Genomic DNA, 72,089 nt, shown 5'->3' with positions numbered 1-72,089 from the left:
AATTTATTTGTAGACATAATGCTCTTACATTTTGAAAATGGGCAAAATTCAGTTCAAAATTTGGATTCAGATTCAGATATGATTTTTATTTATTCGTATTCAAACCAGAATATGTGAGTATCTAAAAAAACAGATATAATTAAAGATATGATTAAAGGTATATCTTATCTGTTGACATCCGTATATAGCTGGTCACTTTTCATTCAAACTATTAATACAAGTTTCAATTGATAAAAGCAAAAGCTGCTTCTAGTTAACTTGTGACTGAATAAGGCAGCAACCCCTAATCATGTGGGGTTTACTTTGAGAGTCCAACTTGAGTTTTTCCTGTATGCTGAAATTTAATCTTCAGATGGAGTTTTCAGCAGAAGGAATGTACTGGCTGGGCTGAAGGAGAGCATTGCTCCATCTGCCCACCCAATGCATTCCTTCTGCTGAAAACTTCCATCTCAAGATTAAGTTTCAGCATGTAGAAAAAAATCAAGTTGAGCACTCACAGTAAACCCCGCCTGATTAGGAGATGCTATCTTAGACTTAGTTCGCCACAAAGTAGGGCTGCACACGAGCCGAGTTGTTTTACTTGAGCTGGAACTCGACTCAAACTCAACTCAAGCTCAACAAAACAATTGTCACGACTCGATGATATAATGTCGAGCTTGAACTGGACTTGTTTAAACTCATTTCTGTTGAGCATGTCTTTTTTTTTTTAAAAAAAAAAACTTGAACATAAACATGTCTTGTTTTTTTTACTCAATTATAATTTAATATTCATTGTGTAGTCGAGTTTTAAAAACTCAAACTTGATGCATTTAACATTTTGAGCATATATTTGAACTCGATCTCGACTCATTTGTAAATGAGTAGAGTTTGAGTCGATTTAATGAGCGAGTTCAAGTTTTGCTCCAGTTGACTCGACTCATTGTGCAGCTTTACCACAAAGGAAAAATAGCTTTTGGACTAAGTCACACTGGTACGAACATGACAAACTTAAAAATTTTGAACACGAGTATGTAGGTGTGTAAAATTCCACAAAAGATATACACAATTCCACAAGAAACATGAAAAACACCAAAAAATTGCAAATGTCATAAAAATACAAAAATCCACAAAACATTGGAAAATCCCTTAAAAGGTACCCGAAAAATCAAAACTGCCATGTCCAAGTGTGTCACCATACCCATGTCAGTGCATTGACACACGTACAAGAGCCTTCTAGCAGTACCTGACAAATGCATGTAGCCTTTACATTCCAAAAATTAATATTGTAGTCCTATTTTGAGAGGATTGGTGCAAATTAGGACGAGGTGGTAGGCACAAGTTGAAGCATAGCAGAAGTGTCACCTTAAAGCACCAAAAGCAAACAAAGTACCTTGAAGGAATAGAAGAATGAGGGCTTCAGTTCTTTTGTTAGGCTAATTGAATTTCTTGCAGCGATTGCTTTTGTATCTTGAGCCTCCGATTTCACGGGTCAAGAGAATGGCCATCCAAATAGGAGAAGAGAAAATGGAACTAAACAAAAATGCTAAAAGGATTAATGTAGATCACATGCTTGAAACTTACAAATAAAGACTTGCTAAATTCAAAAAGATAAATATACACTTAACAAACACATAAATTAACATAAAACAAAAGTTATAGCACTAAGCACCAAACATCAGTTTCATATTATTAATCAAATCTTACATAGACGACAACCCCTTTAGAGTAACACGAAATTGGCATTGGTGCTTAGTGCTATAACTCTTGATTTTGATTTATGTTTATGTGTGTTGCAACCGCTTGAATATCAATGCACAAGTTAAAGCACGGCGGAGGCGACATCTCGAGACACCAACATAGCTCGTGTACTCTAAGGGGATGAGAAGTTAGGTGGGTGCTTGTGCTTTCTTCGGGTGGTGGGTCAAATCCCCCTCACTCGAGATGGATATCTGTGTTTTGAATTTAGAAAGGCATTATTTTCAAGTTACAAGCATTTATGTTTCTTTTAGCGTATACATATCAACCTCGATCTAGAAAGAAATTGAAAGGCAAAAACTATTTTGAACAATAATGGGAAAAAACATAACTTTATCACCAATAACTGATTAGTTTACTACTACTAGAGGGAATAAAATAATTTGGATGAAAACCTGTACTAATGCCATTTTTGTGGGACAAGATATTATTAGGAGCAAAGACACAGCGACTAGCATAATTTAATTGGGTGGTAATATATGGCTTCTAATTTTCTAAAATCTACATAATAGCATGAATTTGAAAAGCGAGAAACAAATTGATGTGCTTGAACAATCTTACTGAGAGGAGGCCTAAATTATAAGAAAAGAAATGCCTGCACCATTTTCGTTTGAAAATGGCCGCTTCTTGCTTCTTTATAAGCACATGTTCTTCGCCTTCAGACTCCCATTCGACTGTGGTTTCTTATCTCTCTTCTTCTCCAATACTGCGATAATTAGACGCTGAAGCAAGAAAGAGGAGCAGGAGAAGGAATGGAGATAGTGGCAACGGGCGGTGGTGCTCCGCCGGTGGAACCACCGACCGGAGGCCAATTAATGGTGGGCAACCTTTTTCGATGGGGCATAATTTCCATCGGGCCGGAACGTTTGTGCTGTTTCTGGCGTCCACCATGGAGAGTCCCTTCCCTCCCGCATTCTACGCAGTCATCTGGGTCGCTATCTCCATCGCCTCTTGAGCACCTTCCTTCTGACCGCAGCCCTCAGCATCCATGGCCTACGTCGAGTCTCCCCCAATCCGGACCAAAACCAGTTGCCCCAAAAGCAGCAGCAGTAGGCCCCTGTGCAGCATCAAAGATCGATCATGGTTATCATCATCAGCACACACCTGCACATGAAGAATATGGCAATGAGCCATAATCAATGAATAGCAGAAACATTGTGGAGATCTTGTAGTAGGAAAAGGCAATGACATATAACACAATTAGAGAGCAGGAGCCTTCTAGTGGGAATTGTATGAAGGCCGTTTGACACTCATAAGATTTTATTATTGTTTAGCGAGTAGTAAATTCATGAAGCATTATGTTAAGGAGTTCCATGAATCTGCTTCAATTTATGTTACTGGTGCCAATTTGTTGCAGGTTGAGCTTGCTCAAGTACTTTAACAACGAGTAAAGGGCACATTGAGCTATAGTTTCTCTTGGTTCTTCATCCTTCCATTTTCTTTGATCTGCAACTATGGTGTTGTAGGCTGAAAGCAGTTTTTCATAAGCAAACATTAACCATGTGCAGTTTCAGTTTGAAGGACACCATTCAACAGGGCACCAGCTGAGCAAGAGCATGGTTAATGGCGCAAATTCTTGGTGAATGGGAAAGGAGTTTGCTTTTCCAAGATGCTACGTTCTTACTTAACTTTTCTTCCAAATGATCGCAGTAACATACCAACAATGTAATGTAAACATAACAATGTGTGCAAATCAACATACAATTTGCTCTACAGCGCGCTGTAGAGCAAAATTTGAAAAAAAAATTATCTTAATTTTTCTAGACTCGGTAATTCATCGATTCCACTGCATGGCTAAGCCAAGTTGAGTTTAAATCAGTTAAGTTCTTGCAACTGGAACTTCATACATTCCATAGCTAGAACTCTACTTGTTTAATTAAACGAGCAGATTTAAAGTGAAACTTGTATGAGTATGAGGAAGTTCGAGTCAAACTCAAGTTAGCTTCCAACTAGTTGTTCGGCCTTAATTCGAACCAGTGTTTACGTGGCCCCTTGCTCTACAAATAGGGAGATTCAGTAGGTTCGCCCACAAGGCACAAACGCAGTCTTGAACAATAAACCTTGGGAATCCAAGATAAATCGCAGGCTTCAGGTGTGGCTCGGGCGGTTGAATTCTCCTCCCTCTCGCCCCAAATTAGATTTGTCAATCCTGTCTGGCGAGACTGGTATTCCTTCTCCCAGTCAATTCAAACATGTCAAGAAAAGGCGCAAATTCATATTTCAGTGTTTGTCGAAGACCCAAAAGGTGCTCCGCGAATTTATTGGGGCGTTAGAATTCGAGATACAAACATGGCGTGAAAGAATTGGCTACCTTCCCAAATAAGGCGAGCACTTAGGAATTACCAAGGTCCTCTGATCCCTCTAGCTTCGTCCTTTCTGCTGCTGCAATGGAGTTGCCGAGGAGATTTGCCGGGAAGGTGGCAATCGTGACCGCGTCCACCCAGGGAATCGGCTTTGGCATTGCTCGACGCTTGGGATTGGAGGGTGCCTCCGTCGTGGTTTCTTCCCGGAAGCAGGTTTCCCACCCACAGCTGATCTTTCCCTTCTCTTCTCTCTCTCTTTCTTGGGGTTTCTTTTGTTTTTCAGATCTCGATGTCGCATCACCGTTTTTTTTTTTTCCATTGATGATCGTGAATTGCGATTCTCTTCCTTCAAATATCTAGCATCCTTTTCCTCCCGCGGAATAATCATGACCTCTCAACTGATCATATGCCGCAGAAAAACGTGGACGAAGCCGTGGCGGCTCTGAAATCTCAAGGAATTGATGCGATTGGCGTGGTTTGTCATGTTTCAAATGAGAAACAGAGGAACAATCTCATTCAACAAACCGTTCAGGTATCTCCATGAGACAGAATTCGCCAATCAGTTCGCTCTTTTTGTCTTCTCCAATCAGTTTTTACACCATCTAACCTAACACTAGAATACCCTATGGATGTATATATAATGGAACCTTAACTGCCTGATCGTGTTAATCATTAATATTGGACTGAATCTTTTTACAAGACATAGGATGCGTTTGCTGTACAGAATTCACCAGTGTTAAAGAAGAAATTATTATTCTATTAAAAGGAGGAAAAGGCTGAACTAGCTCATTCCTTCTCCCCTTTGCTAATTGAGTCTACCAGTTAAAGGAAAGTCCTCTGCATGTACCACCACAGTGCTCATATTTGTTGTTTGTTAATTCACATAGTTTAACACAAATAGACACACATATGATATATATAGAGATATATATAGAGCAATTGGTAACTACCAGACCATACCTGACCCCTTAGGTAAGGGACAAAAATTAGAATATATATATATATATATATATATATATATATAAAATATAATATAATACATTAGAGAGAGAGAGAGAGAGAGAGAGAGAGAGAGAGGTGCCAGACCCTTACATGTACCTAGATCCATAAGAAATTGCCTAGGTCATTGATTTAGTTTATATGGAAAGAAGACATGACATGTTAGTTATTTAGTTTTAATTTTTAATTTCTTCCTTTTTTTTTCTATTAATTGTTAATGTGGAGAAAATCAATGGTCAAGATTGTTCCTAATGAGTCTAGCACCTAAGGATCTGGTACTCACCTGTTTCTCTCCCTCTCTCGTTCTCTCTCTATAGCCCCACCTTATGCAAGGTAAATTGAGTCCCCATGTGGCCTGATGTTGTCTTATCTGCACATGACTACCAAAAGACAGTTTCTTTATAGGGGTATATGATGCGAACAGATACTGGGTAAGTCTATGTTTGATTACCTCACACTTGTGTGCCATCCTTTTAATACAAGAAGCTATATCAGTTTATTCTTCTTTTTGTATATTTTAACTTCACTTTCAGATTTCTTTATTATGCTGTCATTTGATATGTACTCTTATTTGTTCCTTCTTATTCATTAAGAAATTTGGCCACATCGACGTACTTGTTTCCAATGCTGCTGCCAATCCATCAACTGAAGCAATCTTAAACATGCCGGAGTCTATTCTTGATAAACTTTGGGAGGTCAATGTAAAAGCTTCCATTCTTCTTCTGCAGGTAATCTTATTGGAAATAAATCCTTTTGAGCAACATAGATTACTTCCAACGTTGTTTATATGGCCGTTGTATTTGTTTCCATTCAGGCTGCTCAACCTTACTTAAGCAAAGGATCATCAGTTATTCTTATATCTTCAATTAGTGCCTTTCATCCACCTCCAACAATGTCCATGTATGGAGTTACAAAGGCTGCACTTCTTGCACTGGCTAAGGTATGTAAGGATAGCTGTTGAGCATGGTTTTTTTTGGAACAGTTGTACTCAAAATTGTCTTGGGCATGAAAGGTTATACTGCTACCCTTGGAGTCTGTTGCCTGACACATTGTAGTGCTTATTTTCACAATCTAGGCACGACTCCCCAGTTTTGGATCAGGTAGGTATTGACTTTCCTTTATGAAGGCACGTATTTTGACTGATGACAACCGTCAAACTGAGAATTTTGGATATTTTCTTTCTTGAAACGAGAATATCTTTAAGCCTAATTTATTAGGAAACGTTTCACAAACTTATGGTGGTATAAATTGATTGTGTGCTATTGCTATTGGAACCCTCAGAGGTGCTCCAGTAAGTTTCACACCTAGCTGGGTAAATTGTCAAGCAAGGGACTAATTTGAGTCCTTGCTCTCAATGCAAGGCAAGATGTCTGCAAAACAAGTAAAAAGTTCATACTCGAAAGGATCCAGGAGCCACTTCAGAAACCATAATGTGCCATTATGCCTTACAATTTCAGACTCAGAAAAAAGATCTAATGTGAAGATGCATTCTGTCAACTGGGGAAACTATTTATAGGATGTTACAATTCCCATAAGCATGGTATGTGAGGTCTGCTATTGTAATTATACGATTAAGGTTAAGAATGTTCATGTATCCAAACTCTAAAATGAGGAAAAAGTATTTAACATTTTGATTTTTCATGTAGTTTGCATTATTGTGATACTTGTGATAGTTAGTCGATCTGGCAGCTGACGTGCTTGAGAAATTTGTCCTAGACTCCTAGTGAATGAACTATTTGATCACCTAGAGATAAATATACAAGGTAGCAGGCCTTTCTGTCACTGTACTTCAAGAAAGTCATGGACTTCTCTTGAGACTCGGGAACCACTACGGGATAAGGGCATTGATCTCCTTGGGGAGCTGGATATTCAAGGTAGGAGGTCCTTCTGTCATTCCACTGCAACAAAAGCCATGGACATTTCATGAGACTAAGAAACACTACAGGGTAAGGTGACTCTAAGTTGATTCAAACGGTTAAGTACCTTGACACTGCATCTGTCACAGAAAATGCTTGAGAGTTACACTATTACAGACATTTTTCTTCTAAAAATAGGATTAATGCATCTTAAGCCTTAAGATATGTGAAAGGAGCCAAAGTAAGGTTATAGTGTTATACTTTACCGTACTTACATATTTTAGTTGTTTGATCTCTAAGTCTTCATTCGTGCAGTCTAGGCTGGTTCGTTGGTACATTTGGATAACATCCATTGACTGTAGACAACCTTGCTTCACTGTGGAATGAGAAGCAAGTTGAATCATGGGTTGTGTGCATATTGATTAAAGTCATGGCATGGTATATATGGAGTAGAGGGATGCTCTGAATATATGAAATGCATGTCTCTCCACTTGGTACCAATTTTATGCGAAGGTGGTAGTAGCAAAGAAGGGGACATGTTCTCTAGCAGCTGTTGCAGTGGAAGGGGTTCGTTCCTAGCATTAGTGAACTCAACATGCTCTAGTTGCTCTCTTCATGGTGGTTTGGTAGGGGAACGGCAGTTTGCTAGTAGTTAGTTCTTTGAGAAATTCCCATCATTTACATGTTCTGTCTGAAGTGGATAGCATCTTTTTACCATAAGTAAATCCATGACATTGAATGCATGTTCTATGTTAAGTGGACAATACCTGTTTAAAGATGCATGAAATTCATGAAACTGAAGCACTAAATTAGTAAATTTTTACTGTGCAAAAACAAGTGAATTCCATTGATTCTGTGACCTTGCAATCACCTAACTTGTTTCTGCATAACTGTGCTTGTGGTCATAGCTTTCACCTTTACTTTGTTTACCTTTAGATAGGACTGGTGCTGTGTGGACTCTGCTGAGTATGAGAATGGGGTCTCCTGTCAAAGTGAACTCTAAAACTTGTCTCAAATCTCTCATTATTTTGGTGATCGTGCTTTCCAGCATTAGAAAGGACAAATCTTCTGATCACTGCCTTCCTAGAATTTCATGTTCGTTGCTTATTCTATTACACTTTGTACTCTATTACACTTTGTACCTACAATCAGCCAAGAGTTGCATTACTTGGTCTCTCCTTGAGCTGTTTGTCTTTTTCCCAAAAGAACCACTGCAGTGGGGACTATCTTGTCTTCTAGCGTAGGATATTACAAAATTATGTAGTATTCCCAATGTTCACTGTGCAAGCATTTGTAAGAGCTCCCACTAATTTGAAGACAACAATATTTTTATCCCCTAGAGATAGATAATTTTAGGTGGTTGTTCGTGGTCTTCTTCTTTTAGCTTTCTTTTCCCCCCAAAAGAACCACTGCAGTGGGAGTATCTTGTCTTCTAGAAGAGGATATCACAAAATTACATACTTCTGTCAACGTTCAATAACAAGCATTGTTAAACTCCCACCAATGTGAGGACAACAATATTTTTAGATAATTTTAGGTGGTCGTTCTTGTTAACTTGGATCTTCTCATTCATGAGTTACCATCTGAACATCATGGTGCTTGAAGTTTTTGCATCAGAAACATGGTAAGCCATAAGTATGCTTGAGTGGGCTGGCGCCGCCTACCTGTAAACACCATATACATTCATGCCATGCTTAATCATGGATATCTCTTATATATGGTTATGACTCCGAATATTGCACTTCAAGTATATCTTTTTGGATCTCTTGCTTTTTGATAAGTAACCTGTAACATTGTACTTCAAGGTTCAATGTACGATAAGTAATCCGTAACTTTTTCTTGCTTTCAAGTCCTATTACACGTGCCACCCACTTGGAAATAAACCTGTAAAAATAGACAAGCAATGTTTTAATAACATAATTTTGTTCCCTTAATTCTGTGAAACCAAAAATCATGTCGTGCTTGAGAAAATGAGAAGTTTTAGTTTGTAGAATTCTTGGTTCTTCCTTCTCAAACATCTAGAGCTTGAACATTAATGCTTTTTGCTGCATGCTTTGTTTCTGCGGCATTCACTGGAGGCCGTCACAAATTCTTCCATTGTGGTCTGTGATTATGATTAATGTTCTGCAGTAGAAGAGTAAAGCCTTATAAATGTGCCTTCAAGGTCTATCTAGTGCCAACGTACTGTTTTCAAGGAGGGGGTGACCTATGTTAAGTTGTGCTCTTGATTGATTTTCATTTGTTTACATTTCATGGGGCAACCCTGATGTTGTGTCCACAGCTTACTTTCCAAAATGTATTGGAGCTTTTCTGTTCCTTATGTTACTAGCATTTCTTTGCATCTAATGATGAAATGTTTTATTTTCAGGCTCTCTCGTCAGAATTGGCTCCAGATACTCGAATTAATTGTTTGGCCCCTGGGTTCGTGCCTACTCATTTTGCTGGTTTTATTACTGAAAATGAAGCTATTGTAAGTACCAACCCTGACTATGAAAATTCTCTTTTCTGTATGGTGGGCACAAGCAATGTTTGCTCCTTCATTCTCCATCTCACATGAACTCCTAGATCCAGATTATAACTGGTTTTGCAGCTTTTTCATCACAGAACTAACATCAATGTCTCGTGCAGCGAAAAGAGATTGAAGGAAAATGTCCGCTCGGCAGGCTCGGGACAACAGAGGACATGGCAGCAGCAGCGGCATTTCTTGCATCAGATGACGCTTCATACGTAACTGGTGAAACTTTGGTTGTGGCTGGGGGAACGCCTTCCAGACTTTAGATTATTTTGACTAAGGAGTTCTAATGCACTTCATAATATAAAAGAGTTCTTTTCTTTTCTCTCTCTTTTCTTGTTTATTTTAAATAAGTTGTTGCTGTATTATGTCCACCAATCGAAACGTTAGCTTTGTTAATACCAGATTATGAACTGCTTGTTTCTGTCTCATTTTTTTTTAATTCTTAAACGTTTTTTAAATATTTTTAGATTAAAAAACAAATTCATGTTGGCAAAGAGCAGAATGTGATATCGCCCGGAAAACTCTAAAATAAAGCCCCATTAACAACATTGGACCTCTTAACTCAAATTCCAATATAAAAATTACAAAAAAAAAAATCTCGTAATGTATAAAAAGGTGTTGGTGAAAAGAACAGTGAACTTACTTGAATTAATACAATTTAATTAAGTGGAACTTTATTTCTTTTTTTACGTTTCCCTCCAATTCAAGCTTATTGACTCACCAAACGATAAGAGCTTTCTATTTAAGCCTATAAAACAATCAAAAGAGTGGTATAAGTTCTGAGAAATTTGGTTGACCTGGTAGTTTGGTTATGTCAAGTTGCTGGTTCAAATTTCAATGGCGTGCATACCATCAGGGTTGAAGTAGGAACTTTTGTTATAAAGGCTGAACTATAGTTTCAAAATTTTAACAAAAGTTAAAATATACTTTTTAAATTTTTTTATTAGTTAGAACATTTTTAAAATTTGTTTCCCCATGCAAAGATCATTGAATGCGTGAGAATGGCCTAATAATGAGGCATATATATATATATAAAGAGAGAGAGAATGTGTGTTTAAGTTGAAACAAGGGTTCAAGAAATAAGTGGTGACTTGCTCACAGTTCTCACAGAGAAAGTAAGTAAACAATCAATTGTTATACACTTTTTGATATACCATGAAAGATGAAGTATTTTTTTGGATTAGTTTCTCAACTCAGTTAGTCCCAAGCATGCTTGATATCTTTTATTAACAAATCTGTTGTATAATTAGTATTGAAGAACATCCAAATTATGATTTTTTATCTTTCTAAATATGTTTCAATTGATGGGAGTTAAAATAATATCACACCTGATTGGCCAGGGATAAAAGAAATTATAAGTACGTGCGCTACTTTTAATGATTTGCACAGACAGCCTCAACATTCGAAAATTTACATTTAAGTGCTTGAACTAAGAACATAATTCTTAAATTACCAATTAAATTTCTCTCACAAATGGGTGAACGAGCAAGCTATGATGACTATGGATGTAACATTGATTGAAGTCTGTTTATTCATACATGGAAAATAAATTCAAATCAGATTACTAATTGCACTTACAATCGGCATGCAGTTTCATAATTAAATTCTGCACTCAAGTTTGATATTTGGCTGTGGTGCAATGAGAGAAAATCAAGGAGATAAGGTATTTCAATCATGTAACATTAATTAAAAGCTTCTTTTTCATTATTTTTTTAAATCATCCGCCTTCAAAAGACCGATAGTTAAAGATGATTTTTTATAGGTCTTGCATCTAAGGGTCACATACCTACCTATTTCTCTCTCTCATCTAAAAAATACATAATTAACAATGTTTTTTTTTTTTATTAAATTTCTCTCAACTATCTACCTTAAGAAGATCAACAGATAAGATTATTTCATATGTGTCTTGAATGGGGATAGCTGATTGAACCGCTTAAAAAAAATCATAAATGGAAAAAAGTTTAATATCTGATTAAGAAATCGGATCGGATCAAGAGTTAAGTAATGACATCCGATCGAATTCAAACTCAGATTCAGACATATATAAATATATGATCAGATTTGAATTTATATAAGATTTATTTTTAAAGAAATATCTTATATCTAATGCTCTGAATCGACTAAATTGGGTTCACAATTTGGATTCGTATTTAGATATAAATGTAGAAATCTGATTCGAAATATGAAACCAGATTTCAGACTTAGATTCAAATATGACCTTTTATTTTTGTATTTTTTTTTATTTGAAGACGAATTATTAAGACCAATATTGTTAATTACGGCTTTATAATAGAACGCATCGGTCGATACGTATCACTTTCGGCTCTTTGCCCATTTGGGTTTATATTTTTCTATTTTTTATTTAATTCATCTCGAATTACTTTAAAAAATATTTAAAATTTTTTAAAATAAGACTGTACCACGGGGCCAGACACTAATAATTACGACACTTCCAGGACTTTGGGAGTCCAGAATTCTCTCTCTGTCTCTCTCTGCGCTGCTTCAATGGCTTTGCCGAGGAGATTCACCGGGAAGGTGGGGACCGTGACGGCGTCCAGCCAGGGGATCGGCTTTGGTCTTGCTCGAGGGGCTTGGAGGGGCCTGCGTCGTGGTTTCTTCCCGGGAACAGGTTTCCCGCCCACCGCCGATCTTTTCCCTTTCAATTGTCTCACCATCTCGGGTTTCTTTTTCTTTCTGGTTTTTTCGGATCGCGATTTCACATCACCGGTTAATTTTCCTTGATGATCGTCAATTTTGATTCTCTTCCTTCAAGTAGCTAATATCCATTTCCTCTCGAAGAATGATCACGATTCTCGCAACCGATTCGATCCCGCAGAAAAACGTGGATGAAGCCGTGGCGGCACTGATGTCTCAAGGAGTTGACGTGATTGTGATTGGCGCAGTTTGTGATGTTTCGAACTAGAAACAGAGGAACAATCTTATTCAAGAAACTGTTCAGGTAGAACTCTCTGCTCCTTCCTTCTCTTCTTCCATGGCTCTCTTTTTGTGCTCCGAGCCGTTTTCTTTTCCATTAGAAATTCTTTTTACTAATAAGAATTTATATATGAATAATAAAAATCATAGAGGTACTGACGTGTGTACGAAATTGCTTATATCAACCCATTCCTGCCTCCCTTGACTACCGCCATGTAAAGTCACTGTTGATTAAACCCTCATGGCGGCCCTCACAGGCCTCAATGGGCTTTCACAGGGCTTGTTAATCTAAATGCTATAAAAAAGTTTATAATAATTAGGAAGATATCCTATAGCCGCTTTCTACTAATTCTTTGTCCTTATAACTGTACAATGTCAATCAAACTTGTAATATGGCCCCCAAAGGACCCTGCCTCGCCTTACCCGATGTCGTATTGGGGCCGCGCGAAGCGAGATGGCCCATCCAATTAGGGTCCGGCGATGCTGACCTTTAATGCCAGCTAATAAAAAACACATGTAACTAACAGGGAAAAAGGAATCCTCTTTAATCTTGAAATTTTCTTTTTTTTCGAAGCATCACATCCACATGTGCTTCCCTATTCAATGTCACAAAAGCAAGAGTCTTATAAATAATCAATCAAACATTTAGATTATTACAAATAACTGACTAAAACTGTAAAATAATTCATGAATGAATGAAACACATGAAGACATTTTTTCCACCTTTAAGAAAAAGGGTATGTGAAGAAACAATTCAAGGGTGCGACGAAACGGTTTTAGATATCTTTTTAGATACTTTCAATTTTTTCTTATTTTTAATGTTATTATTTTTTTTCATTTATTTTTTGTTTTACGATTCCCAATGGCTTGATAGTTGATGCAGGCGGATCCATCGAGTCTCCAAACCTTTTTCGATAGCAGGTTATGGCCCCTCTCAAATTTTCAAAAATAAAAATTATCATATAAACCTTACAACAATTTTTATTTGGCCTCTGATCAGAAAAAGGTCCTAACTCTACCCTTACCGACTTATTGGATCATCCAACCTTTGTTGTAAAAATTGAGCTTTCAACCTTGCAAGTCCAATGACTCATTATTTTTATAAATATTTGAGGCTCCAATGGTCACGTTTTTTAAATGAAAATTCGAGATTCGACGGCTTGTCTGAGGCTTGTAGCATGTGGATCATGACGAAAAGAATCATGTTCGAATTCTCATGGAATAAATGGGTTACAACTTCTTTTGCACACGGTCTACATGGCTTCCCCACACAAGATTATTTAATATTAGCCGATATATTTCATATGAGGGAGGGGCAGAGAGATCCAAAATCTCCATACACAGCTTGACGTATTTAAAAGAATGGTGCATAAATGAAAATAAATTCCGGATGATTTACTGATCTATGATTCAGATGGGACAGTGGGCAAAGAAAGCACAGCTGTATGTGACTCTTTTCTACTTAAGGAGCAAAAAAAAGTTGTTAATCTATGTTTTAACTTCATTTACAGAGCTCAGGTTATGCTACCATTTGATATTTGCTCTTAGTTGTTCGTTCTTATTCTTTAAGAAATTTGGTACTTTGGGAAGTCAATGTGAAGGCTTCCATCCTTCTTCTGCAGGTAATCTTGTTATAGTGAATTTTTGAGCAACATAGCTTACTTCCTCCAAGCAGTACTTACTATGTTTCCTTTTATAAGGCAGCTCAACCTTACTTGAGCAAAGGGGCGTCAGTTATTCTTGTATCTGCAATTGGTGCCTATCCTAAACCATCAATGTCCATGTATGGAGTTACAAAGACCGCACTTCTTGCATGCACTTGTTTGGCGCAAATTTTTGGGAATTTGAATTTTATATTTAAAATTATCTTGGCTATGAGAGCTTATAGTGATAGCCTTGGATTTCTTTTCCGTTACACATAGCAGTGCTTCTATTTGATAATCCAAGCACAAGCATCCAAGTTTCCTTGCCACGATGGTATTTACCTAAGGTGTTTATTCCTGGCATTAGAGAACTCGATAAGCTCTAGTGGGTTTCTTCACAGTGGTTAGTTGAGCATTTCATGAGTGCAGAAGTTGCATTGGTGGTGGGGGAACAGCAGTTTCGTAGTAGTTTCTCATTGACATGTCTGATGAACTGATTAAATGACATATTCAGTCGTAAGTGGATGATACCAGCTTGATTAGTGAATGCGTGGAATCTATGAAACCGAAGCAACACCATATACTGTGCACAAACAACTCAACAATTGAGTTCCGTTTAACCTGTGGCCACTGAATCACCCTGCTCGGTTCTTCAGCACTGTGGTTGTGGTGATGGCTGCCCCCTTTTCTATTGTTTGCCTTTAGTTAGGGCTTGTGTGCGCTCTGCCTAGGTATGAGAAATTACAAGGCCTCATGGCAAACTGCTGTTAACCCTTGTGTCCGACCTCTCATTATTTTAGTCATTTCATGTTTCAAGCTTTTTTTCTAGCATGGAACGACACCTTCTTTTGCCACTGCTTCCTAAAATTGCCTCTTGTTTACTTCGTCACACTTCATAACTACACTTACTGTGCTGATAACTTCATTTGTTTACATTTAATATGGCAGCCATGATACTGTACCATGTTTAATTTCCACAATAAGTTAACCTCCTTGTTCCTTAGGCATAAAGCATTTTTTTTTCATTTTTTAAATTTTTTTTCTAATATTAAAATAGTGTTACTTTCGGGCGCTCTCGTCAGAATGGGCTCCATATACGCGAATTAATTGTTTGGCACCTGGGTTTGTGCCTACGCGTCTTTCTAATTTCATTACCGTGAATGAAGCACTTGTAAGTACCATCTGATGCCCAGACTTTGATGATCGTTTTCTTGTGTCTGTATGAATGTTTGCTCGTAAAATCTCCATCTCATAGGAAACCCTAAATCCAGTTGACGACAGTTTTGGCAGCCTTTGCAACATAGGACCAACATAAACCTCTCATGCAGAGGAAAGATGTAGAAAGACAATGTGTAATCAGGAGGCCGGGGACAACAGAGGACATGGCAGCTGCTGCTGCATTTTTTGAATCAGATAACGCTTCATGTATAACTCGTGAAACTCTGGTTGTGGCGGGGGGAATGCCTTCAAGGCTTTAGTTTCATTTGACCAAAGGAACTAAATGCACTTCATAAGGGTTCTTTGTTCTTCTTTGTTTGTATTAAGCTAGTTCTTTCTCCGTTGAGGTCCACCAACCAAAACGTTAGTTCTGTTACTTCCATAAGCTTCTTTGTAGACACCACGTTGGGATTGCGGAATGCATATCTCTGTTCTCAAATCTCAGATTGTCGCCAATTTTTCTTGTTTGCGGTCTAAATGCCTACTGATTGCATGATCATGATTATATGAATAACTGAACTCAAACCTCAACAATTCAACAAATTGCATTTTTTCAGATAGGTGAGAATAGGAAGAATATTGAACCCTAAACTTCTGGTTATGGTCAGTCCAATACAAGTTAAGTAAATGTTAATTTATCAATGAGTGCGAAGAATATTAATCTGGATACACAATTTCATGCTTCTATATGTGGACTTTATATAAGGAGAAAGGCCTGTAGAAATCAAATCTTGACTACATATCACAAAAAAAATAGCTATGGTCTGGCCCAGCTTACACCATCTTCACTATCACTGTTTACTTTCTAAGAAGGTGTCTGATGCAACGTGAATTCTTGAAATTTTTTGGAATATTATTATCGTTCTTTTTTTTTTTGAAAAAAAAGGAATTGGTCCATCAAATTATATAATTTCAATGATAATAAGAAATTTTAATTAGCCAGACCCACCCACGCGGATATATTCAGTATTCACTACGGCCTTATTTGAACAAGCGGATATGCTCACTAGTGAATAGAGTTGTACCACTGAACGTTTAATTGCATAATTTCATTCACAATCTTTGGTTTTTGGAGCTTATCGGACGATAATAAACGGTTTCAGCATTAATTGTATTATTTGTCAACCCAAACATATATAGTATTATGTCAAGCCTATATATAGAATTTTTATATTATTATTTCTAGTCGTCCAAATTAACAACCTATATATTCTGGATCCCTACAACTCAAAAGTCGATCTCAGTTCGAGCAGCCCTATAGATCACATCTTTTCCAGGGTTAGAATTAGAAAAAGCAGAAAAATATTAAAATATTCCAATTATTTTGCAAGTAGAAATTATGATCCAATCCCACCTAAAACCGGAACCTTGGAGTTCTGAATCATGAGACTATCCCGCATAAGAGTGGAACTTTTAATTAACCTTTTCCGAATCATGTTCTTTTGACGTTTTTAAGTTGCAGCTAGTCCTTTTTCTTTTTGCACTCCAAATGAATCGGATTTGTTTGAAGCATAGGGTGGTTATTTTTTTACCATTTCCACAAGCATATACTAAAAGTAAAACCCTATTATTAATATGCATATTTACTTTAATGCCCTGACAAGACAACAAATATTTTTATTCACGTTGTTATCTCATACATATGCCATTATCTCATACTTTTGTTTATCCCTATCATTATCTCATATAATTATCATTAGCTCATATTTATAGCGTCACATACTCATTATGTCATACCCATGTCATTATCATACTCATGTCATTATCGTATACCCTTGTCATTTTCTTGTATTCATAGCATTTGAGATAATGACAATGAGGTGGTATGAGATGATGACAGAGGTATGAGATACTGACACAGGTTGAAATAATATGTATTAGATAACAACAGGGGTTTGAGATAACGACATGAGCGAGACAAAAAAAGGAAGACTCTTCTTTGCTATTTAAAATGGTATATTGGTCACAATGATATGTACGCGTACGACCTGACAAGTTTTAGTTTTACCGAATCCCAAATTTTTTTTTCTGTTTCTTTTTTATCCCTACAAAAGTTTTTTTTTTTCCAGTTAATCAGGGTCATTCTTCGTCATGATTAAATTAGCGCACGAAAATTTCATACACAGTACAACGAATATGACCCGCTTCAGCACTTGACCCCATAGTTTATTAGAGCATGCTTCAAAATATTTTTACAGTCTAAAGTAACAGCACACTAAATAGTGACAGCAACCACATGGTTTACAATGCACACTGCCTTTGAAGTGGACTGCCTTACCATGTAGTGCACTTGCTTTACCAAGTCCTAAGCACACGACCACTTCCCAGTGAATTGGTTCAATCCGAAGATGTCTACACTGATGCGTGCAGCAACACAACATCTTCATCAATGTGTGCCACTGAAATGTTGGTGACAGTTTTCACTGACATTTTCTTAATTGATGACCTTTCTAGACATCGATTAAAGTTTTAACTATGTTGCTTTCTCTTTTAGCAACGTTTTCTGGCCGTCAATAAACTACCCATTTTTTTGTAGTATGCTAAAGATTTGGATTAAGTTGAGATAACCTGTTTTCAGCTCTACATTTTCATTGCCATAAAAAAAATAAAAATTGGAAAACATCGTCAAGTTGAAGACCCTCCATCTAAACACAGTGTAAATCAAGTTAATTTCTTCCCTGCCGTTTCTGTTGCCGAAGTTTCTCCGTAATGGTGTCTTAGTAAATGGCTCACTCGCCGGAGCACATCTTTAATTCAAAAGATCCCTTTTATTGCATGCAGTCAAAGCCACCATCTGCCACAAAAACATTGCCGGCGTTAGTTTTTTATCGGTCGGCGACGGCCACATACCAGCCATCGACCAAATGATACTAATGCTGATCCCCACAAATATCATGGCTCCTAGACCTTGTTCAGCCGCCATTTGCAATGTTGTCAGCCTTATGTATATCAAACTGAGTTTCCTGCTTCACGCAACTAAACTCGCTGATGCATACACATACACGTAAAAGAGCCATCATGAACAAGAGAAGCAACAACATTTGGAATCCGATAATGCAATTAAGAAACATGATGATCAAGGACAGTACCGCCGATATCAGCACCATCGTATGAATGACGTCCTGGTAGTGCTGCTGCTCATGCATGCAGACACATGCAAGAAACATGGAGTTCGACAAGAAGTGTCAAAAGAAAAAACAATTGGCAGCTTGAAGATGCAAGAACCAGAGAATCAAGACGGGGACGAAGGAGGCGGCATCATATGAACTAGTTAATGACGTTTGCAGCTACGGGCTGCTAGACATGGAATAAATAGAACCAACAACGTTCAGGAAACAAAGCAAGTAAAGACTCCAAACGAGACTATCTCCTCCCTTGCACCCTCCAATGATTATCTTGAGGAGTATCATTATTATACACTTGGCTCAGTATATGCGACCTTTGATTTAAGTATCTAAATTCATTAACCACTAGATGCTTCTTCCATTTGCGATTTGAATTACCCTTTTTACAAAATCAGATTCATCGTTATTTTTGGATGGACGATATGCTCGTTACCTCCTTGTTCGTGGTCAGCCTTATGATAATTTTTTTCTATTTACGAGTCGTGCACAACACATTCATATAAGAAACAAGGACAGCTCATGGGTGACACCAAAATGTTGGAACATTTGTGTGATTGAAAGTTTCTATCATTGCAGCTACTCCCCATGCACGTAAGAGAGAAGATCAGGCGCAGCAACAATAGAAAATTTGAAAATGAGATTAAGCCTGGAAGTGCCCGCATTTTACATATGAACTAGAGTTCCTGACATTGCAGAAACTCACCGGCCATGCACACACTCGAGAACGTAGAAGAGATGAAAATGAGAGAAAGCAACAATTCTAACGGGAAAATGTGATAACCGGAGAATCAAAAGAGAGCCCATGGGTGCTACCAAATTTGGCAGCACTGTTGCAGCAACTCATGCACACCACATGACATGAAGCCTACGAAAAGAACTTCCAGAATCAGAAGATGCAATTAACCCATGAATCTTACGGATTCGGAGGAGCCATCGGCAAAGCCAATGTTGGCAGAATCTTACGGATCAGATCCTGGTAATGCAACTATTAACCCATGAACACAAACATACACGTATAATGATACGAAGATCAGTAGAAGCATCAGAATTTAAAAAATGCAACAAAGGGGATCGGACTAGAAATAGCCCACAGATACCGCCACTATTGGTAGTATCGTCCGGATGAGTTCTTGGTATTGCAACTACTCGTCCATGCACAAGCATGCCCGGACAAGAGACAAGAAGCAACAATCAGAATCTGAAAATGCGACAACCATAGCCCATGGGCATATGAACAGAGAGCGCAAGAAAACCAAGTTCCCTAAACAGAAATGTGTATAGCTTAAAGTGTGGCAATAGCGAGTTTCTAATGCAAAGCAGGTAAAACTGAAGCCAAGACAGTATAGTCCAAGAGAAGATATCCCGTTCCATCTGCTGGAACAACCTTGGCACACATCAGAGAAGCATGGGACTGCAATCCATGGGGAAATGGTGAGCAGCCATATCATCCATGTAGTAATGAGGATGAGAAGCATCCATCACCACAAGTTGCATCTCTTCTGAAGGCCGCCAGTGCCGCTTCCGCTGATTGATGAACCAGTTGTTAATCTGCTTCTGATCAAGTCCTGTGGATTCTGCCAAGGCCAGCTTCTGCGATTCCTGCAGTCCACAAAGGACAAAAAATAGTTGGCGCACTGAGCAATTATAAACCAAGTCGAAGCTGGCCATTCATGTTGAGTGCATACCGACGGATATGGCCACTTGTAGTGCCTGCCCCACCAGTCAAGTAACTGCTGCCTTGCCTCCTTTGGCAGCTTCCCCTTCTTCCTCTTCTTGAGAAATTCCTGCTTTAGGCTGCCAAGGTACCCGCTGTATCTTTTCAGCAGCTGGTCCTTGAGCTCCCTATCCTCAGCCTGGGGATCGATCTGGTTTTCACTTGCATCAACCTCATCTTCAGACATGTTCCTGTCAACTCCTTCACTAAAACCTGTGCAACATATGAATGAGCACAATACATAAGATGTACATGACTGTCATTAGTTGGTGCAGTCAACATGCCTCCTAACAATCGACCATTTACAGGTCGGAATAACTTTTACATTTCTCTGGTTAGCAATACAATGAAGATCATAGCACCATGCAAGCAAACCTGGAAAGCGGAATCATAGAAGAAACCAAAATGCCATTGCTAAGTCTAATATTCAAAAAATGGAATAATGAGGATCATAAAACTACTGGAATAATGATGCCAAAAATTAAGCCGGCCAAAACTAAATTAGGCATGATCTTTTTTCACTGTACCCGTTGTCATTAGATGCAGTAGAAGGTTCAAATCAACAGAAAATATTGTTTTGTTCAGATCAAAAAATTAATCTATGAGAAAACAATACTGTAGGATACTACCACCAACCTCTGAAGAAACCATCAAAAGTTAAAAGCACCGTTGAAATAAAAACTCCATACACAGACAATCATCACATTTTAATGCAAGAAAGGATGTCTAACCAAATCAAACACTTGAGAATAGAAAATCCTCCCAGATGAATCTTTCTTTAACAGAGGACAGCCCAGGATAAACGGAGGATCTCCACCACCGACAAAAGGAAAAGCTGAATGGCAAGTAAGACCAACTTCAGCTTTTGTGTGAAAACAAGTCTCCCATTGGTAATCCAGGCAAAAGTAAAACACAGTTGACTCCGTGGATTCTTCTCTGAATGGCCTCTATACATGCCTTCCCATACAAATGTAAATTTTTAGGTTATCCAAGAGGAACACGTGATAAGCAGAGAATGCATTAGGACATGATGTATCATTGCGTACCTTCTCCCACACACTTCGGGATATTGAGTGAGATAATACTAAAGGTAATTAGCATTCTGTTTTAATTGTAAAAATCTTATTCTGATGCATTTCTGCGACCATTGTAACCCCTAGACATCAGGAAGAAACCAATTTTATCATGTAAGATAATAAAACAATTAGGATTAATTGAATGAAAACAGTTTAGGATTGATGTACTTCCTCAATAGCGTTTACAAAAACATGTGTGCTCCAAGGCCGTCATGCATGGAGTTGGATCTAAAGCATCTTATTTACAGATGAAAGGATGTTTCCTTGTGAAAATGGGTATAGGATACAGGTAAACGACATGATAAACCAAGTGAAAAGATGACTTGGTTCACCAAATAACAATCACATAAAGTCTATTTATAGACATACTTCTTGGTTAGAAAAGTGTAATAAAATGTGGGGGTATAGACAAAGAGAGACAGATGCAGAGGCAGACAGCAGGTGGATTTCTTATTTGATCCTTGCCTGTTAAACTACTTAGTTTCTACTCCACAGAAGCTTACGTAAATAAAAAATCAAAGACAGTATATTAGCCAGAGTTAGGAGACAGTATATTAGTCAGCATAATGGTGCAATATAAAATATCACCTCTCAGGAACAAGTTATTCTGATCCAGGAATATTTGGTTAGATACAAGCATGTTGCCTAAGAGGCTAAGACTCGTCCAGGTGGTACTCAATAAAGGGCAACAGGAACTTACAAAAAGGCAGAAGAAAATTTCAAGCTTCAAACAGACACATGGTGGCAAATCATTTTCTGCTCATTGCAAGGATATTGAGATTAACAGCTAAGTTTTCTTCTTTCTCCTTATACATGAAGAATCAGCCAAACAAATTACAATTTTGTAAATTAAAATTTTGTAACCCGACAAATTAGAACATGCAACATTTAAATAGCCCAACTACTTGGAAGACGCCACAATTATTATCAAAAAGCAAAAGAAAAGATAACCCTATAGAAATAATAAAGCGGGACACAATTAGAAGTAGATAAGCACATTCCCGCTATATTATTTCTATAGGGTTAGATAGATAATATATCATCCACAAGGAAGGAGAATAACAGGACCACAAGGAGGAGAATAACAGGACCAAGTTCATCCATGTACATGAAGGAAAACACAATTAGAAGGTTAGATAGATAAACATAATAAATCATCACACATCCAAGGACCATCTAGAAGCACAGAACATGGAGCTTAGAATAATTAAATGAAAATTTGAATTGAAGCAAAACAGAGAATGGCTATGATGATCATTTAACAGTTATGAGTAATAGTTAGTACAATTAGTTCACATAAGCACAACCTAAGGATATAGATAAGATTTTGTATTATTAATTATTATGTAATAAAACTCTAACATTATGGTTAAGTTAAAGTTCATAGAAGAGCACGCCCAACTGAGCATGCTTAATGACCATGTAGCAAATATTCTCATTCATAATGCAGATGAGGTCATCGATGCATGCAGGTAGGCGAGTCCACTAATTCATACAGGCAGGAATGAAGATATGGATTGCTGAAAGGAACAGCAAATTTGCTAGAAATTTCTGCACCAGTTCCAGACAAACAGCAGCATGGCAGTCAAAGCATGAAGGCTATTGACAATTGGGGGAGGGCAAGTGATAGTAATCCAGTTAAAACACTTGACGACAAAATGTTTGAAGGTTTCAATAGTCATATGCATGCATGCTATGGTTGTTTTCCCTTTGAGACAGTATGTAACTCATGGAAAATGTAAAAGGTATAATACCCAGAGTTTCTAAAATTTTCATTTTATCACTAAATGAATGTACCAGCAGGGGCATGCACCACCCAGGCTGGTTGCTGAAGAAAATTACCTTATAGTGCCTTGTAACAAAAGAAGACAACCTACAGATACTCTCAGGAGACAAAGATGGCGGACCAATTGCATATAGAGTAAAGAGAGGGATAGGTGACCCTCAGAAGTCTCGTTTAATAAAGGTTCGTGGGGATAAGATTTTCCCAGAAGATGAGATTCTAGAGGAGGTGTTGATGGTATGAGAAAACATGATGTTAGTAACATTGCTGCGATCTCTAACAGAGATAGTTGGCTGCGGCGGTTGAATAGAATGGTTGAAGGCAGAGCTCCGATGACTATCAAATGTAACTTGCTGCACAGGCATGCAAAGTTAGTCTCTATCCTTAGGAGGACTTTAGTGGATATAGCTCTGATTTTAGTGGCTCCCTAGGGGAAGCATAGGCATTAAGGGAATGTTATTTCTTTTGTTTGTTTTCTGCACTTTTATTCTTTCTTGTTATCGATGCCTGGCATGGGCACTTGTAAAGTGAATATCTTTCTTTGTATGAGGAGGCTTAGCTTTTAAGTTCTTTCTTCCTTCCCTTATCAGCAGTGTCAATGTTTATATTCATGTTTTCTAAGTGTTATGTCTCTTTACATGAATTGCTTATTGTCATGCATCTATTCAGGAAAATAACACTATGTTTTAATACGCAATAGACACACAGACACCTATACATAAACATGCACATGTCCTATTCAACTTTGTCTAAGTTCATTATCTTGTGGACTAACGAAAACGTTGAAAAGAAAACATTTTGGCTGATGCATCCAATTGCATCTAAATTTGTTAGTTGCTTATTTTCTTCTATTTCGTTTTTTTTCTCTTTTTATTGTTAAAGTAGGAGGCAAAACATCCAGCAGGGTGAATAAGGGACCAAAATTGTGTCACTCGTATAAAAGCACAGGCATATAAGGATAACCTATTTTAGTGGTTCTGCTGTGATGTGAATAACATGATTAACATGAAAAGCAAAAGTGTAAAAAATTCAAACACATGCTTGGCAAGAAAAAAGGGGGCTATTTTCACTAAGATGCTATAAACGATTTTCTTTTCTCTTATTGTTCTCCATCTAAAGAGCATAAATTATTGAATGGCAATGAAAGCACCATGTAAGATGCCTCCATCATGAATCATTAAAAAAAAATCATTGTCTTGCCTCTTAATAAATGACAAGTAGGTTATTCAACAAGTTTTCTTTCTGCCAAGTTCCCAACTAGTTAACCATCACTTCAGGCTTATTTGTGGGAGACAAACTCAGTGACTTCATGTAATGCAGGCAAATGGTTCATTTCATGTAACAACTAAGAAAAGTTCCAAAGAAACAGGCACGGATGCAGATTCAGTTGCATTTGTCCAATTAGAACAAAACACAAGTTTTTCTATATGAAACATGTGAAATTAACCATTATAACTTACTGGAGACAGTTAAGCCGTGGGACAAAAAATTACTAAGAACCCTAACCTTAGAATGAAAGTTTGTGCTACTTTCAAACTCATAAGGGCATACAAACTTAATTTTCATAGCAATTTATAATAAAATTTTCAACTAAAGCTAGACGTTTTAAAAAGATTAAAATCAAGTATGAACTGTCAATGACGATGCAATAGTACTTCATCATTATTAGTCTCCTGTACCAATTAAATGCATCTGAAATTGTAGATAACACCCACTCATGTTCTGCATAATGGTGTAAATTTAGGTCAAATGTTTTCTAAAGAATACTACCAGACAACAGAAGAACGATAGGTGGAAAAATGACTATTTCTATCATCATCAGAGGGTGATAAATATCAAGAAAAGGCTGTCCACTCTAACGATGACCTCCCATGCAACCATGAAGCTAAGTGTGCAGAAGCATGTACATCCTTATAATGATATAAATTTGAACTTCTATAATAGCTCACAACTTCAAGGAAGAAAACAAAAGCATGTCCTGAATGAAGTGCTTAATTAGGAATCCAAGATTCACAAAATTTGATATCATCTTTCCAATAGGAGCTCGAAGCCAGGGGGCAGACAAATATTCAAGCACAGTGGCTAACAATCATATAACCAATCAACTCTTGTTTAACATGAGAACAACGGAATAATGCATCTAGGTGCATTTTTGACATGGGCAATCCCCAGAACCGTCTTAATTTCTTTTCAGTCTGAATATCCATTGAATGAAAGTGTTCATCTCCAAAATAATTTATCCTATTCAAAGACTAACATAATCTTCCATTGAAAGCACTAAATGTCAGGACATAACGAAGTTAAGCCCTCTAGAATCACCTGGCCATTAGGAAGAACGCAGATAATTTACCAAAAAAAAAAAAAAGAAAGAAAGAAAGACAGAGAAAGTGAAAGAAAATAAATAATGTACAGCAAAGAACTAATATTCATTCCTCAACCTGTATCACGTTCATGTGAGGAGGCGTCTGTAACAGAAAACAATAAGAACTAGCGTCGACAACCAACACTTCAACAAGCTAACTGAACAACAAGGTGCAACTGTTGTCAAGGTCGATTAAACCTGAACATCCAATTTTGAAGGTCGGTGGCAGCTTTTCCCCTCTAAAAACCAGAGATACATAAGCTCTCGAGAAAAGGGCGCTTGCAGTTTCTTTCTTAGCGTGCGGAAAAAGAAGATGTAGAGTTCATTAATGATCGCATGCTACGTAGCAGGAAGATTAGAGGGATATTTGGTCATAACTTAAAGAGACGCTTTTTCTCACCGTCCTCAGAACGAATAGAAGAACGTTTCTTTCAGCAACGTTATTCTGTTTCCTTCTTTTCTGCTATGCCCCTTTTACGTATACCCAGAGAGCAAATCCAGTCACTCGGACTGTCAAATTCTAGAAGGTACTAATGATAACGAAGGGAATAAACTAATCGTATCTGATATGGGGAAGCCCGGAAGGAACGTCTGCTTTAATTGCTTTACTTGGATACTGAGATCATTTTTCTCTCCTGTAAGATTATTAATGTAGCTAGCACGGGGCTGATCGTATTACGCTTCACGATGTTTCTCGACCACACTTGACAAAACACGACCATCATTGTGTTTTTCTTTCTTTGCTTTTTTTGTTTTTTGGCGGAGCTCTTCTTTCTTATGAACGACATCTTGCCAGCCATATCGCTAGAAAAATGGACCTTTCATGCCAAGAAAAGAGTCCATAGGAAATAATATGGAAGATTTATAGCTACCCTCTTGTAGTATAAGACACTGAATCATATAATTCAGAAATAGAAACGAAACATACACCAGATGTGGTTACCGTTCATATTTCCTCCATTAATCTCTCTCTCTCTTGTAGCCTAGTGTGCAGGCCTGATGCTCGTGCATGCTTTACTGAATACGTCTTTTTTGGGAGAAGGTTGGAGAATGACGAGGGAAGATGGGAGAGGTGGATGTTACCTGCAGGCTGGGAGGACGACAGCGTGAGGGCCTTGAACTGAGACTCAATCTTATTGATGAAGAGCATGGCTTCCTTGAAGGGCTTGGTAAGCTCCTGCTCATACTTGGTGAGCATCTCGCAGTAGGCCTCCATGAACTGGTCAAGCGCCGGGTCCTCGCCGATGCAGCCCATACTGCCTCCCTCCCTGCCGGCGCTCGCCGCTTGCTCCGACGCGCACGCCTCTTCCAATTGCGCTATCACCTCCGGCGGAGCACCCACCTTCCCTCGCCACCGCCACCACCATCACCAAAACAGCAACAAATGATTTCTCAATTAAATGGTCAACTAAAAACTACAATAAAGGGGATGCTAATATTCCGCTCTCTCTGAAACACACGCAGAGATTAGCTTGTCTTCTATATCTTCGGGACAGGAGGAAGGAAGAAAGAAGAGAGGAAAGGCCGGTTGCACCTTATGGCAATTGGCATAAGCTGTTAAGAGACGTGGGTAGTGAGGGTGGGCCATGATCTTGGCCTTCAGGGAGCCGGTGCTGTCGTCCATGGCATAGCAGTTCTGGTCGTCGTGGGACGGCGCCGGAGGAGGGAGGAGAAGAAAGTGGGGAGAGGAGGCGGAGGACGAAGAAGAAGAAGGGGGGAGGAGGAAGCCGTTGCTCGGAGAAGAAAGCAGCGGCGGCGGTGCATGGCTTCCGCCCATGATGCTGCCGCTGGAGGTGGAGTTGTTGTTGCTGCTGCTGCTGCTGTTAGGCTGTGGAATGCTGCTGTCAAGCCGGTCACTTCCACCACCACCACCACCACCACGTCTGGTCATGAGAGACATCATTATCGGCGGGGTTGTGGAGGTAGTACTGCTGGTTTTGGCGCTACCACCGTCGGAAAATCCCATCAGCCCGTCACTGCTGCGCCCATACATGCAGGAATTAGTCGGTACCTCCATTTCTTTTTCTCTTTCCTTTTACTTTTTTAGCGCCTATTGCTTCCTTCCCTCCTTTTATCTCTTGTTCTTATTCTAAACAAGTGATGCCTTCAAGCTTTTGCCCGCTACGGTGGGGACACGAGCACAAACTTTTACTTGTGTTTTTCAAGGACTCCCATCGATCACCTGCCTCTCTGCAGCTGGTTGGGTTCCTAGATAATCCCCATCTCCCACAGACAAGCTTACTTGTTTATACATGGAAGAACCATCTGTACGTCGTAATTAAAGAACCAAATATCTCTGTTTTTTCTGTTCCTTTTTGTTAAATTATTCTCTTCTAGGTTTTCTGCCTTTCTTTCAAGGGTTTAAATTATTCTCTCCTCTTTTTTAACGCGGTTCTAGCTCCACGGGAAGGTTTTCCGAAAGAAATCACTTGGTTTACAAGAAAAGTAGAAGTTCCACTTTCACCCTCTTTCTTTGTTTCTTAATTGGTGCACAAAGAGACGCTTCCTCTTTATAAAATTCTCGCTTTGATTGATAAGAAAGCGAGATTTTCAGAAGGCCGCAGGAAGAAAATTATTGTTTCCGTGTGTCATTCCCTGCCGCAAAGAGTGTTGCATGTTATGATCGCGGAGTAAAAAAATGGGAAAACGATCAAATCTCTCCCCCGCTTTCTCTTATCTGTCTCTTGCCTTCCCAACGTATCTATGACCACAAAATAAATGAGCGAAGATCTAGAGAGAGAAATAGAGAGAGTCCATGTTCCTGTTTATGTCCCTATAATGGCACTGCTGTCAAACTGGATCACGAGGCTCCTTCAAGACCAACTTCTAGGGGCTCATTGATTTTGCACCAAGCCTGTTCTAACTGCCAATCTTGCTAAATTTAATCGAAAAATGCCTTGTATTCGCATAAGAGTTTTAGATGTGTTAGTGAAAGTACTAAGGTGGTAGTATTGGGGCATACATAACATAACTGATTGAGTAGGTGGACATGTATAAAATACATCATATGTTTAATAATTTTGATAGGTGCTACTGTTATAGAAAGTAGAAAGTGAGATCATGGTACTGAAGTTGAAGAGTGTATTGTATCTTAACAAATACCAACACAGCTCTGGAGACAAATGAATAACCAAACTTTTAAATTTCCTTCAAATAGTGTGCTGTTGACCTCTAAAGAAGGAGGTGTGGATATAAAAGACAAAGAAGAGAATCTTGAAAAAGGAAATTAAGCCCATCTAATAGTAACTGTATTGGGAAAGCAAATTCAACTACGAACCAAATGGGTGCTAATTTGAGTCTTAAGTTGGATGAATCTGGTTCTAGTTGACTCGGTTGCCTGACTATTAATCTTGATTCAACTGGGTCATGCTTAGTAAATTAATTCAAAATACATAACTAATGGAACTCGATGGTGTTCTTTGCTTAGCATGAAATGGGGCTTCACCGATCCTCACTCTATAAACAGTAGTTGCTAATGTTTCTTAAAATTTGTGATCATCAAATCTTTTTTTTACATATGTAGACGACCAATACGCGCATACATACACACACCTACATAATATATGTTCCGTACGTTATTTTATGCATCTAATGAGCTTAATTCATCGCCACATATACCATCTGTTGTCGTAGAAAAAGACAGTGAACAAGAGATGTCGGTCAGTTGGTTGGGCTTGATATACGAGCCCTGCTTCTTGCTGCTTGGAGGGTTTAAATTTAGCCTGGCCTGGTCAGAGGGTAAATCCTGACTGTAGGCATCCCATTCAAACACATCTGCACTCTTGACAAGGTGTCTTTCAGTTTCACACCTGACATGCTTTGACTGTGTATTTGACCCAGCGATCCAATCCTACTCATAGTTCCTAGTCTTTGCTTGAAACTAATGGTGGCACTATCAGAGAGAAACAAGAGAGAGAGAGAGACAGAGGGAGTATAAATTAAGCGGAATTTAAGAGAGAGAGAGATCCTGCGACGTGATATTTTGCTCATGAGTTTGTCATGGTAAAATTAACTTGGCTTAGATTTGTGTAACGTAATAGCTGCATCGAAGAACGTTCAAAGTGCTCCTCTAAAACCTTTTTTTAACGTAGTTCTTTGAAGTTTCTTCCCGTTTCTGCACTGTGGCACTGCGTGCATAAACGAGAATTGTGCTCGGGAAACGTAAAAGCCACAAATTTCGTATTCATACGATATATATATATATATATATATATATATAGAGAGAGAGAGAGAGAGAGAGAGAGAAAGAGAGAGGAGTTGCAGTAGACTGGCAGTGGTGTGGTTGGGATTCCGTGTCCGTAAAACCATCCTCCCCCTGCAAGACATGAAAAGAAAAAAAAAAAAAAGATGCATGCAGCAGAAAGAGATGGAGAGATCTAGAGGGAGAAAGAGAGAAATGGCAGTCGAGGCCCTCCCTAGCACAGAGCGTCCTTTTCTCCACGCACTACCTCGTCTTCCAAGAGGGCATTCACCCTGCAACTGCTACATCTCTCTGTTTTTCTCTCTACCCTCTTTCTCTCTCTAGGTCTGGAAAGAGAAAGAGTGAGAGACAGAGGCAGAGTGGGCGGGGGCGAAGGTGATGGCTGTTAAATCACTCCACTGTGGAGGTGGCCCACTTTCCCCCTAGATTTGATGGTTTCGGCTCCGTGCTTCACTCTTTTCTCTCGATCTTCTCTCTCTATCTCTAACAGGGCTGTCCTGCGGATAATGACCATACGCTACACTTCCTGGCTTCATCTGCTTTCCGGCCCCATCTCTCTTCCTTGCACAAAAGCAGAAATTTTATCATCAAAGTTACTTACTCTCAATTTAAGCTTGTTTCAAACCAGCATTCTATCATAAGACAATATAATATAGTATATAATATAATATGTTCATATCTGCTTGTTGTTGGGCTTATAAAGATTCGGAGCAAGCTAAGAAATCTTTTCACCTTTTCCATTTTTCCTTCCACTATAATCATGCATACGTGATCTCAATTCAATTGTTTTACAATATTCAGTTGTAAAGCAAAACTAAGTGGGCCATAATAACTCTATAATAACTGTTTGTGTCTTTAAGTCTTTGTGTTTCTCCAACAAAAGGAGACAGATTGGCACATGATTCAAGATGATCAGTTAACATTCACATAATCTGCCAAAAGATGTGCTCTGTATGAGCATCCGAGGTCAGACATTGTATATATTGGATGAATAAAGTTCCCCTGGTTTTTTTGGGGCGAGTGAACTTATGATATATAACTAAAGTGTATTATTTTTGCTCAATAGTTCAAAAAAATAATGCTCATGAAAATTGAACTAAAAACCAAATTAACCCAATCAGCTACACTACGCTACGTTCTGCCCCTCAAAGACTAGCTTTCTTAAATAACTTTTGAAAGGAGAAAAATAAAGGTTTGCTCACTTAAATATCTAAACATTATTAACATCATTGTAGGGTTAAAACAAAGAGAATTGGGCACTCATAGAGGGCATTTGACTAGAAACTTAAAATACCATGTTTTTCGAACATGCGTTTTTCAAAATGTATGTATTTGAAGAGCACTGTTATTTTTCCAAAACATGATGTGATTATGTCTATTAATTGTATAATACATGATTGTGTCATTTATGGACAACATCTAAAATTACATCATGCTTCGTAGGACAAAAATATGATATTTTTACATCATGTTGCAAGAACATGATGTTTTCCTTATCAAACACAATCTTAAAAAGTACATCCTTGAAAGGTTAGGATGGAGGGTTAGTATCAAACCCTTTGTATAAATGGGTTTTTCAATCTGGGTTTGAATGTAGAAAGCTTCTAACTTCCAAAAATAAACTACAGTGCATCAAACCCTTTGTTTAATCATATCTGCCCGATGTTTAATCATATCCACCGGATGCATTACATTGGTAGTCGTGATTGAACATCTTTCAACTCCGACTTTGAAGCATCTGATTCATTTTTGCAAACATCCTGACTAATTTATGCTTTAAGATAAATAAAACAGACTGAACATTTTTCATATTTTTTAAGTATTAATCGACCACCTTGTTGCTCTGTTGTCTGTCTTGTATCTCTTTTATCTTCTTTGAAAATAATTTAATCGACAGGGGCCACGGCCCACCCCAGTTTTTGAAAATTTAAAATTTTACTACAAAACATTCAAAAAATTATAATTTGATACAATTGAAAATTGTATAATGCATCTCTTCCCTCTTCAAGAATTTTGGCTTTGCCTCTGAATTTTACTGGAGGAGGTTGGTTCAATTAGTCGAATTGAAACTGCAGCTGTCATCCAAATTGTAATAAAGTAATATACAGCTTTTTAAAAATTACTGATCAAATATTCTACAAAAAAAGTAAACATAAAAATGGTGCGTCTATCATTAAACTTTAAAACAATGGTGTACCAAACTGTCGTACCAATTACATTTATATCGGTTGACTCAAACATATAAAGTTCGGATCATTGAACTTAATGTCTTTAAATTTTTTACTCTTTCTTCATTGAATGTTCTTATCGAACAGAAATAAAAGTGATTAACTTAGTAGATAATGTTTTAATATTTTATATATATAGGGAATTCAAATCTGACAGATGTTGGATGTTGTCTGGTAGTTAAAAATTAAAAATTCTGTTGACAAAAAACAGTTGTCATAAGAGAAATAATAATAGTTTGTGATACAACAACTGTTCATGGTGCTTTTGCTAATGATTTATTTAATGATTTTAAGCTAAATTTCTTGACAATCCTTGAAACTTGTGGACGAACGAATTCACAATTGTCCTAGATTGAACTGTATAATTTTGATTATCGGATTTCTATTTATGTCTCTCGTGACGTTATTTATTGTTTCATGTCGTAGCTTTTTAAGGTGTGAATCTTGTTGTGTTAGACTATTATATGTGTACGCATCGAATGGCCCAAGCGTACATCTTTGGCTCATTCCAGGACTTTGACTTGATTTTATAGAATATTATATCAATGGGCTTGTTATAAAGTTCAATGTTTAGATATGTAGTATCAATGTCGTTGATATAAAGTTCGTTGGTTATAAAATACGCAGTACATTTTTCTAATTCGAGTTCTTTTGACAAACTTGGCTTTTTGTTTTCCCTGAAAAGGAAGCTCTCCATAGTAGAACAATACGATGCCAACAGTATTTATCGGTTGATACTCTTCTGAATCGAATAATTAAACCAGCTTGCATAATCTGATTCAGCCTGTCCTCTGGGGCGAATTTATGTGTGAGCATATGTGCGGGCAACTGACCACACAGTCCCACAAAATCTGTTATTTTCTTTTTCACAATGGGGTTCTCAAACAATTGATTTATTAATATACTGTGAGCCCTTTAATCGTTCTGTTGTATCTAAGATTCTTTGAATGAACGCTACTTCTTCAAAAATTTCTAGCCCTGTCTTACTTGTACAGCTCTTTCTCAAACAAAGTTTTGGATGCACATATGTCTACAACATATGTATTTTTTTCACCCATAATATATTTCGTTCTTGCTTTTTTTTAAATTACAAATTATATATATATATATATTATATATTCTATATTACATATGATTGATATATATATATATATATATATATAAAATCTAAACGAACAACTTTGGAGAGATACGGATACTGGGTGTCCACAGGGTTATGGCGGTCATTGGTGGAGCCATGGAGGTCCGCGTGGGCGGAGCCAGAACTCGCCGTCTCACTTCTCCGTCATCTCTTCACTACCTCAACATCTAACCTCGTCCGCCATGCCCCTCTTCTTCCATTTGGTTTCCTGCCGTCCATCTGAGCAGATCGGACGGCAGTAAGCACAATCTCTCCCTCTCTCTCTCTCTCTCTACTGGTACTGACACAAGTAAGGCTCCCGATGATGGGTTTTCTGCCTCATGCAAACAAACGACTGCAACTCTGGGAAAAAGCTGACCGCCCTGTGGGACAGGACGAATGTATAGTGACAAATCACAGTCTCTCATCACCAGATGGGAAGAGGCGGGAGAAAGAGAGATAGAGAGAGAAAAGAACCCCCTTTTCCCTCTCCCCAACCCCCTTCTTCACCGGGGGACTCTCCCTTCCTTTCTCGTTTCTCATCCCCTTTTCCCCTGCTGCCTTTATCTTTTCCCCTCCCCTCCTTTTTCTGCAACTGCCCACCGGCGGCCTGCCAGTGCTCTGCCTTCACCTGGCCGCTCTAGCAGCAGCAACATACGCTCACAGGAAAGGGCATTAACTATTGCCCACGCCGACGCCCTCCCTGTTATTGTTTCTGTTGCCGGCGACAGCCATGGAAGGTCGAACACTGTGCTCTGTGTGTACGATCTCAGTTGCTCATGAGCGCTTTTTGCTGTTCACCACTGTTGTGTGAACGAAGATGGTGCATTTGTCGAGTCTTTCTTGATCAAACCTATTCAATAATTGGCTGTGGCTTCGTCAACTTGGTTCCAGCCTTTCCTTATCTGACATGTTGAACGATCGGCCTTTGCTCTGCAGTTCCTCCGATACGGTTTATAGCTTGAACTGTCTCGTAGTCTCGGTTTCTTGCCTCGAGTACTTGAGGCCGGATACGTGGGTATCAACCCGATATGTATATAAGAACCAAAAGTGGAATCGAATCGGTAAAATTGATAGGTAGTGAGTACTTTGTTCCATAGTCAGACATTACATCTAATGCTTTTAGGATCTTCTCTTTCCAAATAACTTAACAAAAAAGGTTCTTTATTTAAAGCTTATAGAACAATACTCTCGTTTCCCACTTAGTAATCTTTTAAACAATTAAATGGGAATAAACTATCTAGTAATATCCATCTTATCAATTTGCCCAAGTCAAAGAGGATCGTTAGGGTAGTTTGGTAGTTGAAATACTTTGTGGGTGTTTTATAAATTTGTTTTAAAACAAAGTTTTTAAACAAGATTACATTAATATTAGTACTAATGTTTCATGAATGGATCCTAATTTCACAAACAAAGTGTTACAGCTGCTAGATGATCGAAGTAAAGTGTTTTGAAGTTCTTAATAATACTAACTAATCGAAACAAAAGAAGCATTACAAAAGTTATGACAACCATACTATGTATTAACATTAGTAGTTATCACCAAACAATATAATATTAAATATTAGCAGCTATCAAGTTTCAGAATATAATTATAATCTGAACAACAACATGCATCAACAATAAAAGCAAGCTGTTGGTGGTGTATAGACCACAAGAGTTGCCTTCTGCCTTCAAGCAGGCGTGGAGTAGAACACGGGAGGGCTCGGTCAGGGTCCGGCAGATGCTGTTGCACGGACGGGCCATGCGTGTCGAACCCTGGACCCCTGGTGCCTGGTTCATGCCATCTCGCCCATGTGTTTTGATGCCGTCGTCAGAATCACATTCTGTCTCTATATATATATATAATATATGTTTTCTTTCTGACGAACATCTTCTTCGCTGTCAATGCATTCTCGAGGATTCTTCGTGTACTTGGAACTTTCTTTTGTTTTTCTTCAGCTTTTTTCCTTTTTATTTATTCCTTCACTTTGTTCTTTCTTTTCTACTTCAAAATTTTCCTTCACTTTGTTCTTTCTTTTCTACTTCAAAATTTTCCTTCATCCTCCCGCTTTTTTCTTCTGCCAACAAGGTCACAAGGGCAACAGGAACCTCAGATTCTTGAGAGAAGAAAAGAAAGCAATATAAATTGTTTTTTTTCTTTATTAAAAGACTGAGTTCGTAAGATCAAGATGACAGTAGTGGCCTGCCTGCTTTGACGGCTACCGCCATTCTCACCACCGACGACGACAACGTCACATCTCTCTCTCTCATGCCATCAAAAAGGACATGATGGAATGATCAACGTTAACATCATTAAGCATTATTTTTTGAGATTCAGAGTGCCATATTTTAATATAGGCGTTCCTCTCTCTTCTCTCTCTCTCTTGCCAGCGGAGGAGATAAAAGAGAGACATGATCGACAGAATAATCAACGTAGACATTATTAAACATTGTTCTTGTGCTTGAAGATGTGTATATTTTAATCTTTCCCTCTGTACAGCGGGGAGACAAGCGGGGATACATGATCAACGTTGACATTATTTGAGGGGGAGATGCGTATTTTAATGCTTGAGGGGAGGGGCTTGAGGTGCAGGAGATTAATATATAGAGGGCGAGATTAATGGTGAGGCGGAGGAGGAGAATGATTGACTGGTGTTTTGCATGTGATGATGGAGACGGTGGTGGTACGTGACTGCCGCCCAAGTGGAGAACATCGGGGAGTGCAGCTCCATGTTTTGCTCTTACCTTTCAGTCGCATCACCACCTTATCGATTGCTTTCGAATTTATTTTATCAATTATAGAGAGAGAAAACACTTATACATATAAAGAGTTATAAGAAAGAGATGTTACCAAATGCCTACGTCACGGCCAGACTTTTTATTTTGATTTTTAAAGTGTTTATTTTTTTTTTACAATGCCATGATTTTAAGTATGGGTAAGATTTTAAGTGGATTGATGCAAGATATATACTGATAATTTATTAGATTTTAACAGTGTTTCTGTAATGAAAAAATTGAATGACCTCCCTAACTTGAAAATTTAAAAGAATCAATGTATTTTTATTAGAGCAACTTGAATGAAAACATGTTTTATATAAAAATAATATTTATCAATATATTAAAATGTTTATATTGTATTTAAATTAGTTTAAAAAAATCAATAAGTTTGGTTTTTTATCTTTGATTTAAGTGTTTCGTTTTTACCAATTTTTTGTATATTTATTTATTTATTTATTTATTTCAAATTTAAACAAAAAATCGCCCGAACTTTCACAAACACTGGTAAGTATTGTATTTGGGTAATGTATTTAATCGATAAGAGTGGTGGGGATTGGAGGGAGTTCAAATATATATATATATATATATATATAAAAGACTCATTAGTAATGGAAAAAATCAAAACTCATTAAAATAATTATTAAAGCTTTTTTTTAATCTAACCTTACAGACAACATCATAAAAGTGATTTGATGAGGAACACTTATTAAGTTAGTCATTTTTTTTACTTTAATAATGTTTTTTTAATAATTAGGAAGTAAATGTCTCTTGCTCAGTTGCTTGTTATGATATTATGTTAGTAGAAAATTCAACTTTTTTACAAAATGACCAGAATTAAAACATGGCTTGTATTAAATTAATATTTATGAACATAATATTATATTATTATTTTGTTTAAAATTAATTTTTAACATCAATTTAAGTGGTCTGGCTTTTGTCTTTTATTCAAGCGGTTTTATATTTACCAATTAATATATATATATACATATATATATATATATATATATATATATATATATAAACCGTTGTCCAGTGAAATTCTTTTATTTTCCGTCGTCAAAATCCATCGCAAAGATGCATTTCCCACCGTTTTTGTATAGCAACGGTTTTTAAAGTATTTTGATAATGATTTTCTGCATTTTTTTAACGAAAATAAGTCTTCCAACTAGAAATATCCGCTGGTTTTAATTTCTCTCCAAATACATTGATTAAATAGTTGTCACTCTTATTTGCCGCCAGAATTCCAACTATTCCAAGTTCAAATGCTTTTGAACTTAACATTTTACAGACATGAAGGCAAATCAATATATGACTTCTTGAAATCTTGTCAATTTTACTTCTCCATTAACTTTTATCATCATTTTTGATAAACTTGTAATGGTAAAGAACAAGGAAGAACAGAGGAAGAAAGTTTTCACGTACTTGTATTGATGACAGATCTTCATATTTATAATGGACGATAAATAACTTTGGGTAAATCTCTAAAAGTGATAACAGAGATTTTCTAGGGATTGGATCAAGCTATTGCTTAGATATGATAAAGATAAACAAAAACTGTTGTGATATTTTGTTATGGAAATCTTATCTTAGATCTTCTTTCCAACACTCCCCTTCAAGTTGGCGTTCCTGGATTGAAGAGTGCCAACTTGCTTCTCAATGTTTGGAACACTTCTCGTCCTAGTGACTTAGTGAATACGTCCGCAACTGGCTGAAATGAGGGCACGAACTGAGTTTGAATTTCTCCACTTAGAATTTTGTCTATAACAATATGACAGTCAATTTCAATATGTTTGGTCCGTTCGTAAAATACAGGATTTGCTGCTATGTGCATTGCGGCTTGATTATCGCAAAATAAAGTGATAGGTTGTGTGTGAGATATCCCAAAATCATGTAGAAGAGCTTTAAGCCATGTGAGTTCACATGTTGCAAGTGCCATGGATCGGTATTCAGCTTCAGCAGAAGACCTAGAAATTGTTGCTTGTTTCTTAGTTTTCCATGTAATGGGACTGTTGCCGATCATAGTACAATATCCACTTGTCGATCTTCGAATCATGAGACATGGTGCCCAATCTGAATCACAATATGTCTTAAGTTGGATGGGACCAGCTGAAGACAATAATACCCCATAGCCTGCAGTTTCATTTAGGTACTTTAGAAGACGATTCATCGCTTCTCTGTGTGGGATGCGAGGTTTGCTCATAAATTGACTTAATACATGTACCGTATGTACGATGTCGGGTCTAGTTATAGTCAAATATATGAGCTTACCAATGATTTTTCTGTATTGACTGGCATCTTTGAGGACCTCTCCTTCTTCATTATCAAGCTTCAAGTGTTGTTTCATCGGGAAGTCATATGGTTTTGCTCCCATATAGCCTGTTTCATGTAAAATATTGAGAAGATATTTCTTTTGAGATAAAAATATCCCTTTTTCAGATCTTGCGACTTCAATGCTAAGCATGTATCTAAGCTTTCCCAAGTCTTTTAGCTTGAATCTCTCATTCATCACATATTTAAGATTCTTGATTCCCAATAAATCATCACCTGCAATCATTATATCATCTACATAGATCACTAGAAATATACTTTCTCTAGTCGTGGTTTCGGAAAATAAGGAGTAATCTGCCTTTGATTGGGAAAAACCTAAACTTTTGAGAAATGTTGTCAATTTAGAGAACCAATTTCGTGATGATTGCTTAAGTCCATAAATTGATTTGTTCAATCGACACACTATATCTTTCTCCCATTGTCGAGTGAACCCAGGTGGCAACTGCATATATACTTCTTCAACAAAGTCACCATGAAGAAATGTGTTATTAACATAAACCTGAAATAGATGCCACTGTTTAATGGCTGCAAGGACGAGCAAACAACGGATGGTAGAAATTTTGGCAACAGGGGCGAAGGTCTCATTATAATCAACACCTTCAGTTTGAGTGTATCCTTTGGCAACAAGGCATGCCTTGTATCTTTCAACTGATCCATCAGATTGGTATTTGATCTTGAACACCCATTTGCAACCGATGGGGGTTTTACCGAAAGGTAGCTTGGTGAGGGTCTAAGTCTGGTTTTCTTGCAATGCATCAATTTCAGCACGCATGGCGTCGCACCACTTTGGGTCCTGCATAGCTTGGGAAAAGGATGAAGGCTCATGTTGCTCAAGTAGGGTAGTCATGAAACATTGATAATGAGAGGTGAAATTGGAATGATCAATATATGAAGCAATTGGATAACGTGTATCTTTTGTTATTGTTGAACCATCACTCGGTAACAACTTGTTGGAAATGGGTAGAGCAAAAAAACACTTGTAATTTTGAAGATGATTGGGCATGTGTCTTGGATTTGGTTATCTAGTTCATCACTAGTTTGAATATTGGGGTGGGCATGGTTTGTTGGCAAGTTAAGGATAGGGAGATCTTGGTGCTGGGCCGGATTTGAGAAGATCTTATGCTCGCCTAAAATTTGATCACTGAATGGTAAGGGAAGCACTATCATTTCATCTCCACCAGGAATATTTTCATTTTTGTAAGGAAAATTAGGAATATTTTCATTTTTGTAAGGAAAATAGTTTTCACAAAAACGAACATCCCTACTAGTGAATAAAACATTTGTTTTCAAGATCATAAACTTGATATGCCGCTTGTCCGTATGGGTATCCAAGAAAGATACATATTCTTGCACGCATATCAAATTTATGCTTTTTATAAATATTATGGGCATAACATAAACATCCAAACACAAGTAAGTGTTTGTAATTGGGAAGAATAAGATTTCATAAGGCGTTTTATTGTGAAGTACATCAGTGGGCAACCTATTTAGTAAATAGGCTGCCGTGGTAATATACTCTCCCCAAAATTTTATGGGCAAATTTGCTTGGAAAAGAAGTGATCGAGCCATGTTTAAGAGATCTTGATGCTTGCGTTCAACTACTCCATTTTGTTGTGATGTAGCAACACAACTATGTTGACGATTAATGCCCTTTTCATGAAGAAAATTTTGCATATCTTGAGAAAAAAATTCAGTCCCATTATCATTCCTAATAATTTTGATTCTTGTTTGAAATTAATTTTCTATAAGAGTGACAACATTTCTAATCAAGCAAAAAACTTTAGATTTGTGTCTCATAAGATAGACCCACGTAGATCGAGAGAAATCATCTACTATTGTTAAGAAATAATGTGCACCACTTAATGAAGGTGTTTGGTACCTCCCCAAACATCACAGTGAATCAATTCAAAAGGTGTAGAGATGGAACTAATTTCATTTTTATTAAACTAAATCTAATGAATACAATGAGAGATAGTGACTAAAATCAAGGTTCCTTATCTATATAGGGCAGAAATAAAATAATCCTTCTTCATTTTTTGTCCCATTGAGTTTCATCTTGTTTCTTACCTCTTCCATTTCCAGTGATCCATGCATTACGAAACTGTCAATAATAATACGAAAGTGTCAATAATAATGATGAATAATAATTGTGATCCTAAACGATAAGAGCGTTAAAGAGTATGAACGGCAGTGGGTTTTTTATATGATGCTAAAATCAGCTGTCTCAGACTTTTTGGCTATATATATATATATATATATATATATATATATATATATATATTATACGTTCAAAAAACACGAATTTTATATCGATTTAAATACACGCAAATCGAATTTATTGTTTAACTATGTTTGTAGCTAGACTGGCACGTAGTCTGGGACTTATGGAATATTGTTTAAATTGTGGAACATAAAAGGAATTGAAAAAAATTGATTACCAACAAGTTGCACCAACAAATCATGCCCTGATTATTATCAAACAAAATCGTGTAAAAACCACGTATTAATATGCCATAATAAAAGTGAACCTTGTCGCTACATACCCCGATGGGTGGTAGCATGCTGGGCAGCAACGTGGTTCAACTCTTCTAAAAACTCGTGTTCAAATATTGGAATGATCACTGTCACGTCCCAGTATGGGGTGGACATATGAGCGGACCAGTGACTTCTCTTAAGGGCGGTGGACTGAACCACTCACTCTTAAAAAAAATCCTTGTTGCTACTTTGATGTATCTTTTTTTCTTTTTATTGAGAAATGCAACAATATTAAAAAGATAAAAGTATGAAAGTTTTTACACACAACCCCGAACGATCCGCTCGTGTTAGTGGCGGGTAAACAGCTGGTCATTGGTTTGAGTAGCATCAAGGGTGCTCTTTCTCTTTGAGCTAATGAGGAGGAAGGAATGCACAAACTCAAGCGCAAACTGGGTTCTAACCCAAGTACTGATGTAGCCGTGGACTTTAAGGAAAAAGAAACGTATTAACTTTATGTATAGAGAGAGAATTCTAATTCTTAAATAAAAAAATAACATTTCATATTCATCTACTTAAATTATTAGATATCCTCAACGCAAACAAATTGACCGAAATTCTTAAAGAGCTGCTACTAACAAAAACGTCATAAATCTTTCATACAAATTGACAAAAACATCTTCCATGATCAGCCAAAGGAATAGTAATTTTTTAACATTTTTTGTTATTTTAGATAGGAAAAATTATTTCTTCCGGTCAGTAGGTTGTTCTTTGGAAACTTCTCTCAAATGTTGAGCGCCTATTTGTTAACTTTTAATAGTTATACCTGTGATTTTTGTTTTCCCTCTTTATAATTTATTTTTTCCTTTTATAAAAGACTCTGTGAACCAATAAGTTTGTTACATAAAAGGCTTAGAAAGAGACTGCAGGCCGACTTCAAGTATATTCGTAAAATTAGATATTTTTTGAGCAATTTTTATATTACTCGAAGGGCAGAGGAAAGGGAGGGGTCTTCGCCTTTTCGAGATATCTTCCCCTCGACTTATTAACTAGCTTGATAGAAGGCATCTCCAATGCCAATTGTCCAGTATGGCCCTTCCTATAGTGAAGTATGCGCCACACATGAGACATATCAGGGGCGGAGTCAAGGGGGTGCCGGCAAGGGCCTTGGTCTCTCTCTAGTTCTTTTATTTGTTTTTTATCTACATATAAATAAAAAAAAATTATGTATCCTATATAAAAATATTACAAAATGATATTATGGCCCCTATCAAAATTTTAAAACTATAATTCAGTTTCCCTCATAACTCTGCATACTGTTGCAAAGTAGAAGAACACTAGATGGATGGGGCTGTGATGGCTTGTTTGAGAAGTAGAATAACATATATGTTACATATAGTAGCCCCAGTCCACACTTGACACCTATCACGATGATAAACGGCTGAATTCGTCATCAAGATATGAGGGGTACTAATAATTTAAATTGCGACCTCTAAAGGGCCCCAATAATATGTAAACATTTAAGTAAAATAATATGAGCCATTGACATACAAATAAACAATTTATCTAGAACTGGTGTGGGCAATTGCCCACACATGAACCTTGGCCCTTGGTATGGCAGTGTTGCTATTAAAAAATATTCCCTAATAGAAAGTTTACACTTTCTACCTTTTATTGAATATTAGCAAACTTATGTAACATATATGACAAAAGTGCAATCCCAAAAAAGGTTGCATGATATCTATAGAGAAGGCGAACGGCTAAATATGAATTGGAGGAATCCATCCAACTTCCAAGTATAATGTCAATAATGATAATATATGTTTGATAACCCATATACAATTTTAACATTTTGCCATGCAAGCAATAGTGACAGTTGGGGGCAGCTTGGGAGTTGTTGGTGAGGTTGACCTGAACCCGACTTCTTATCAGGCCATGGCCGGAATGATCGGAATGATCTGATGCCCCGCCCTAATATGTTACCTGAGCTGCCATTGATTCAAAAACACTTCGTATTGTTATTAAAATCGGGATCTGAACTAAACTAAATCAACAAGTTTTTAGAATACGTAAAACAGTGTGTGAAAGTAATTTTAAAATAAATATTCAAAACATGTTACAAAACAGTTCGGCACGTTGGACTCTTGCATATGCGATAGATTCTTGAATCAATTCGTCAGAAATCATTCAATTTGACTTGGCCAATGTCCTGCTTGATCAACTAAATGGGCTGTCTTAAGGCGGACAATACATAGTAATTCAGTTTATTAATCGTTTGAGATTCAGGTATAATTATTCAAAAAGTCATTTTCTGAAAAAAACATATGAAAAAATGTACAGAATCTAACTTAAAAATAAGAAAATCCTTAAAATATTATAAAAATATAAATTGACATGGTGACGCTTGTTTTGAGAGGACTGAAGTTGGTTTTCCCTTTCATATTTGTTGGGGTGAAATTTTTTTTCAGCAAATTGGTCAAAGCATGCAACATGTTGACAGTTTTTTTGGGCTAGTACGTTCATTTTATTTTTTTAAAGCCTCAAGAGGCGTAGCATAGCTGGTCAAGCAGGTGAAACCATGAAAGTTCAGTCGTTAGTTTGATTTTCATGGATGCTATTTCTTTATACTGCAAACAATATGTGCACGACACTCTAATTGACTGGTGTTCCGCTCCCCAGTCAGGTTCCCGAAGCAACCTTGGACTACAAGAACAAGGGAAACAGGGAATGACTTCGGCTACTTCGAGGTATCTCTGTTGTATTATACCCAAGAAAAACCTCGCTGTTTAAAATTTCGAGACGTTATTTGTAACTATGGCTAGATTTAATGGGAATCAGTTGACTTGAGGATTTTACAAAAAATAGATGATAAAAATAATAATTTGAAGGAGATGAAAACAGAGTTGCATCTTCAAAAGCTGTATTTTCCTATCAAATAACTTAAAAAAAAGAAAATCCTTAAAATATTATAAAAATATAAATTGACATGTGACTCTTCTTTTGAGAGGACTCAAGTTGGTTTTCCCTTTCATATTTGCTGAGGTGAAATTTTTTCACTGCTAGATGAATTTCAGCAAATTGGTCAAAACATATAACATGTTGACATTTTTTTTGGGCTAGTACCGTGAAAATTTGGTTGTTAATCCGATTTTCATAAATGCTATTTCTTATATTACAAACAATATATGCACGACACTCTAATTGATGAGTGTTCTACTCCCCAGGTAGGTTCCCGAAGCAACCTTAGACCACAGGAACAAGGGAAACAGGAAACGACTTTGGCTACTTCGAGGCATCTCTATTGTATTATATTCGAGAAAAACCTCACCATTTAAAACTCCGAGACGTTATTTGTGACTATGGATAGACTTAATGGAACCAATTGACTTGAGAAATTTAAGAAAAATAGATGATAAAAAAATTAATTTGAAGGAGATGAAAACAAAGTTGTATCTTCAAAAGCTTTATTTTCCTATCAAATAACTTAAAAATAAGAAAATCCTTAAAATATTATAAAATATAAATTGACATGGTGACGTTTCTTTTGAGAGGACTCAAGTTGGTTTTCCTTTCATATTTGCTGGGGTGAAATTTTTTCACTCCTAGATGAATTTCAGCAAATTTGTCAAAGCATGCAACATGTTGACATTTTTTTTTTGGGCTAGTAAGTTCATTTTATTTTTTTAAATCCTCAAGAGGTGTAGCATAGCTGGTCAGACAGGTGAAACCGTGAAAGTTCAGTCGTTAGTTTAATTCTCATGGATGCTATTTTTTTATACTGCAAACAATATATGCATCACACTCTAATTGATGGGTGTTCCGCTCCCCAGTCGGGTTCCCGAACCAACCATGGACCACAAGAACAAGGGAAAAAAGGAATGACTTCGGCTACTTCAAGGTATCTTTGTTGTATTATATCCGAGTTTAAAACTCTGATACGTTATTTGTGGCTATAGCTAGACTTAATGGGAATCAATTGACTTGAGGATTTTAAGAAAAATAAATGATAAAAAAATTAATTTGAAGGATATTAAAAGAGAGTTGTATCTTCAAAAGTTGTATTTTCTTATCAAATAACTTAAAAATAAGAAAATCCTTAAAATATTATAAAAATATAAATTGACATGGTGACTCTTCCTTTGAGAGGACTCAAGTTGGTTTTCCCTTTCATGTTTGCTGGGGTGAAATTCTTTCACAGCTGAATGAATTTCAGCAAATTGATCAAAACATGCAACATGTTGACATTTCATATATCCCTTTCATGTTTGCTGGTCAACACGTTGTGTGCAATATGTTGCATGCTTTGACCAATTGGTTTTCCCTTTTATGTTTGCCTGTTCCCTTTCAGGGGTAAAATTTTTTGCCTGTTCCCTTTCAGGGGTGAAATTTTTTCACTCCTAGATGAATTTTAGCAAATTGGTCAAAGCATGCAACATATTGACATTTTTTTGGGCTAGTACGTTCATTTTATTTTTTTAAAGCCTCAAGAGGCATAGCATAGCTGGTCAAGCAGGTAAAACGGTGAAAGTTTGGTCATTAGTTTGATTCTCATGGATGCTATTTCTTTATACTGCAAACAATATATGCACGACACTCTAATTGACAGGTGTTTTGCTCCTTCCCAAAGCAACCTTGGATTACAAGAACAAGAGAAACAAAGAATGACTTCGGCTACTTTGAGGTATCTTTATTGTATTATACCCGAGAAAAAAACCTGACCGTTTAAAACTCCGAGATGTTATTTGTGACTATAGCTAGACTTAATGGGAATCAATTGACTTGAGGATTTTAAGAAAAATAGATGATAAAAAAATTAATTTGAAGGAGATAAAAAGAGAGTTGTATCTTCAAAAGCTTTATTTTCCTATCAAATAACTTAAAAATAAGAAAATCCTTAAATTATTATAATAATATAAATTGACATGGTGACGCTTCTTTTGAGAGGACTCAAGTTGGTTTTCCCTTTCATGTTTGTTGGGGTGAAATTTTTTCACTGCTAGATGAATTTCAGCAAATTTGTCAAAGCATGCGTTCATTTTATTTTTTTAAAGCCTCAAGAGGCGTAGCATAGCTGGTCAAGCAGGTGAAATTGTGAAAGTTCAGACGTTAGTTCGATTCTCATGGATGCTATTTCTTTATTCAGCAAACAATATGTGCATGACACCCTAATTGACGGGTGTTCCGCTCCCCAATCAGGTTCCCGAAACAACCTTGGACTACAAGAACAAGGAAAACATGGAATGACTTCGGTTACTTCGAGGTATCTCTGTTGTATTATACCCGAGAAAAACCTCGCTGTTTAAAATTTCAAGACGTTATTTGTAACTATGGCTAGATTTAATGGGAATCAGTTGACTTGAGGATTTTACAAAAAATAGATGATAAAAAAAATAATTTGAAGGAGATGAAAACAGAGTTGTACGTTGCTATGTTTTCACTTCTCATGATATCCTAAAATATCCAGGATATTCTGCTGATGTTATGAACCACGTTCAACTTAACGGTAATATTGAGGCCTGTTCAAAACATTGCAGATATTTGTGACTTATGTCTATGAATTGGAGAACGAGGTGGCGATTGGGCAAGGCAAGTTCCCTTTTTTGTTGAAGACAGTAAGGGAGTGGTAGACTGGCCCTAGTCCCTCGGCCTCCTTGCTAGTTGCTGGGTTTTGTTTCCGCTCGGCGATCTAAATAAGAAAAAATCTCGAATGTCCAGTGCTTACATTAATCGTTGTTGGAAGAACAGTCTTGGCGTTCTCTCACAGCCATCGGCCGTTTCCTCTTTTGCCCCTTTTGGTATCTCTGTGTACTGTACTTTTGCCAACAGAACTGGCAGGAATCCACCAAAACTCAGAATGGGTTCAAAAAAGAATAAAAAGAACAGCAAGCATAAACTGAGAACATAGTAAAAGGTTTTCTATTTGATTATCCCTCATAAAACGCAAGGGAATGACAAGCAAAATAACAACTACATTAGCACTCCAGATCACCAAAACTTTGAAGCATGATCGAACATACAATCCATTGTATTTTACATTGATGGCATTTCTACATGCCGTTGGCCCTATAAATGACTGCAAATAACAAAAAGCAAGAAAACTGATGCTATTATAAATTACTAGCATGAAAAGTTAAAAGCCCAATGGGTACAAAAGCAAAAAAAGCATAGGCTGAATTAATTCCTACCACTATCAGCATCATACAAGAACTCATTGGAGCAACCATCCACTGGAGAACTGTTTCTATAAAACTTGTTATGGTACACAAGCTTCCAGAACTATGAGATGGAAAGAGGATAGGAACAGAGCACAACCAAATTATACAGCCCCATCAGCTCTTCCTAGCAAGTGGTAATAACTTAGGAATCACATGATGAGGCATCAGTCGCAGCCGCTTCAACTTGATGGCAATTCTCTATTGTTGAAATTCTCAACACCCAGTTGCAGCCCTTGGACTGGTACCTGATATGTTCATTGAAAACCTTGGGACTAGAACAGCTTCATTGCTGATGGCTTTGGATGCAGCAACTTCTTCCAAGCGCTCCCACGTGGACAACCGTTTTTGTTGAATTTCTTTCTCTTTTGATTCATCTTCTTGAAACTTGATAAGACACTCTTCGAACAATTCATGGTCAACATCTGAAAATATCTTCCTGACATTCAGAGTAAGGCTCTGAACAGCTTGATTCCAGTGGGACCTTGTGGTCCTCTCCATAGCTGGAAAAATGATTGGTAATATGACCTTCCGGTTTTGAGTTATCAAATTAAGGATGTGATCATTGTTCCACAAAAACAAGGCCCGTTCAGCCACCTGAAACAAAACCATTTGGAAAAATGTAAATGATTGGTAGTATGAACTTCCAGTTTTGAGTTATCAAATTAAGGATGTGAACATTGTTCCACAAAAACAAGGCCCCTTCAGCCACCTGAAACAAAACCATTTGGGAAAAATGTAACTAAAAGACAACAAAATTTTACAGGAAGCATGTGGATAACCCCTGCAAGAAAAACCCAAGACCCCTGGAAAAGGAAGTGCAACCTAACCATTCAGCTCTCATCCAACCTGAACAAAGTCAAGAATATAAAGTAAAGAGAATGGATGCCAAGTTCAGGTCAGCCATGCGATGCCGTGGTCCCTATATGCAATTAAAGAAACAATAACTACAGAATCTTAACAAATTACCAGATTCAGGTGCCTTGCCATATTCCAAAAAATGGCTATTAGAAATGAAGTTTCCTTTTAAAGGTCCCTATCAATATACGGGAAAATGAAGATGAAAAAAACTTATGTTATATATGCTCTAAGACAAGGAGATAATTGCTTTAAGAGCCTTTAAACATGATGGGGAATCCAGTGTGCTTGATTGGTGAAGGTAGGCAGGCCCGCGAGAATTCATGGATGAATTTTGCCGGACAGGAAGAAATCATCTAGCACTGTTTAGTATGTAAACAAGATGACAATGTTACACCAGGAGAACCATAATGTAACATCTAAAATCCTCTGAAGACTTGGAAGTCAAAGGCTTGACACAATTTATTATGATGATGTCTTTGACAAGTTAACTACGTCTTCATTTTCTGTCATATTAGGGCAAATTATATTTCCCAGGATCTTTACCATATAAAGCATTCAAGACCTTAAGGTAGGACAGACCTTTCTCCAGAAAACCAAGGCTTTTGCACCATGGAACTGGTGAGGAGTGTCGAACCTGATCCCAATTTAACAGGCTTTCCAGGTTTTTCATGGATCCTATTCTCATAGGTAATCTTCCGCTTTCACAGTTTTTCCCTAAACTAATGTTTTAAAGAGGGTCAGCATATCTTGTAACTGCTATTGTTAGAAATAATGGAGACTCGGACCTTTGTCTTTTCGAACTATGTAAATACTTGCATTCTTATGTGTTTTGCTTTCCTTTTTTCTTCATATTGAGAATGTAAGGGCATCGTTCTTAACAGGACCTGTGGTTCAGTGATGTCTATGAGCAAGCTTGCTACTATAATTGTAAGCACCATGCTCTGTTTGCTGAGGAAAAGCTGCTCCTGTTATTTGAAAAAAGATCAGGTGATATATATTTATCTTTACAATATTACTCAAACCAGAAAGTTATTAAAATGCAAACAACTGAACTTAATATTAATATTGTCAATATTAGTATCAAAGCCAAATCATTTTGTTGAATAGGCAAATGGGACAATAGTAGCTGAATACAAACTGGGTGAACAGCATGTTTTTTATTTTCTAAAAGACAATTACAAATTAACTTAGACTAATTAAAGAATAAAAAAATAAAATTAATAAGATTTGTATTTGCTTCTAGAGCTTTTATAGGAACCCCTGCAACCTGCATTGAATGATATTGGCTGGTATGCACATCAATATTGCCAAGTTTGCAGCAGCAATAGCCTAAACAGTGGAACCAATAGTCCTTATGGGTGAGGGCAACAGCAAAAGTTTTAGATGAAAACAATACACTGAAATTCTTTGGACGTATACTGAGAAACATTATAATAGGATAACAAACAGGGAATATGACCATATAACATCTTCATTTCAACCCTGATCACAATTTGGGTCTGAGATTTGGTTATGCATTAATTCAAATAAGAAATGATTCCTTCAGAGGTCATATTCTAGACCAATTACTGGCAATTAAATAATTTATATAATTTCTATGTCAAATAACTGCAGGTGTTAGTTGGCTATCTTGGTCTGGCATGGATCACACAAATTTTTAGAAAATGCCACATATCTGTGGAACACACACATATATACATAATTACATCATATGATCATATACACTTCAGAACTACCCAATAAACCATAAAAAAAAGTAACAAATTATGGCGCAAAAATATTTGATGTTCAAGAATCAAAGAAAAATGCTGAAATTATTATATTAACTGAAATTAAAATTATAATATATAGTCAAATTATGTAATAGTAAGCATGAAACAGTCAACTAATTAGGAAAGTTAAAACGAGAAAAAAATATAAGATTGAACTTTTAGCATCAAAATCAAAACAAAAGTAGGGTTAATACTTATTGAAAATGTAACATACAAATTGTCCATGAGAATTAGTTAATGAACCTAAGCAATTTTCACTTGACAAAAACCCTTCTTAAGTAAAAGTTGTGTCCAATCTGAACCTACACGTGGACAGATCTGAGCCTCCATTTGTCTGCATAACAGATGGCTGACCATGGAATTTGATGAGTTGGAGGTGTGCCTGGGCCCTGGACCAGCATTATCATCCAGTGCAGACGTGGCATGAGTAGAATAACCTTCTTAAGAACTCCAAGTTACTTGATGACTAAGGATAATTTCCAAATTTGATAGGGAGAGTAATCATAATATACTAACTATGGTTTACATGTCCAGAAATCACCACTGAGCTCAGTCAGCTAAAAGAACTAGAAAAGAACATGTTGATGAGAAAGCTATATCCCAGTTCAATCTGAAGCTTTTCATATTGGGATGGCATTGCTTTAAGGTCACATATAACAACTAGCAAATGGTCCAACCCTAAGTACGTGCTGCACAAAGGAAAGGGTCTTTAATTTTGCAGTTTAAATAAATTTGCTTCATAATAGTACTCCTTTATTTTTTAAAACATATTTTTCACAAGAGTTTTCTACTAATAAATATCTAAAAGAGAAGAAAAATGAGATGTACATACGTTTCATATATAATTTTAAATTTATATAACTTCTTGTCTAATTCTTATCAAATCGGAAAGCTTCCTCGATTTAAGATTCCTTTTAATCCAACTGCTTAGAAGAAAATAAAATAAGGTGATGTCTTTCAAACTGACTTATGTGTTAGCATCATCTGGACTTCCCTGAGCAAGAGAGAAAAATTCAACAACAAAGAGAATAAGACAAATGTGTAAGGACCTAACTGCTGAAAAAACCAATTAAGAAATCTTCACGGTGCATGCTGCATAGTTATGCACTGCCTCTTTTAAGTAGGGATATAAAATAATGAAGTAGGTTTTTCAGCTCAACAAAAGCTCGTTCTTGACTCACTCATTAAGAAAACAAGCTGAACAAGAGCTTCCACATATTCATAAACAAGCCAAGCATGAGTATGGGGATTTCAAACTTCATATTGTATAGGTTAATAAGTTATAACATTTTATTCTACAAAAAATTTTACTATATATATATATATATAGCACAAGTATTTGTATAATAAAATGTTAATAAGTTATTAACCAATACAATATGAAGTTTGAAATTTTTACAAGCATATTTTCTTTTAGACAACTTGGCCTGTGCCTTGTATCAGCAACAGCTGGCCTAGTAATTGCAGCAGTATTTTAGCATTTAAGTATGTTCTCCCCATCTCTTCAACCCCAACACCGCCCACCCCCCAACCCCCAACAATAAAAAGCACACACACAGAGACAAAATATGAAAATGCTTAGCAGGTGAAATTTGATTGGTGGACTTTCCATCAAGGGACACTCCATTACCCTAGATAATCTGTGTCCACGCGTACTTCCAGCCAAATACTTACCTCTTTATAGATTTTACAAAGTTATCATTTTTGTTTACCTAGAAAAGCAAACAATTGACCAATAGTACAAAGCGCCATATAACTGGCAGATGTGGAACCAGAAGACTCATGTAGGGCAAAACTATTATTTCACATCTTTTTAGGGAGGGCAGGTGGTCAGATAGTGTCTTACAAAAAACTTCTATGGAAAAACATTTAAATTTTCAACATTTTAAAGAAGTGGAGCAGGGCCCTCTGGCTAAATCTATGGTGACCAGGGCATTTTTTTCCTTAATCAGCACATGACAGGGTATGTTTGGCATAAATAAGCTTACAAAGTCAAGAAAACAAAAAGAAAAATATGAGCACCTCCTGGAATCTTTAAAGTCATTTTGGAAAGCTACAACTGTTCTACATATCTTGCCAAGAAATGCGCATCTGCTTCTTGCAGAAATTGTACCACACAGAAGGATGCTGACAGGTGCATCCAAAACCGTTCTAGTCCTACAAATCCTCTCTTCTTGTTCCTCTCTTTTGGACTCGTGGGAAAAATTAGTTATTACTGTTGAATTCGATGATGCATTTGTCATGTAAAACACTTAGGTCACGAGGATTACTTTTAGTATTTTTTTTGCATGAATTAAGTCATACTCCACTTCTTGCTTTCTGAGTGCTGCACCAACAAATAAACTTATTCTATTTGCCACCACTTTTCTTGATTTTTTCGTAATCATCTCAGGAGCAAATAGCATAAGAAGGCAGGTTCATGTGTGAAAATTGTACACATTAAACTTGACTAAGAGCTACTCCAGTTGAACCTTAATTAAAATTAGAAGAAGGGAAACCAATTCATACCAATGAACTTTCAAGGGCTTGTCAAGTCAAGTTGCCTTTGCTGGATTCCTTTTTCACTTTATGTTCTTAATGCCCAATCTGAGTTTCAGATCCATTCAAAAGTACAATCAGATACATATTTCTTAGAATGAGAACTTCTCTTCCATTCAAGCCACACCCATTTTTTCCCTTTCTCTTCTTTTGTTCCACCCATATTCATTCTTCCTCCTTTTGCCTTGTAACTTTCTTTTCTTTCTTTTATGCTTTTGTTTGATAGATCCAAATCTTACACCTGATCTACAACTCCCATTCAGCCATTCCTTGTGAATGTCAACTTGCTGACTTTGGCATCATGACATTGACAAGGAGATGTCACCTCATCCAAAGGATGCTGTTACTTACCAATTACCGTACTACAATGTAAAACATCTCATGTGGATTATTTTGCTGAATTAAATTGCCAGTTCCTGATTCATTTGGGTGGTCATGTGTATTTGATTTTTATCTGTTTAATTCATCTTGGATCTCATATCTTTGAATGGACTTGGTTATATACCAAGATCACAAAAATAACAGTGAAATGCCTTATCTGGAGTTCCAGATATAGAAACATGAATTGAAAGATCACATGGCATCCAACTTTTGATTTTTTCACACTATTCTGCCAAGTCAAAAAGAAAAATTAGTAAAAGACCCTTTGAAGTAAGTTCCTGCATGAGAGAGCAAAAACCTAGTTTTTTTTTTTAAAAAAACCCAAGGATTTTCCCCCAAGACATCATCCGAGCATGCCCTTAATCAGTTCAACTTTCAACTTTCAAGCTCAATTCCCCATCTGTTTTGTAATGCCAACCTATATCAAGTAGCTTAAGCATATTCTGTCTCAAGTTTCGGCACACAAACCCACCAATGTTGGTGCACAAGCGTGGATTTCACAGCTATCAAAAAGGTATACAAACCTTCACATCCAGTCATTTATCAAGGAATAAAAGGTTGATAACAGGAACATGTTTCAAATTTTTAACTGTAATCATACAATAATCCAAAACCTTGTCACGGCTCATAGAGCTGTATCTGTATTCAATGGAATAGGAAAATGCACTGATGAAGGAAACGATCTCTCCATGAAAATGGAAGAAATTTAGGTGACTAATGAAGAACGTATTCTGGAATGTAAAGTAGCTCTAATATATGGAAAAATGGATGAACCACTAGGGGTAGAAAAAAAAAAGACAAATAGATCTACCAGACCCAAACTATTGAGTGATCTATTTACCAATCCTTCAAATCTAGAAACAAAAAAATGAAACTGAGTATTCCATTGCTTTGGTTAATATATATACACACACACACACACACACACACACACACACACATCTCTCTTCTCTTGCATGATTTAGCAATCACAATTTTTTTTTCTGATATGATGGAAGAAGAAAAATATCCCTCTTTTTTCATGTTTGCCCATGTTTTGCGTCTCTTCTGCATGGTTGACATTCATATCGTTATTTCAGTTCCTCATATCACATCTGATCTTACTTCCATGTCGCAACTTGGTTATAAATAGAACTCCATGTTGTACTTTCACTACTTCCCTTTTTAAGGAACCCCATGCAGATCACATTCACAACCAGGGAATTGGATCTTTAAGATTTCCAACTTGTTCAACTTGTGTTCCTATCCAGTATCCACACATTGTGGATGTTCATCTCTTAAGTTCAGGGATCAGAACTAATGAAGCTCAAATTATAGCATCACCACCTTGGACATTTCCATTTGAGCATATTTGTTCATGTTTAATGAGTGGGACTTTCTTCACTTTGAAGAAAGTCACTTCCATACACTACCCTTTCTAACATGTCACAACTTCACTGCTGACAATCTTACGCCCTTCTCCCATTTTTATATGAAAAAGATGGAAAATTGTTGGACCTGTAAAGTTCCAATTTCTTACCATGGTGTTATCCTCCAAGGCAGAGAGCAGTCTGGATGATTTCTCATGTAGCCAAACACGCCCTTCATTTTTTATCCTCAAATATCCAGTACTACAGTACTAGTGCTTGTGCATGTAAATGCCACAATTTTCAAGCCTTTACAAATCATTTATTGCTTCCATTTAATACTAGGAAAACCTTCTTCCATTTTAGCACCCGTTATTATTTTTTTCTTTTTTACTAGCAAGTATATAGAATGGGTCCATTTTGTCCCCTATACATAAACAATGTTTGAATCTTCATAAGCATGGCTACATCACGATATCTTCAACCACATATCCATGAGACGCAACAAGCAAACTGGCATTATATGGACCTCACCTGGTTGCATCAATGAAATGCTGGCACTGAACTTTTAACCTACTTCAACTTGAAAGTCTTAATTCTGATCCCATAAAGACAAAGATGAAGCTTTTGCTGGAATATAATTTATAACCCGATTAGTATGTAAATGGTCAGAACATACGACAATAGACTCAGGGAAGAACAGGTGAACAGCATGGTGATCATTGATGCAAATTAATGTAGCCACATAAGTTCAGCCAACTGAAAGATGCTGCTCATATGAAGGACATGAGCACCAAACATTCTCGCAAAGAAGAAGCATGTGAAACTAATGTAGAAGTAGTGGGAGAAGTAACATAATCCTGCTACTCATATGAAGGACTGACAAGAGCATCAAACAATCTCAAATCTAGTGGTAAGAAGAAGCGTAACATAATCCATATGTACAAATGAAAGTTGGGATGTTGAAGGACCTAAAGGCAGAATAAAGTTCAATGTACATGGTCCAGGAAAATAAAATAAAGGAACCCAGGAGGTATAAAGGTTAAAGATCATGTGACTAAAAGTCTTACAATCGAAGGCAGAGATTAAATTACAAAGAGGCCCTAAGCCTAGTGGTAAAGGCTTCCATACCCCAGTTATCCTCCAATTGGCACCATCATGTGAATGACATTCTCACCAACTAAACACAGAAAATTTTTTACATATCAAATCAACCTATAAAAGCATGCATTAATATCATACTTCAAAATTTAGGTCTTTTTATTTCTATCTTTGGTGAACAGATAATTTAACATCCATAAGTTTCCCTCGTTCTTCGTTTTCCCTCACAGTCTCTCTCTAGATGTCCAACTCATCATCCTGTCCCTTGTTCCATTTTCCTTGCAAATCGATGGTTTCCAGGATGTGCAGACGGCAGACCACATTGAGAAGGGTATGTGAGACAGCAGCCCAATAATAGCGAAATCACTTATCATCTTTATGCCGCTGAATCTGAATTTTTCCTCCATTATACATAGATACAATACGAAGGAAGAAGGGCTTAACATTTTTCAAAGACTGTTAACAAGTAGTATGAAATTTTTTAAACATCATCAATTAAGTAACCAAATTAAAAACCTTGGATTGTTTCAGATGAAGAAGTAGGAAGGCCCAAAATATAGACGAAATGCGTTACTGAATTTCCTATTATGGAAAGTACATAGCTACAATGTTCATAAGAGACATATACATGTATTGATGAATACATGAACACATACACATAATTAACCAGACTTGCTGCAATTCAACAAACTTTCTCTCCAAGGACATGCTAGGGGAAAGCTTGCTGTATCTAACCATCCACTACTCTTAAGAGTATCTTAAAATCGTTAAATGCATGGTGAGGAAAAATTCAAACTAAAAACACAACATTCTCAGCTTATTTAAGGCTAAATCTCTTCTTTTACTGGAAACTGAAAGCAATCAAAACACCATCATCTTCCAAGTTATTTAAGAAGCTGAGCAAAACTTGAGAAAAGGATGCGCCAAAAATAGTATGACAGGTGAGAAGGGGGTGAGAAGGGGTTGTCCAAGTACTTTACAATATTGTTCCTATGTTTCTTGAATTTGTGAATACCAAGTCCGCAATCGTTCAGAACAACATCCCGAAAGTATTCCCTACTGATTTTCGGATCCCAGAAGAAGAATCTGTATCACTATAGTCACCAAGGGTAACTTAATAACACTTCTCACAGCAAAGTGTTTCAATTCACAAATGAAAGCTTTTCTGCTAATGCCACTTCATCAGCCACAAAAAAGAAGAAACAAAACTCTGTAGTTGGTAGAAGAACCATGAAGGGTGGAAGCAAAAAGAAAAAAAAAAAGTAAATCGACGTTCCAAATAGAACTGGAGGAGCTTGAACAAAGAGATATGTGTGTTCTACACATTTGAAGCAGTAGATATGTGTGTTCTACACATTTGAAGCAGTAGATATGTGTGTTCTACACATTTGAAACAGTAGGAAGTACCAACCCATTGATAAGGTATATTAGGATGAAAATCAGATGCTTCCAAGCATATGAGCGAGGATATTAGCAATCCACAGATTAACAGTATTCCATGGTTGTGTAGCAGGCATGAGAACATTGCTGCATTGGCTGAGAATGTCGAACATCGACTCGTCCAATCATAATATGGCATCGGTTTGAACATGGTTTCCAATATTGAAAAGATGATCACAAGCATGATGGTGAAAATGGATGCTAGAAACAGGTAAAGGCCAAACTACCAACACGTGCAAAATGGAATAAGATGAAATACAAACATATCAATAATAACAAGCAGATCCCCATTCTGCGCAAAATCCATTACCTGAAAATGAGAGCTATTCAAACAACGAGCAATCCGACGGAACAATGGTACCATGCAACGCTGGAATTCAGCCGCCTGAGTCTCTTCCAGCACTTCCTCCAGCTCCCCAAGAAACATGACCTCCTTCGAACTATTTGTAACTGGCCAGTACTTCAATAGGCCTCCAATGACTGTGTCGGCCAACTTGAAGTCCTTCTCCACGAACTGGGTAACGCAGTATGACAGCTGCTGATGATACATGGAAACACATTTGGGCTTATGTAATGGAATCAAAGCACGAACAAGGAAAAGCTTATGCTCCTCTTTCAATGGCAAGGCAAAGCCATTGATTATGCTCCCCAAGATTTCCAACAGTTCGGCGATCCCATTATGCTTCTCGGTTTCGAAAATAAAACGATAAAAGATGTAGTTGATTGCTTTCCGAATGAATGGTCGATGCACCATGAACTTCCCGTAGATTCGATGAAGAATGGTCTTCAAGTAGTCCCTTTCCCTTGGGTCTTCGGAATCGAAGAGATCAAGCAGCCTCAAAACAAAGGAGTGATCAATGTACCTCTTGGCCAACTTAGCATCCGTCTCGCTCGAGGCAATAAATCTAAGCAAGAATTCGTAGACGATCTGTAAATGCTGCCATGCCGGATCCATCAAAGGCTCCTCCTCTTCCGGATCAACCGCTTCCGGCAGCTTGTTCTCGCGATTCGACGAAAGGAACGTCCTAAACAAGTTGCAGGCTACCATCTTAGTGATCTCCTGCATTGCAGTCTCACTGAATCTGCCATTAACGGAGCTTATGTAATCGACGAGCTCGAGCAATGTCTGCCGTTTGATGTCCTTCTCCTTCAGATTCTTCGAGGGATCGGTGAAATCGAAAATCACGCAACACATATTCAGCTTTCTTACCAACAGATTCTGCTTCTCAGAGCTTGGCACATCCCTGAAACCCGGCAGAGCTTCGTAGGAGGACGACAAAGACGAAACCGGGATACCACCATTGGCATTTCCAGCACCCGCCTGAATTCCGTTGCCGTTCTTCTTCCCCTGCCCAGATTTGGCAGTACCCGTCGAGCCATTACTCCTGGTTGAGCTCGAAAAAGAGGACCTTCCGGAACCCGAATTTGCCTTCAAATGATTCGAAATCGAAGACGACGTGGAATTAATAAGATTATTGATGCCCCCAACGAGACTAGCAGCAGCCGATCCCGGAGAAGAACCCACATTCTCCCCAGAATCGTTGCCGTCCGCCGATTTCGACGGCTTCCGCGGCAACCTACCCAGTATCTGCTTGATCATGTTGAAGACAGAGATCGGACCAAGATACCAAAACCTCGAGGCTGGCTCACACAACTTCAGAGACAAGACGGCGACCTGGAAAGAAGGCTGAGCAGATGGTCCGAGGTTGGGCCATCAGCAGCAGCAGCAGCAATGGCGACTACTACAATTCCCATCAAACACAAACAAGGAGTGAACCCTCTTTCCCTCCCTCTCCCTGCAACCTCTCCAAGAACAGACCCATCAGGTACTGAGGCGTGCATCACCCACAGACCTCAGAAGACATATAAAGCAAAAACACAAACCAAAGAGGAAGAAAGAGAGAACAGGGCAGCACAAGGGCGTCATGCAACCAGTGATTATCAAGAGAGTGGGCAGAAAATATAGTGAGAGCGGATACCCATGGCGTCAGCACTCGACAGCCTCCAACCGGGTAGACCAACGAGTCAAGGAGAGGCCTGCTGCTGCCCCTCCTTTTTAGGGCGCTGCCATTGTCGCTCTTGGTTGAGTAAAGGTGGCAGAAGACGGCCGGGAGGGCTTGTTGTTGAGGGAGATTGGGGTTACACTTGGAGCCCAGCACTTTGAAGTTTTACGAAGTTTTTGCCTGTCCAAGGGCGCGTTTCGGAAGCAGGAAACTTTTTCTTTTTACTCAAGAGAAGAAAATTGCAACAGGATATTTGCTCTCCCGTTTCAATGTTTTTCAGACGCTTTGAGTTTGTTTCTCTTGCATACATGCTTTTGTCCATACATTATATATATATATATATATATATATATAAAGTGAATAACGATTTTAATGTTTTTAATGTCACCCAAACATTTAACAAACCATTTAATTCATCACAATGAACAGTTAAAGAAAAAATAAAAAGAACAAGGTGATTAGTATTTTTTTCATATAATATTACTTCATATCTTTTCTCATGGTTTTTGTCTCAATCAATCTACTTTAGATAAACAACCTTAACTAAATGATTAGATGAGTTACAACTAAGTTATCATTTCCTTAGAGAGAGAAAGCCACCCAACTCTAGAATGAGAGCTGTTCAATCCAACATGATAATAGTTAAAAGAAAAATAATAACAAAAAAGCGATTGACATTTTTATCATTTAATATTAATTTATACATTTTTTCTTTGTTTTTTTCTTAATTATGAATGACTTCAATTAGATGGCTGTGTTATTTTAGGTGATTTATAATCTATAATAAATTATATGTTTAACGTAATTTAAATCTCAACATTTCAGTGCGAGTTTTTTCCTACTTTGTTAATGTGTCAAAGTATAAAACCTATTAATCAAGTATTTCCGGGTGAAGCATATGAGTAATAATAAAACCTCAACCCCATCGAGGTTTGAATTCACAAAAAATTGATCACGATATATAATCCATCTCGCTTCTTACTCTTAATGCTTTTGATTTATGAGTACTCTTTCATTTACTTCCTTCTCATGGATTTCTTATATAAGTATTTTAAGTGCTGCTGTCCTTCCTATTATGGTGTCGACAAATGAAAGCATGAAACTACCGAGTCGAAATTTATTTTCTACATTTTGTAATTTAAATGTGATCCAATGATGGTTGAAGTCACTGAACTCTTCTAATTTACTGCTGCACCCGAGTTGCATTGCGCACCAGACATGGGTGCGACTCCGACTCACACCCGAACCCAGTTAAAAATGCATAATATATGTTGTTTTGATATTTTTCTATGCAATATAATTATTGAAGTATGTTATATATATTAATAACTAAATTGAAATAATAATATATACATGTTTATTCTTTTATATATATAATAAATTAAAAATAATAATAATAATAAAATATCCTAACCGCACTGCTACACCTAAATTTTTTAGGATGTGACATTCCGGCACCCGCAACCCACACTCTGGTGACATATTGAACTGAGTGATTAAAATAGGTAAGCAAATTTTCCAAGTGCTGCGGATTTGCATATTTTAGAGCATATGTAAACTTGATAAATGAATGTAAGATCATATTTTTAGGAAAAAAAAAATTGAAACATGATACAAAGAACTATGTTAAATGCAAGCGTGCTTTAAATGAAACTTCTACCAACTAAAAGTTTCACACATTCACTAGTACACAAACATTTTCATTTAATTAGAAAATTTGAACCGACTAGCTTTAATGTTTGAATTGTTTGGACAACCATGCTCAACTTTTGATTTACAAACACATGCTTAACTTTTGGAATATTATATTTTTCCAGAATTGTTAAGGAAATAAATTGGGTGTTAGCGTATCAAATTTGAACTAGATACATCCTCAACCATATCTATTTTTTTAGATATTCACATATTTGGATTCGAATTCATATTCAAATACGAATAAATAAAAGTCATATCCAAATTCAAATCTGAAATCCAATTTCACAGTCAGAATCCAATCCAAATCTGATTTTTACATGCATATCCAAATCTGAATCCAAATTTTGAACTGAATTAGGCCGATTAAGAGCATTAGATATAGGATATTTGTTCTAAAAATAAATCTAATTCGAGTCCATATCTGAATCTCATCAGATACTTATGTATATCCGAATCCAAATTTTTGAATGGATGTCATTTCTTAGATCCAAATCCAAATCTCTCTGATTTCTTAATACGATTTTTTCTTTTCATACCTGACTTCTTCGAAACGGTTTGGTCGTATATCTGATCCAAATAGAATATTTTGACATCCTTATAAATAATTGATAAAGTGCTATTGCAGTAATGACATGCAGGGAAACCATTAAATAGCACTTAGTAAAAATGATGGAATTATTAGTCTTAAATCTTATTATTTCTCATATTTATCCCTGTTTTCGTATTGAGAGAGAGAGAGAACAGTGACACGGCAAAAAATTTTTCCCTTGAACCTTTTTTTACAGCTAAATTGCAAGTTTGAGTTATTTACTATTGAATTAGGAATTAATAATTAAACAATCTAAATTTGGACCATCTGAGCCGACTCAAAACAATTAAGTTGATCCGGCCAATCCAGAACCAAATCCTTTAACACCTCTAGGACTTGATGCTTTTGGTTCAGTACCTAAATGGCCCAGTTTGATGGACTAGGGTAGTAATTCCCGAGTCAATTTCAATCTATATATGGCAAAAAATAGTCACCATCTTGATCATAACTGGTCGGTGAGAGTTTGATTATTAGTTTGATTATTGTTGGTGTTACTCATCTGAACTTCAAACAATCATAATGTGACACTTCAGTTGACGAGTGTATCACGAATCCATTATATATATATATATATATAGGAATTACGTCCCGAGTCAGATCGCTGTCAAACTGGGCCATTTAGGTACTGACCCAAAAGCACCGAGTCCTAGAGGTCTTAGAGGATTGGGTTCTGGATTGGGCGGATCAATTTAATTGTTTTGAGTCATTTCGGATCATCCAATTCTAGACTGTTTTTCTGCACCAATTATAACTCTTACACAGTATTCCTAATTAAGACATGAATTAAGTTTTTTTTTAAACAAATGAATCTAGTGTACGTTGTTTATTAGTTATTACTTGGTAATTGCGTTCATTAATCATAAATATTTTATTATATTTACTTGATGTTTAGATATCTTCAGATTGTTCACCAATTTGTACTAAAAATTATTACCATAAAATATGCTTCATTTTATATATACCATCCACAAGAAATATGTATGAAAAATTTATTACTATATTGACTACCCGAGCTGAACCAGAAATTTATAGGTAAGGTGCATTAGTAATAAATTTTAAATTTTCAAGTGACACTAGAACTATTCTTATTTACCTCCTCCATTCCTTGAATAATAAAGCAGAGTTGTTGTTTATACAATGTAATAAAAAATTAATAATAACAAGAAATTATGGTGAGTGCGCAAACAATTTGATGGGGAAACCAAGGTTCAAATCTCTCCATCATAATCTTTTAGCAGCATAAAGGCTAGGCGGAAGGGAGAGACTTCGGACTTCACTTGGGCATGCACCATAACCTCCGCCCTTTCACTACTAGAGGCTTTGGGAAAAAAGCACAAAGCTGCTTCCTCAAATACAGTTTGCTCGGGTCAGCTGGTGCACAATTTTATTTATTTTGTAATGCTTAATGTCTCAAATGTTCCTCGTTAATAGAAAAAGAAAACTTTATGTAATAAAAAAGAGAAAAAAGTTTAAAAGGACTGAAAAGAACATTTCTTTTAACATAAAATACCCGAACTTCCACATTTATAAACAAGTCCAGCTTGAGCCTGCATTAAAACTAGAGCTATAAACGAGTCAAGTTTCAAGTTATAACAATTAAGCTCGACTTGGCTCGTAAATTTAGATTTTTTAAATTTAAATTTAAACTTCAAATTTAAATAAATAAATAAATAAATAAATATATATATATATATATATATATAGATATATATATATATATATATATATATATATATATATATATATATATATATATATATATATTTGTGAGTTGAATATGACCCAAGTGACAAGCACCTTTGGCTGCTTGCCAAACATCTAAAAATTATTGTTATTGTTACTGTTATAAAAGGAAATATATTACCATAAAATCACATTTTTAATTACCATAAAACAAAAATCCAGTAGTGATCACTAACGCTGAACTCCGCGGCAGTTCCACTAATTCCTTTGATTCTAAATACACGGGAGAAGGAGGAGGGAGGAGTCTCCGAGCGAGACGAGCTGCTTCGTGCTTGGACTCATGAATAGGGATGTCAACGGATCAGATACATCTTCAACCATATCCGTTTTTTCGGACATTCATATATTCGGATTCAGATTTGGATTCGAATTCAGATAAAGTAAAGTCATATCCGAATCCGAAATCCGATTTTACAATCCGAATCCGATTTTTATATTTATATCCGAATCCAAATTCGAATCCGAATTTTGAACCGGATTTTGCCATTTTTCAAGTATTAGATAGAAGATATTTGTCTAAAATTGAATCCGATCCGAATCCGTATCCGATATTCATGTATATCCGAATCCGAATCTGAATCCGATCGAATGTTATTTATTAAATCTGAATCCGATCCGATTTTTTAATCAAATATTAAATTTTTATCCATACATACCTGAAGGAAGAAAGAGCCCTCCTTACTCGCCAAGAAGCCCATCTCCCATCTCCCTCTCCCTCTCTCAAGTTCGGGCTTTGAATGGTCCTCGTGTCCTATATCAGCCATTTTATTTTCATGTAGGTCCACTCTTTATAGGATATTGACGTATTCGATCTTCAATTTTATTTCTATTTTTGCAGTCCGGTTATGGCATTTGAAAATAGCGCTTGTGAGTTGTGATTAATTTTGCTAGTGAAGTTAATTCTTCATCAAGTGATATTAGCACTCAAAAAACTCGAGAAGAAAATGAAGATCATTGATCATGACAGTACAATATTGTAGTATACCATAGGTTGAAGAATATTGGCCCTTTTCGGATGGCTAAAAGCATAGAACTTGATATCGATTTTAATCCAAAGCGGTTCTCTCTCTCTCTCCACCAATGAAAACAGAGATAAATATGAGAAATTATAATAATTCCATCATTTTTACTAAGTACTATTCAATGGTTTCCCTGCATGTCATTACTACAGTTGCTCTTTTTCAATTATTTCTAAGGACGTCAAAATAATCGGTTTGGATCATATATATTCGACCAAACCATTTCCAAAAAAATCAGATATAAAAAAAAAAATTGAATATCTGATTAAGAAATCAGATCGGATCTGGATTTGGATTTAAGAAATGATATCCAGTCAGATTCAGATTCAGCTATACATGATTGCTCGGATTCAGATGCAGACTCGGAACATTTTTTTTTTTGAACAAATATCCTATATCTAATGCTCTTGCATTTTGAAAATCGGCCAAATTTGGATTCAGATTCAAATACTTATGTAAAAATTAGATTCATATCACATTTATATTGTGAAGTCAGATTTCATATTGGAATTCAGATATGACTTTTCTGTATTCATATTTGAATTTGAGTTGGAATCGAAATATGTGAATATCTAAAAAAATAGATATGGTTAATCATGTATCTGATTCAAATTAAATATGTTGACACCCAATTTATTTCCTTAACAATTGTGGAAAATATTAATATTCCAAAAGTTAAACATGTGTTTGTAAATCAAAAGTTGAGCATGGTTGTCCGAACAATTCAAACATTAAAGCTAGTCAGTTCAAATTTTCTAATTAAATGAAAGTGTTTGTGTACTAGTGAATGTGTGAAACTTTTAGTTGGTAGAGAGTTGCATTTACGGTACACTTGCATTTAACATAGTTCATTTAACAAATTTCAAGACTCGATTTTTTTTTTTTGCCCTAAAAATATGGTCTTACATTCATTTAACAAGTTTTCATATGCTGTGAAATATGGAAATCCGGAGCACTAGGAAAATTTGCTTACCTATTTTAATCACACAGTTCAACATTTAAATTAGAAAATGTAAAAATAAATTTAGACTCGGTAGTTGCATGCTTCATTTGTGGGCACCACAATATTCTAAAGTGAGAAGAACAGCATCATTAAAATACTTATATGAAAAATCTATGAGAAAGAAGTAAATTGAAGAGTACCAATAAATCAAAAGCACTAAGAGCAAGAAGCGGGATGGATTCATTGGCAGAGCCATAAATTTCTGGTTATAGAGCACTGTTATAGAAATTATCATTTTTAAAAGGACACAACATATATAAATAATTAAATAATTGTAAGAAATCTATACGTAAATATGAAAAAATAAATAAAAAAATTTGTTGCTAGCGTGGGTAACAGCCCATGCCTGCCTATATGTAGCTACGCCACTGGATGGATTAACGAGAACTTGATTATATATATATATATAAAATCAATTTTTTATGAATTCAAACCTTGATGGGGTTGAGGTTTTATTATTGCTCACTTATTTTACAAAGTTATAGATAAAGTGGTGCTTTCTTAGTTAAATTCCCACAGAACTGTTTTTTTGTAATCTCAAACGCCCTGCGCACACATACTGCTGCAAGCATCGGCATCAGTAATGGCTTCATTTTTATACCATTCACAAGATCAAAGGTATATAAAAAAAATATATACATCACCATGAAATCATATTTTCAATTACTATAAAACAAAAGTCCAGTAGTGATCACTTTGATTTACATTAAGTTAAATTCAAGATTAACCATGAGAAAGTTATCAATGGCAGAAGTGGTTTATCAGCACACTCTGTAATTAAGATCCACGGGATGACAGTTTAGTTTGTCTCTGTCAAGCCAACAATCATGAGCTTTTTGCCAGTAAACACATGAGCGCAAACCCTACAAGCAAGAATCGACTTGAAAATATACAAGGCGGATTCATTTTGATTTGTTAGATGGATTGGAAAAATCTAAACTGATTCATTTTGAATCCTTGTTACATGTAATTAGCTGCGCATCAAAAGACGTGTTGAAACCATTTGCAGGTGAGTTTAAATTTCCACCGTTGTGTTTGCAGCAAATGTAAATGAATCTTCAGGTTCCAATCCATGGATCCCGGCCAGAACCGAGTCTTTCTTTAATTTTCCAGCTTCTATGTATAATTAATGTCTAAGATCCACCATGAACAAACAAGCATTTATAATGGATTTCCAGGCAAAAAAATTGTATTACTTGAAAAACCTGCATATAGAATAAGGTTCCTGAAATTAAAACTTTCATACATCAGATGAATCAATGATTCATATATGAAAAAAAGTAGGTCATGAGCCCAATGAACATGGGTATAACCTAAATACATTGGTGAGTGCATCAATCGGTCGGCAACCGGAACCTACAGAGCGGACAGGAGTGGGCTCGTTCGAGCCAACCAACGATGCATTTCTCATGGAACTCGTGGTCGCAGGGCATGGCGGCCAAGCTCCCTTCCTTGCCGAACTCGTCCTGGCAGATGATACAGACCTTCTTTGCTAAAGAATCATCGCCATTTTCATCCATGGCCGCTCTCTTTCTCTTCAACGACTGCACCGACGACTTCGATGCTGGAACCGTCCTAGTGGGCTCGGACGATCCCAGACCCTCACCGGCATCCTGGCCGGGCGAAACCTGGGAGAGCTGCACAGTGAAGGAAAGCTGGATGGGCTCACCGTCTGGAATATGCCGGCCACGGATGCGAACCGCTTCTTGGATGCTGCCGCACAGATCCGACGCATGGCTCTGAATGTGTGCAGCAGTTGCAGTCGACCTGCCGGCGCACAGTCGCCATCCGATGTGATCCCAAATGGAATCTACCGTGTCAAAGCAGCAATAGTATATGGGGATACGATGAGTCTCTGCCCGTGAGAGCACAAACATCCTTATTCCGTCTTGCTCTTCCCGTCTCTGCTCGTCATACAGCTCTACCACCAGCCTCAGCGTCACTTTCCTCTTTTCTGTCATACTTCTTCTTCTTCCTTTCCTTATGAGAAAAATGAACGCACATATATGTATATATAGCAAGCGGCACAGAGTGGAAGTCTAGAGGCATATTGTTCGGGTTTATCTCCATTTAAAGATGAATTAAAAACTTTATTGTAACTACCCATATATGTAATTAGAAAGTTTGAACTGACTAGCTTGAATTGTTCGGACAACCATGCTCATTTAAAAAAAAAAAAAAAGATGAACCATAGATACACGTATCTTAAATCCAAAGCCATTCAGCAGAAATCTTAAATCCAAAACCGTCTATGCACTGATCATCTGCCCACCCATCTTCTGCTGACCCGCAACTGGTTGAGCTGAATGGCTTTGGATTTAAGATACGTGTATCTATTGCTTAAGCTAATCTTTGGTTCATCTTTTTTTTTTTTTTTTTTTTTTTTTAAATGAGCATGGTTGTCCGAACAATTCAAGCTAGTCAGTTCAAATTTTCTAATTACATATAGGCAGGCATGGGCAGTTACAATAAAGTTTTTAACTCATCTTTAAATGGAAATAAACTCGAACAATATGCCTCTAGACTTCCGCTCTGTGCCGCTTGCTATATACACATATATGTGCGTTCATTAACAATGTATATCTTGCACAGTCGCCGTTCACACCCAATCACTATACAACAATTTAATTGAAACAAAAAAAATCCGAGGGGAAGACAGCTAGATTAAAGAAGAATATGAAGATTGGTACTAATTTGCAAACCCACACAAATTCAAATACCATTTTGCAACAAAGCCATAAGGCAATGGCTTTTGGGCGGAAAACCCATTTTCTTTTCGTTGTAAAATTTCTTCACCGTTCGCACTCAGCAACATACACTACCCACAGCGGCAGAGGGTGGCAATTCTGGCTGCCAGGGAGCTGTTTAAGCATGTGCATGCTAAACATGCTAATAAAGAAAACCAATGTTTTTCAAGAAAATGACTTGAATTACTTAAATTAAGCATGTGCATGCTAATAAGCAAGTAATTGATATTTTCTAACTAGATACTTTAAAGATTTTTCTTGTTTATTTAGAAGGTATATTGACAGGCACACATCAAGAATGAATTCTTGGTGATATATGTTGGTTGAAAGAGTCGTAAATAACGTCTCAGAGTTTTAAATGACAAGGTTTTTATCGAGTATAATACGACGAACTTGAAAAAGGAGAAAAAAATAGAAAAATATGATAAATTTTTAAGAATTTTAATACAAACATAAAAAAATAAGTAGATTTGCAACAAATAAAAAAAATGAAAAAAAAATCTATTTGGCATTAAAAAACTGAAAAAAGTAAAAAAAAGCGTTAAAAACGTGTTTTTTTGTTTTTTAACATTTTTTAAAATGCTTTTTAAAAGAGTTATAAGCGGTCATTTAATTTATTGCATTCCTTTTTAGTGTTTTTCGAAGAAAAAAAACCCGTTTTTTTGTAACTATAGTTGAAACAACATATCATTCTCCCAAGCTTTAAGGCTAAGACTAATAGTTGACGTTGGTGAAAATTAAGTTTCATCACTGGAAAAGTGGTTGCGACTTTGAGATGCAAATGGTCATGAACTTTTCAAACTTCCTTTCCCAAAACCAGGGATTAATTCCTCTGCTACCAGTCTCAACCTACCTAAACGTCATGGCGTCCCTTCGAGGGAGCACCTAAAATAGAAAACAAGGCATGTTTCCAGTGTCCAGATTATAAAATTAAGCATCAAGCGACTCTGTACATGCTTTTCTAAGGATACTCTTGTTCCAAGAGTGGGAGAGGAGATTAAACGGAGGCGGATTCCAACAGGCACCGCAACCTCCACAAGGCCCTTCTTGAACTTTTAGAGGTCGTTTAATTACTGTCCAATAGGACAAGACAGACATGACGTCCTGTCCATTACACCACAGGGTGCGCTTGATTCCCCATGGATCCCACATCTGAGGTAATCTCAAATATGTGATAGCTGAACTACACAGTTGTATCAACTGTAGATTTCAGCTTCTACCAATAACATAGATTTCAAATCCACACATTAATGTAAAAAGTGTGGATTTGAAATCAGATGGGTGGGTTGTGTTAGGAACAACAATAATAAACTCTCCTCTCGCACTCTCAAGAGGGGGTTAGAAGCAACAAGGAAGAAGACAACGATTTACGTGGTTCGGAGCAAAATCTCCTACGTCCACGGTCACACAAATCTCTTGTATTCTCTTTTCTATGAACACACACAGAACAAACACACTCAACGGCGGTCATCCTCAAAACATAAGGATTAGGGCAAACCCGCATTTGTACAAAATGACCCATATGCCCTTACAGGAAGAAAAAATTCCCCTCAATACAGCAATACCAACGCAAATGAGTGTCCAGTATGGATCAACTTCCATACATCAACAGGTTGGATTTGAAAAACGCAGATTTCACATCTGCAGTGACATTGCTGATCTGATTAATCAACTGCAACGTTAGTTATTTTTCTTTCTGATGTAACTAGCGATTTCATAAGCTCAAAATTTCGTCAATATAGCGAGTTAAAGAGTGTATTTGGAAACACTACCACCTCAATACAGCAATACCAACGCAATAGGCCAAAAGGGAAGCATTAGGAGATTGGTTTGGAATGGCTTCGAGCTAAAAGATCTGAATAGAAACGGCACATGGATAGAGGAGTGCACGTCAATTACGTGTGCGAGGAAGGAAGACGAAGTCTGGAACCCTCACTTCTTCGCCTGTAATGCACATATGACAAGTTTCAGGTTCAAAGCAACAGTTGAAGTGTTCTTGTGACTTGTGTCATGACATTGACCACATAAAATTTAAAATCGCCTTGTGGACGAGTAGATCTTGGGACGGACTTTAGGTCGGAGCTAAGTAGATGCATATTTTGTTCGACCTTGCAATCAAAGGGAAGCATATCGTAAACATTTACAACCCTTGGTTTCCAAATACACTCTTTAACAACAGTTTTGCAGTTTATGAACAAGGTTGGTAACTCAGCTCTCTCCCTCTCTCTCTAGCTGGTTGGACGATAACCTATAATGAGAGACGGGCATCTCTTGTCCCTTCACAATCACCTATCAACACTAGCAATGTTTCCAGTTCTCCATCTCTCTCGAGTTCATCTCAAACAGATTGAGAAGCTGGAACCAATGCACGGCCTCTTGAGTTCAAGCGATTGTTGTTGTTGCGACCCTTGTTATTTTGATTTCCAGTATGCTTGGTGGGGAATGCAACATTAGCATTCAACTTGCTTTCACTTGCACTAAGGTCCTTCAAGGTCTAATGATTTTGAAGTAATGAGACAACATCGGCAGAGTTGGTGGCATAAAAACAGAGGTTGACAAGGCTTCATAACCTACTCCTAAACCACTCATCAACCAAGAAACTATATCTTCTTCATAGATGAGCTTGCTTACAGCAGCAAGTTCATCACAAATAAACTTGAATCCAGTTATGTACTCAGTAATGGACTTATCTTGTTTTTGATAAGTCTGTAACTTCCTGTTCAATAGAAAATGTCTCTCTTTTGACTCACGTACAAATGTTGTTGTTAAAGTTTTCCACACTTTTGCTGAAGTCTTGTGTCCAATGACTAGACCCAACACCTCTTCAGACAGAGATCTTGTAACCTAGCCTCGAAGCAATCGATCTGATTTCTTCCAAGCATTGAGATAAGGATTAAGACTGTTGAAAGGTTCAACAATTTTAGTAATTTTAATGGTAGAACTTGACATAGGAAAAGTGCCATCAATAAACCCAAGAACATCCTAGCTTTGTATGAGGTCAAGGATCTGAGTTTGTCAGAGCAGAAAATTCTTATGCGTCGAGACAAAATTAGCAACATTCACATTTGAAGGGAAGGAGAACTTAGCTGATGATATTGCTTGAAGTAGTAGGAAAGAAATCAGCAAGAGAAGGTCCTGAAAGAGCTTTAACCCAGTTGTGATACAATAAAAACTGCTCATGTGGTTCAGATATTTTCCTACATCTACAGTACTCAGTCGTCAAAATGATGATGAGTCTTCTTTCATTGTCTTAGATTTTATACAAGAGGTTGGTCGATTACAATAAGTTTTTGAGTTTTCCTCAGCCTTAATTAGGAGATTTTGTTTCCATAATAATTTCTGCATGCATTCATTGCCAGAACCAGAACCACGTACCTGATTTGTAGCTGCTTGTGGTGTCAGATCCTTCTTTCCATAATTCATACATGGGAATTGTGATCATGCTTGTCTTCTTTTTCAAGTTTATCATGCAATATTTTCTTTCCAACCTGAGTTGTGGGCATGTGTTATTTCTTTCCAAAGTTGATACATGGTGAGCTCCAAGGGCACAACTCCCCATATATGAATTATGGAAAGAAGGATCTGACAAACACACAACTATAGATCTACAAGGTTGAGACAATGAATACATGCCAAACGCAGAAATGATTATTATGGAAACAAAATCTTTTAAATAAGACTGACATTAAGCTTAGGCATCGGGCCCAAACCCGAAAATTCTAGCCTGGACCCTCAACCCGATCTGAAGAAGTGTGTGTATAATGTCTTTCTATTGGAAAAAAAAAAATTAAAGGAGTCAGATCTTCCGTTTGAGGAAGGGAGAAGCCCACCTTATAACGTGTGACTGCATGATGCACAGGGTAGTTGAGGGTTGCTCGGCTGTCCAATTATTATTAGATCCAATTATATATTCTTATTTGATCAAGCACAGAACATGGAGAGCGATAACATGAATTTATATTAATTGGACAAAGTGTATCTACTTCGCTTTTGTATTATTAGTTATTTACTCAAATCATGGGATATTTTCAAAATGTTGAAGTATTCAAATAATTTAAAGGACAAAGACTATTTTTCACCTTCGTGCATTAATGGGAGGGTAGTAATCCCTTTCGGCATTATTGCTTCGTCACCCATATGATGCGATGCAGAAGAGTAGTATATTATTTAACCAGGGTAGACATTTCAATATTTTGGTGCGTTTCCTTTGAGCCCGCACCCGCACCGACCCGTTGCGGGTGCGGGTGCACTCCAGGTGCGCACCTGATGATGAACTCGCACCCAAAGCGCACCCGGGGGGGTTGGATCTAGTTCCGAGTCGAAACCAAATCCAAACCAAGTTCATGTGCGTGTATGGTTTGGATCTGAATTTGATTTCGGAATGAAACCAGATTAAAAATCCACAAAATCAAATCCCTGTTGGCCGTTACATCTAAGTTAATACATCTATAGGTATATTATATGTTCTCTTTTCTCTTTAAAAAAAAACGATACAGGACTAAAGAATGGTAACTTTCATAAAACGATCTGTTTGCCTTTTTTTCAAACATTTCTTTTTTGATTTTTTCCCACTATCATAAAATGTATAATTTTAATTGTGTTATTTAATTTTTACAAAAAATTAATAATAATAATAATAATAATAATAATAATATTAATAAAATATCTTCACCGCAGCACCCGCACCGGCACCGGCACCGGCACCCGCACCCCGCATTCAGGTGACATAGTTCTTTAGATTAGAGATTCACCAATTAACCAACTAAGAGATGGCGTCATATTTTACACTTTTATGGACCAAGTATGCCATTGAGTCGCGAGAGATTCACGATCGGCCAACCAAGATGTGGCATCGACGGGGTTCATGGAAAAAAAATGTGGTCAAGTGAGGAGGTGTTTCGTCATCGACTTTTATGAAGGTCAGGCCAAATGTATTTAAGAAAGCCAGTGTAATTAAGAACTTATTTAGGGATTGACTGCCCTTTCCATTGCGCTTTCATTAAAAAAGAAAACAAGTTGCTTTTGTTCAATTGAGCATGTGTGGCGTTCTTCTTGGAAGGGTTGGTTTGAATGGAATCGGAACCTAACAAATTAATTGAAGATCGAGGGAACCCTTTCTTGCCTATTGACTATTTAACTATATGTGGAATTCAACAATTAATAACATTTAGGGGGTGTTTGGTTGTCACTTCAAAACCAACCAGGTTTTTGGACAAACTCAGTTTTGACAAAACCTGATTTTGTAAAAAAAAGTAAAAAAATTGGTTC

At 36.9% G+C, this 72,089-nt stretch overlaps 4 protein-coding genes and 1 long non-coding RNA gene across 5 annotated transcripts; 2 read left to right on the top strand and 3 right to left on the bottom strand.

Annotated features, from left to right (window-relative positions):
* Positions 1–3,778: 3,778 nt before the first annotated feature.
* On the top strand, positions 3,779–9,835 carry LOC116257983 (tropinone reductase-like 3). Its single transcript, XM_031635027.2, has 6 exons — positions 3,779–4,250; positions 4,453–4,569; positions 5,630–5,764; positions 5,851–5,976; positions 9,261–9,362; positions 9,521–9,835. The coding sequence occupies exons 1-6, from the start codon at positions 4,122–4,124 to the stop codon at positions 9,668–9,670; spliced, it is 759 nt and encodes a 252-aa protein (XP_031490887.1). The 5' UTR covers positions 3,779–4,121; the 3' UTR covers positions 9,671–9,835.
* Positions 9,836–11,872: 2,037 nt separating this feature from the next.
* LOC116258023 (uncharacterized) lies at positions 11,873–15,215 on the top strand. Its single transcript, XR_004173571.2, has 3 exons — positions 11,873–12,036; positions 12,244–12,366; positions 13,964–15,215. It is a non-coding gene; the product is annotated as an uncharacterized LOC116258023 (long non-coding RNA).
* A 4,184-nt stretch (positions 15,216–19,399) lies between these two features.
* LOC116258021 (homeobox protein knotted-1-like LET6) lies at positions 19,400–27,475 on the bottom strand. Its single transcript, XM_031635079.1, has 4 exons — positions 26,797–27,475; positions 26,346–26,604; positions 20,013–20,254; positions 19,400–19,926 (listed from the first exon to the last, which is right to left on the bottom strand). Exons 1-4 carry the CDS (start codon positions 27,277–27,279, stop codon positions 19,723–19,725), a joined length of 1,188 nt encoding a protein of 395 aa, XP_031490939.1. The 5' UTR covers positions 27,280–27,475; the 3' UTR covers positions 19,400–19,722.
* Positions 27,476–46,320: 18,845 nt separating this feature from the next.
* On the bottom strand, positions 46,321–58,217 carry LOC116257726 (serine/threonine protein phosphatase 2A 59 kDa regulatory subunit B' gamma isoform-like). Its single transcript, XM_031634690.2, has 3 exons — positions 58,002–58,217; positions 56,333–57,818; positions 46,321–47,180 (listed from the first exon to the last, which is right to left on the bottom strand). Exons 2-3 carry the CDS (start codon positions 57,620–57,622, stop codon positions 46,800–46,802), a joined length of 1,671 nt encoding a protein of 556 aa, XP_031490550.1. The 5' UTR covers positions 57,623–57,818; positions 58,002–58,217; the 3' UTR covers positions 46,321–46,799.
* Positions 58,218–65,384: 7,167 nt separating this feature from the next.
* LOC116258059 (E3 ubiquitin-protein ligase RING1-like) lies at positions 65,385–66,037 on the bottom strand. The gene has a single exon (XM_031635136.1). The coding sequence runs from the start codon at positions 66,033–66,035 to the stop codon at positions 65,409–65,411; it is 627 nt and encodes a 208-aa protein (XP_031490996.1). The 5' UTR covers positions 66,036–66,037; the 3' UTR covers positions 65,385–65,408.
* Between the last annotated feature and the right edge of the window lie 6,052 nt (positions 66,038–72,089).

The sequence above is a fragment of the Nymphaea colorata genome, chromosome 7 (assembly GCF_008831285.2).
Source record: "Nymphaea colorata isolate Beijing-Zhang1983 chromosome 7, ASM883128v2, whole genome shotgun sequence".
Classification (NCBI taxonomy): Eukaryota; Viridiplantae; Streptophyta; class Magnoliopsida; order Nymphaeales; family Nymphaeaceae; genus Nymphaea; species Nymphaea colorata.
The sequence above is the reverse complement of the archived record's forward strand: the minus strand, read 5'-3'. Positions and strand labels throughout refer to the sequence as shown.

Bases quoted from the DNA above. Each gene is read 5' to 3' on its own strand.
- LOC116257983 (XM_031635027.2), top strand. From the start codon at position 4,122: ATGGAGTTGCCGAGGAGATTTGCCGGGAAGGTGGCAATCGTGACCGCG. The intron at 4,570-5,629 runs GTATCTCCATGA...TTATTCATTAAG, and splicing joins TCATTCAACAAACCGTTCAG to AAATTTGGCCACATCGACGT. The intron at 5,977-9,260 runs GTATGTAAGGAT...TTTTATTTTCAG, and splicing joins CACTTCTTGCACTGGCTAAG to GCTCTCTCGTCAGAATTGGC.
- LOC116258021 (XM_031635079.1), bottom strand. From the start codon at position 27,279: ATGGAGGTACCGACTAATTCCTGCATGTATGGGCGCAGCAGTGACGGG. The intron at 26,605-26,796 runs GTGCAACCGGCC...TGGCGAGGGAAG, and splicing joins CTTATGCCAATTGCCATAAG to GTGGGTGCTCCGCCGGAGGT. The intron at 19,927-20,012 runs GTATGCACTCAA...TGTGGACTGCAG, and splicing joins ACAAGTGGCCATATCCGTCG to GAATCGCAGAAGCTGGCCTT.
- LOC116257726 (XM_031634690.2), bottom strand. From the start codon at position 57,622: ATGATCAAGCAGATACTGGGTAGGTTGCCGCGGAAGCCGTCGAAATCG. The intron at 47,181-56,332 runs GTAATGGATTTT...GTTTTGTTTCAG, and splicing joins TGAATAGCTCTCATTTTCAG to GTGGCTGAACGGGCCTTGTT.
- LOC116258059 (XM_031635136.1), bottom strand. From the start codon at position 66,035: ATGACAGAAAAGAGGAAAGTGACGCTGAGGCTGGTGGTAGAGCTGTAT.